A 72089-nucleotide genomic window follows, 5' to 3' on the forward strand; every position below is an offset into this window, starting at 1 on the left:
GAAATGGGAAGAAGAGGGCAAAAAGGCACGCTCTGACACAAGTACCTGCCCAACTCGACCAACCACTCTGCCCAACACTTCCAGCAATCACAGGTTTATGCGACTGGTTGTCAGGAAAGACAAGGGGAGCAGCTGGGATAGATGTATCCACCTCCGAGGCAGTAACTATTTCCACTTTGGGGATCCATAAAATTCCTTTGTATGCTTGGGGACCCATTGGTAGAGGTTTGAGTGCCTTATTAATTGGTAGGTCAAGCTCTACCATTCAGGGGATCGTGGTACATGTAGGAGTTATTGATGCCGATTACACTGAGCAAATATGTGCCATGGTGTCTACACCTACTCCTTCTCTTTATATTGAAAAAGGGATGTGCATTGTTCAACTTGTGCCTTTTATGAGCTGTATTTCCAGAACTGAGAATGTCATTCAAGGCACAGGAGGATTCAGATCTACTGGATCATCTCAGGTTTATTGGACTCAGACATTAAACAACAACCAACCTCATATGACCTGCGTACTGAGTGTGGTGCAAGTGTCTCCCACTTCCGTGAAGGTGTCTGGACTGCTGGATACAGGTGCTGATGTCATGGTAATAACACAAAAGGACTGGCCTGCTTCATGACCTGTGGTCTCTGCTTCTCAAAGCGTTACAGGTTTGGGAGATGTTTCCACTGGGTTCATTGCAGCCAAGCCAGTGCTCATTTCCAACCCAGAGGGCCAAAAAGCCACCGTTCGGCCCTATGTGACTGTTGCACCATTGAACTTGTTGGGACGAGATTGCCTTGCTCAATGGGGAGTCCATATAACAATGGATTTTTAATGGGGGCCACTGTGTTGCAGGGCATAAAACAACCCACAGTGGCTTTGAAGAGGTTGTCAGATAAACCTGTATGGGTCATTCAGTGGCCCCTCAATGCTGAAAAAGTTGCTGCTCCGCAGACTCTAGTTCAGGAACAACTAGATATGAGTCATATTGAGCCTTCTCATAGTCCTTGGAATACTCCTGTATTTGTCATCAAGAAAAAAATCAGGGAAATGGAGAATGTTACAAGATCTACACAGAATCAATGAGGTGATGGCAACAATGGGTGCATTGCAGCCAGGGTTGCCCTCACCTACAATGATTCCCATGAATAGGCCTATTATCATCATAGACCTAAAAGATTGTTTTTTCACCATTCCTTTACATGCTGACGACAAGAAGAAGTTTGCTTTTACTGTTCCTTCTGTGAACCATGCTGAACCTTCTAAATGTTTTCACTGGAATCTTCTCCCACAGGGAATGAAGAATTCAGCTACCATCTGTCAATGGTTTGTAGCACAAGCCTTGAGCCCTGTTTGAGACAAACATCCTGAAGGATACTGCTATCACTATATGGATGACATCTTTTTAGCAGCTCCTTCCAGTGAAATGCTGTCTCTCATGGAGTCTGACACCCATGCTCCTTAAAAGCAGTATGGTTTAGTTGTGGCTCCAGAGAAAGTATAGCATGTTCAGCCATGGTTTTACCTTGGCATGAAAGTACTTCAACGTACTGGTCAACCACGAGCCCTTCAATTGAATACAGACATTGTTGATGGAGAGGCTCCGAGACATAAGTACACGACCTCTAAGATCCACAATATGTCCAATTTATTAGGATAGCTCAGAGTTTTTATAGTATCTGTAAACAAGGTCTTGTGACAAGAAGGACATAATTGGTTACCAGTTATGTCCAGACATAAATATGCATTACAAATACATTTATAATTGGTTATTAACAGGTAACAAGGCAATTATTTACTTTATCAAACTCCACCTTCTTCTTGGCACTGATTTCCTTTTGTTCTAGCAAAGAGACTCGCAGCCATCTTGGCACTTAAAACTTATAGTACTTATAAAACTATATAAAAGCTTATAAAAGTTTATAAAACTACAACACACAATATGAATTGCTCACACATCAATCATATTCCTCCCACAAGACATAAAACATTTGAATGATGTACAAAAATCGGCTGGTACGGTCAATTGGCTACATCCTTACCTTGGATTGATCACATCCCAAATTCAACCTTTGACAGATCTCTTCAGGGGGGATTCTGATCTTCAAGCCCCTAGAAATTTGACTCCAAAAGCTAAACAGACCATTGCTTTAGCGGAACAGTAAATTCAAACAAAGCATGTGTGGCAAACTGATACCAATGTTGCAATCCAGGTCTTTATCCTGATTGAGAACTTGGTACCGTTTGCCATGATTGCACAGTGGAACCCTGATTGAGTTGACCTCTTGCATGCATTGGAATGGCTTTTCTTGTCAGTTCACGCCAAGAAGACCGCTCCTGGTCTGTTTGAGCTCTTGGCACAGTTAATTAAGGCACTTTTCCACTGCACAGAACTTATGGCACGTGATCCTGAAGCCATAGTGGTACCTGTGCAATTCAATTATTTCGAATGGTGTTTGACTAACAGTTCCACTTTGCAAGTGGCATTAACTAACTATACAGGCACTATCAGTTACCATCTGCCATCTCACCCTTTGTGTAAATCAGGTTTCTATTGGACAGAAGCTCCTTTCTAGCAGCACATCTGTGTCTGGATCCACTGTATTTACAGATGGATCTGAAAAAACAGAAAAAGCAGCTGTGACCTGGTACGATGGTCATCAATGAATCCCAGAATGATTCACCTCAGGTAGTTGAACTATGCACAGTTACTGTAGCATTTCAACATTTTCCTTGTGCAGCTAATGTTGTTACAGATTCTGCATATGTAGCCAGCTTAGTTCAACGATTGGACAAAGCAGTGCTCCAAGAGGTGTCGAATCCTCTTTTATTCAGAGTTCTTCGTCTGCTGTAGGAAACAATTCAAAGGCGTTTCAACCCTTATTATGTCTTACATGTACGTAGTCACACCAGTCTGACAGGTTTTGTGACCACTGGCAATGCACATGCAGATCGCCTTGTTTCAGCTGTTACTTTAGGCCCTGTGCCTGGTCTTCGGCAACAGGCGATCGCATCGCATCAATTTTTTCATCAAAGCCGGCGAGCCTTAGAACAGCAATTTCAACTATCACATTCTGAGGCTCATTCTATCATAGCTGCATGCCCTGATTGCCAAGGTCAGTCAGTACCTGCACTTTATGGTACTAATCCTAGAGGGCTGCAAGCTTTACAAATTTGGCAAACTGATGTCACTCATATAGCAGAATCTGGTCACTTGAAATACGTGCATGTTTCTATTGATACCTTTTCCTCTGTTATTGTGGCTACTGCCCATACCAGTGAGACTGCTCGAGATACTATTCGTCATTGGCTGAGAATATTTTCCATGTGTGGCATTCCACACCAAATAAAAACAGACAGTGGTCCTGCTTATGCCTCCTCCCAGGTCAAGACTTTTCTTCAAATGTGGGGAGTTTCCCATGTCACTGGTATTCCTCACTCCGCTCAGGGTCAGGCTATAGTAGAGCAAGCACATGGTACCTTTAAGCATCAATTACAAAAACAAAAGGCGAGAATGACAGGTGAGACTCCTGAAGCTCGTCTGGCTAAGGCTACCTATGTGCTCAATTTTGCTAATATTGCAGAAAACCAGTAGGACCCACCCATGGTCCGCCATTTTGGGTCCTTACATAGATATACACCTGTTTCCCCTGGGGTAAAAGTCAGAGTGAGAGATTTGCAAACAGGGCAGTGGTCAAATCCTTGCGATTTGTTAACATGGGGAAGAGGATATGCTTGTGTTTCCAGAGACAAAGGACCTCGAAGGATACCTGCTCATTGCGTCCGACCTGTACTGGGTAATGCATGTGCACGAGTTACACAAAGAACTCATTCATGGATACGTTCAGTGATCAGCAGAAGGAATACCATTACTGCGAACTGATGAAAGAAGGACTGTTGGGGTTGCTACTTTGCCTACTTGTGTAGTCGTATTGTGTTACTGATATTGCCGTGTCTCTATTGCAAGAGGCCCCACATTGGATGATGCTGGTATTTTCTTTAATACAAAAGAAGGGGGATTATGGGAGAGCCCAGATGGTTCTGGGGTCACTGTGTAGCTGAGAAATCGAAGATGGAACGTCTACGCCTGGCAGACTGTCAGCCACAGATTGAAAAGACTGTGACAGAGAATAGATTTCCTGTCAGGAATGCTGACTCATTGTTATTAGACATGTGCGGATGTATGTCCAATTGTGAGTTATTTATGTTACTGAGAAACCAATTGTGCGTGTACATGTGTCACCAAAAACTGTATAAAAGTAGCTGCACTGGCTGTAATAAAGAGTTCCTGGTTTCCTGAAGCTGTGTGTTGTTCCCACCCCAACTGCGACATGGAGTATGATTTTGGGATATATACACCGATCTTTCCAGTGTTCCCTTTTTATTAGGGTTCCTTCATGAGCAGCAGCTGGTGTTTGTCTTTTAGTTAACTGGAATTCCCAGGATCATCCTAAACCAGTGCCTTGATCACACACATTCACCTTGCATCATATGGTGGCTGTGTTCAGTCACAAGAGAAAAACACACGCTACTATACAGACCATTCAAAATAGTTTTTGCTATGAGAATGCAGGACTCTCTTTATCAAAAACACCAGTCAAGGCCAGAGCACTCCTTTTTGATCCTAATTACTGAGTGCAGGTGCTGCTGGGGCAACTTATTCCCACACCACCTGAAGATTCAGAGTATACTCAGTGATCACTAACTTTATACATAAATCTTTCTCTGAATTTCCCAAAATCCTAGTTCTTTAAAAATCATACTGAAAGAATGAAACAAAGTCGGGGGGGAGGCCGTTTTTCAGAAATTTCGAAACCCAGACTTTTTTCATAATGCATGCTCCATTCATCTTTTTTATTTCATAATAATTTTCATGGACAACTAGCATCAGATCAATTTCTTGGATATTATTGGCAAATCCAACACTAATTTTGTCATAACTTGTGTTAACCTTGACCCCTTCTGCTATAAATTTTTAAGATATTGTCATTATCTCCTGTATAGTATAGGGTAATTTGTTGATAGTAACAATGGTATCTAGCCTGTTAACCCAGTTTTTATACCATTCCATTTAAGTTTAGGTTTGGGTTCAGTTTTTTTACTGTACTGTGACCTATAAGTTTCAAAGCTAATCTGTCGCATACATTGCAGAGGGAGCCTGGAAAACTGAATTTTTACATATTCTTCCAGAATAACCAGTGCTAAAACCAAATTCGTTTCCTAAACTTAAGTTCAGGAAGTAATTTTTTCAGTTTAATACAAATAACTGTACATTTTAGCCAAATGCTGGTTTTATGTATCACTTACCATGAAATAGAGATTGAGGAAACATACTTTTTACCTTGTCCTTAAAATAAAGGCATCACTAAGTGGCCTTTAAGTTCAAATACTGGAGTAATTGTGTAGTACCTGAAAAGGTCCCTCTTTGGTGTATTATTAGAGAGGGTTCTGGACGCTAAGCTGCTTCAGCAGAGGATATAATTGCTAAGGTCAAAAATCCAACATATATTTGTGCTGGTTTAAAGGCAAACAGGCAGGAGAAATTAACCCAACTCAAAAGAGATTATAAATCAGAATTACAATTTAATAAAAATAATACAATAAATACAATTATACAGATGACCAATTGGGTTTAACCCACAAAAAGACCAGATGTATATCCCAGTACCCTGGGGCACCAACAGAATGGTGTTCGTGGGCCCCCCCATGCTGAGCCCCACGTGGGCCCCCCTGAGTTCAAAAATAAAAGGAGAGGAAGAACCTGTTGGTGTGAATGATGAACGCAGTCCGGTTGAGAGCGATGGTTGCAGTCCAGTTGAGAGTGGTAGTCACAGTCTGGTCGAGAGTGGTGGTTCTCTGGATCCCATGAGTGGTACCAGAAGTCCCAAGACCCCAAGATTATATACACTCAGGTTCAGGCAGGAATGCCCAGCACATCCCCCAGGGCGGGGAGTTCCACAGTGGGTGATTGTGAGTCATGGGTGTGAGGACAGGAACATCCTCCTATCTCACAGGCCTCTTAACAGGCAGCTTATAGCCTGAGGGGTCAGGTGTGCTCTGAGCAGCTGCTGCAAATGGTCTATTGTTAACAGTTTCTGGGAAATGACATAGAGGGTGTAGAATACACAGTTTAGGTTACACCCACACAGTGATGAACTGGTCCCAGCTGCTCTAACTAAGACAATATTAAACTTGAAACAATACTAGTATTAGCAGAAGAATGATTTAATATGAAAGTGACTGTTGGTAAGTACACAGGCGGATTTTTATGGATATAACCACCTACAGTAATTTTCTTTTAAAAATATGATGTTTTCATTTGTCATACACATACATCCTTGTTTTGGAGTATGTGTAAAACAGGAGCAGAAAAACAAATTATTATAAGGATCTAAATTTATTTCCAAAAAATTAAATAGCCTCTGAGCCTTGAGAAAGAGTAACCAAAAATAGTAGAAACTGAAAAAAGACTAGCTGATGTCATCCTTCACCCAAATAAATTCATAGCTGAAAGGACATAAAGCATAACAAAAGGACATAAACATAAAGTAAAACAAACAAAAAAGCCCAGTAAGATAAATACTTGACAGGTATTATGAAATTCAACTTACCTTAGATTTCTTTTTTAAAGACATCAAATGAGCAGCACATCTACAAGAATCATGCACTATTGCTACACATAAAGCTGACGGATTTAAACAGTCTACTCTGAAAACAGTGAGTGGATTCAGGCAATCAAACTTTTTATATCTGTTGCAAGTCCACAAGCAAAAACTAAAGGCAAAAAAAAGGAGAAACCACAGGCCCGCCTGTCATACTCATCATGCTGTACATCCATGTTTGTAGCCTCCTTTGCATTGATGTTTTGGCAGAGCTTTCATTTTGAGGCATTTTCTCAAAATAACTGAAAATATTTACAATGAAACAGATGAACAATGTTTAGAACGCTGCATTCTTTTTCAAATGTGAATAGCAGGTGTTCTCTGAATGGAAACGAAGGGGGAAATAGAAGAAGGCTACAGGCAAAATATGGATTTGCTCTTTTTCTGTGTCCCACGGAGTAGTGTTTTCTCACTCAACCTTCAACCCTAAATAACTGCTCTCTTACAACTTTCCATTTGTTTTACTTCAAAATGCATAAGCATTCCCTGTTGCTGTTGAGCTTTTTCTACTTGTTTCTTCATGTATGTTTCTCCTTTTCTTGGCCTTCATTTCTTTCCTACTTCTTCTTTACCCTTGTCTTTTAAAGCTGTACAAATTTATGGACTATTAAATAGCACTGATACTGCCATCATTAAATTACTTCATTGATCTACTGGGAAGAACATTTCTAGTAACTGAATATTTAGAAATTTTGCTTCCAGCAGTTCTAAATTTGAAAAATCAGAAAGATGCTGAAGTAGTGGCAAACAAAGTCTCTGTCTCATGAACTGACAAATAAGCTTCCATGAATTTACAAAACCTTTCATAACACCAGGGAATGTTGGGGAAGTAGGAGTTTTTACCTCCTATGGGAATATGTATGAGTTAATATTTCTTATGAAGTTCATGTGACATTTTTGTAATTCAAAAATCTTAGAAGATCAAAGTTGAAAAGGATCTTGAGGAGGTCCTATAATTTCCCTTCCAGAAGACATTTAAAAATACATGCTTCTAGAATAAAATTGTCCGTACTTTTCTTAAAATCCTTCAATCAAAGTCTCCTTGGAAAACTAATCCATCTTAACTTTAAAAAGAATTTCCAATCTAACCTTCCTGAAATTTTTTATATATTTCTATGACGCCAGGAAAGGAAAATGTATCATTCCTTTCCTTACTGTGTAGCAGTTTGTGTACTTGGGAACTGCTAGTTTCCCTCAGTCATCTACTTCCAGGTCTTTCAGTTTCTACAGAGTTCTTTTCCATCACACCTTATAATTTTTTGTTCATCCCCCTTCTCTCCAAGTAGCCCACATCTTGCTTGAAGTGGTACATACCAGACTGGATAGGTCTTAACAAACTGATAACCCAAGACTGAGTAAATATTAAGTGGAATTATTATTTCAGGTATCTTGCTAGTGGTAACACTAATTCTACTTCCTGATATAATAGGGGTTGGTTTTCAGTAGCTTTTGTTTGTTTATTTTCTGGTTTTTTGGTTGTTTGGGATTTTTTGTTATTAATAGCTTCATCTTCATGTCAACAACAAAAATGTCTAGCTCGTGTTCTGCAGGGCTTTACATACTCATATAGTGGATAACTTCTACCAAAATGCAGTATCTTGCTCATTTCCTTATATGATTTCACAACACTTTTAAAGATAGTATCTTCAATTTGTCAGGTTCACAATAAATTCTCAACTGGGTTCCAGCACCTGCCCCTTTCACATTTGTGCACTCTAAATTAATAATCATATTCCCAATATCACCATCTAGAGAACATGGAAAACACTGAATAGAGCTGGATTCTCAGCAGACATCTGCTGAGCCCCAGTCACATTAGCCCTGCGTCAAGCTGTTGTTCAAACTATTTTGACTGCCCTTAACTTCGGCACTCCCCAGAGAGAAGGTGAAGAAACAGTTTTTAAGCAAACAGTAATCCATAGTGTATATATATCTACACCTATATCTATATCTATCTCCTATATATCTGTAGCATATATTCCATAGGATTTCTCCAGTCCCCTCTGGTTATTTGTGAACAAAGAGCAAAGAACAGGACTAGGGCTCTGGCCCTGTAAGTCTGTCATGTAGTGTAGTTTATGTCTATATATGAATTTTTATGTAATTTTTAAAGCCCATTTGTATAATAAATCTTCGTCTCTAATCATGAGTTTTAGGCCATGCAGGGTAAGCTTTGAAATCTGCTCATATTTGGAGGTCTGACATGCTAAACTTTTGAACTATAGTTTCACTTGTCATTTAGATGAACAAAATACAAAACTGTTCTTTGATCACACAGAATAAACAGATGGGACTGTGGACAACAGAAAAATGAGTGAGAAACAAAACAGGAAAAATAAGGATAAAATATTGAGTAGAAGAATAATATAAGACTAGAAGCAGAAGATGAAAACAGGCCAATTAAAAACATATGACATAAACTGTGAAGAATGTAAAGCTTAGAAACAATAGGACAAAGTTGAAAAGAAAAAAAGAGCCAAAATGCAAATGCATAAAACAACCAAGCACTTATTTTTTGCCTTTATACAATAATTCAGTCGTATATCTTTTAGGAGAGTAGTCATACATTCTCAGATCTTTAGCTCTTTGTTGGCAGAACAACAGCCTCAGTAAGGATTTTAAAAGCATATTTCAAGGTAAGGATGTGCTATGTCTTTCTGGATCTCTTCAGGTCGTCCCATATGCTATATCGTTTTTCAAACTAATTAAGATTCATTAAAACTCGGGAGGCTTTTTTTTGTCTTTGAAATGCATCGTCAGAAACATCAGCCTTAGTGTGTATGTCTCCCTAAGCCTTCTTTCTTCAGAATTCATGATAGTGTTTAATAATTTTTGACTCTTACAGAGCAATTTATTTCATTATCATATAAAGATCAAGGAAAAAAATATTCAAAAGGGCTCTTCTTATTTTTGTCACCTGTAAAGAAGAAAGAAGGAGGAAGAATTAGAAAAGAAGGAAATTGCTAGGCAGAGCCTTCATCTGGATGTTTCTCGCGTTTCAAGCAATACCGCTGCCACCACAAGGAGAAGGACGTTCTCTTACTATGAATTTCTCCATTGTCTCAATAACCAACCAACAAAGTAAAACTGGAAGCCTACAGCAGCAAACCAGCACACCCACACCACAATAATGATTACCAAACTTTGTGCACAAGTAAAGAGATAAAATTAGGGTAATCTTCAACTCACTACAGTTTCCAGAATTGTGCATATAATGAAAAAATAAACCGGGAAATTCTGGAGAATATCTTCTGAGAAGCCACCATTCTACCATTGTAAAAAAACACGGTGGAAGGGGGATGAAGGAAATCTTTAATTTGTTTTCATATGGCTAAGTATATTTTGTGGGGGGTATATTTTGTTTTGGTTTGGGTTTGTTTGTTTGTTTGTTTTTGGTTGATCTTCATATTTGGAAATACCCTAGTTTATTCAGTTCTAGTTTTCCTTAAAACTCTCCCTGTTTTCAGTTAATGTTCTTGGAATAACACCAAGCAGCAACATCATTCTCTCTCAAATTTCTTCTAGATTTTTAGAATAATATAGGATTTAAAAGTTAGGCAAACAGAAGAGAAAGGTCCTTATTACTGTCCTTGTATGTCACACATGCACAGCCAGATTCTCGGAAGTACACAGCGTTGATCAAGAACAATGACAGGTTTTGTCTGCTTGTTTTGAGTGGAAAATTATACTGATGAAATTCCCATGAAAGAGAATTTAGTGGGTGGATGAGCTTAATGAAAGCAGGATGATAGCTGATTAAGGACAAGTACAACAAAGGCACTTGGCAGTATATGTTTTTACCAAGAATGTCTTGATTTCAGTGCAGTTACTCAGAGCAACAAAGCTAAAAGTCTTATATGGCAACATAAGAGCTCAGGTTTCCCCCTGAAATTCCCAATGAACATTTGATTCATCCCAAACTGCTATTTCAAGTAAAAATGAACTATGCTGCTCTTGACCGCATGTACCAGAAGTAGATTAAGTCACTGTGGTGTGCTGGAATGACACTTACATGGAAAACACATAACTTCCCATGAGATTTAAGCTTTCATTTAAAGAAAATATGAAAATGTGGTTATTAAAATAATTTTTCAAATGTAAAAAATAATAATGGCCAGTCTTCGCGAGTGAAGATCCGGGGAAGGTCTTTACACCTTCCAGCCTGCGCATTGGATTTTTTAGGTGAGACACAGTGTGCGCGGAACTGAGCCCACCCTTTAATCCTAAGGTTCATCTGCCGGGGCCAAGCAAGCTTGGACGGTGGCAGCGAGGTCCTTAGGATGTAGATGGATTGCCTATTTAAGGGTTAACGAGCTCCATCAGCCCGGGAGTGGCCCTGACCGGGAATCCAACCGGAGTCTCCTTGGTGACAGCGCTGCGCCTTTACCACTAGACCACCAGGGGCTCCTTTTCAAATGTGAAAGTTTATTTAACCTGCAAAGTAAGAGTCCAGGTGAGAGTTTTTAAAATGTTATCCATTTCTGTTCATTTCAATAAAACATTAATTCCAAAGTGGAGTAATGATAATTTCAAAAATCTCTTCCAACCAGTTAACAGATACATGCAAAACCAGAATAACTGAAATTGATGTAAATAAAATACTTTGTAGGGCTACAATCTGTCTTTCAAACGTGTAGGTAGTGACTAGTTATCAGGAGGAGCAGAGGAATGAAGATATGAAGTAGCCAGCTAAGTTTATTCCAGAGGCCAAATTCAGATGGCAAATAGAAGAGGTTTCAGAGTACTGGTGCTTCTAATGAGTTTACTAATTTTGAGTTGTATTCTCATAACATAAACAGAAATTTGTCAAAATGACTTGGCCTGAGTGTCCAGTCTGATTTAGTTTCCTGACTTTTGTTAGGTCACTTGCTCTGAGACATAAATTTGGATTATTCCTTGTAACAGCATAATTCTTGTGTAGTTACATTAGATACAGTAGTGAAGTTTTATTATCCTTCATTTTCCTTTGTCATCTGAAAATATTTGTCCTTTAAATTTTGACTTTTGCTTTTTAAAATCTTGAAAGAGAACAGTCAAAATTTTATGTAAATACTCATTTTAAAAATGTAAACATGTAGCCTACCAGCAAGACTCCTCCTGTCAGTGTAATTTAAGCTGCTTGCTATTCCATTTCTGAGCATTGGGGTCATTGTGACCAGCAGACAGCACAGACACAGTGGAAAACTATACTGGATAAACCAGAGATTTTGTATTGGCCTTTTATTTCTAGTAAACACTACAGAACAGCCATGGACATGAAAATTACTGCAAATTCTGCCATCTCTATCACTTCTGTAAAGAATATGGTTTTTAAAAATGTTCCTGAAGCTGTAGTGGAAGGCGTCTGTATTGGTCCAGGTTTTTTCCCTGTAGAAGTAAACAGGATGAAGAGCACTTGAATTTGGTATTTATACATCACTCTCAGATTCTCAAAAGAGTATACATAGTTTTTTGAATTAAATATATGTTCCCTGAATACATAAAATGCTGCAATTTATAAATTTAATCTTAAAACACAAACCCCACATATTTCTTTGATGTATCCTTCAAGTAGTCTCTAAACCACTATATGCCAAACATTGCATTTTCTAAGTAGCAGAGCACTGATATATCTATAGATTTTAATTACTTAAACTATTTATTTGGCTAGGACTCTGTTCTCTCAGTCCTCTGTCTAACAGCTGCTCGCAAATCCATGGTGTTTTCTTTTTCATAGCTATTCCAATTCTACTTTAATAATAGCAATCTTTGAGAGTTTAATCTTTTCCAGTCCACTAACAATGTAGAGATTTATTGTAAGACTTTATTCTACTATTTTACTACATGTTAGTTTATTAAATTTGTCACGGGACTTGTGATTCAACTGTGATTATTTTCATAAGAAAATAATATTATTAAGCTTAGCTTTTAATTGTTAGTTCTTATAAGGTTTTTTTAATCATTTTGGGCTTTGTGTTCTATGACCTTAAAGTAATTTTTCTTGGCCTTTTTATAGATGTTTACAGGAAGATTTATCAGCAATCTTTTTTATCTTCCATTTCTAGGGTGGCTTTGTTTTATGCCAGGTAATATAAGGTAAATTTATATTTATTTATTGCAATCATTCTCTATCTTTCTACACTAAGGTTAAAAGTATATTATTCTATTGATTCTTTCATCATGAGAAACTCATATTAACCATGTTAATTTCAGAAATAATTCTTAATTTCTGCAGTTTGAAGATTTGTTATGCTAATGTTTGGCTTTTTAAAGCAGGCCTTTTTTCCCTCAATAATGGAAGTGCTGATGACACTAACATTATGTTAGTACTGATACTATATTTTAAAAAAATTATAGAAGTGAAAGTAAAACATGTCTGGTTCTATTGGCCATTTTCTTGGACTTTCTTGCCATTAAATCTTACATTATGTTGGGTAAATCCACCTAAATTTGAAATAGTTTGTTGGCTAGCTACCTGAGTGCTCTCATAGGTATTTCCATACAAATTCATGTGGACTTACATATGTAAATATATGTGGTAAAAGAAATACAGAACGTGGGAACATATCCTGGACTATCTGATTTAGAATTCCATTCATTCTCTGATTTAAAGAACACAATATTTCTTAAGTGTCAAAAATCTTACCACAACTTCTAGAGTCTTCAAGACATGACTTATGTGTCACAAACAATTTTTTGCAACACTTACAGAGAAGGCAAGTAAAGCAGACTTAGCCATTTTTACATTTTTGCTAACTTAAGCGTGTTGTTTCATGCATTCATAACCAAGAGCAACATGCCTATACTGGGCTGACAGATACAGACAGACTCCCTAATGGCTACATTTTTAAAGAAATTCCAGTTGACAAGCAAAGTAAACCTCTTCCTCAGCATTTCCTCTGCTAATACAGTGTATGGACATTAGTTTCCTAAGTGAACTTCGAAATTATCGAGACTTCTAAGACAACAGAACTTAGGAAAGTGTTTCTGGTTTTTTTTTTTACAATCTCGATGTATTGCCTGTGCTTGTTGAATTGCGACTATAAATTTCACAGGATAGATATATCTTTCTTCGATTTGAAGCGCATCTATGTATTTTTAAGCATTTAAAATGTCCTTGAGGTCAAAAACCTGTACTGACTTCTAAAAAAACTAAATATGATACTTTTCTATACATTGGTATTAGACTGATGGACAGAATACATTAATGTCCAATCCTTGCTACAAAGTCAAAGTAGTGATTTGACTTGGTAAACCCTGCACTGAGCATTGGCTGAAGAGAAAGTATGAGGGGAGCTGTCCCTGCTAGAGGAAGGCTAACACTTTGGATACATGAAAGACTTATTTATGGAATCAGTATATCTCCTATGACCCTCCTTTCCCTAACATGCCAGCCTCTACAAAATGATTAATAAAACAGAAATGGCCATTGAAGCTGTGATTCTCACATGTATTATACATTGTTATTTGTGATAGTTGAACAGTTTTATTCTACATGAAACCTGGTACAAAAATCAAGTACTTTATCTTCAGACACTGATCTGATCCTGCATTTCCAGGGAATAAACCTGTGCCTTGTTTAAAATGTACCTACTTACTTAGAAAGACAGTCAGTCTACCTTCTTTAAAAAAAAAATATTGTAAAGAAATATGGAAAAGTCTGTGTTATTATTGTTTTCATTTTAAATATAATGTTAAACTTACATTTTATTTTTCTGTCCTGAAGAGATCATGCAGAAATTCTTTATTTTCTTCAGTACCTGTTTCTCAGTTTCCTCTTCTCTCTACATATTTCTACAGAAATTGCCTTTTTCCTGCTATATTTCACGCCTCTTTCTCACTTTTTCCTACAAAGACATCGCTTCACATTTCTCATATAATCAGTGTCTCTTTCCTAACTTACCTAGTACATTACATTCTACTCACTCTTGGGAAATACTACCAGAAGCCAACGACCAGAGCAATAAATGGATTAGACAAAGATTACAACAAAATGGAACAAGACAAACTCACAAATAAAAAAAAGTAAGTTCATCTGAGTTAATTTTTTAGAATTACCATAGAGGCTAGGCAGAGGAAAGCCTACATATATGCTTTTAGTTCATTATAAGTTGTCGAGTTTCAAAGAATTTGACTATTTAAGAGGCTATGTACTCTCTAAACTTAATTCAAGGTCACCTGTGGTCTTGAGAGGATGCCATGGGAGGCAGCAAAAAGCCCCTGCTTCTTGCAACCCATTGAACATCAAGAAGTGAAGCTAGAATAAGGAAAAGTTGACAAAACTCTAGTTTAGACTAAGGAAAGAATCATGTCTCTCACTTCTCAGGACAGTTTTGCAAAATATACCTCTGTTTTTTCTCAAGAGTGCGTTTTGTTTCCTGGTGATATATATTTTCAAACCCAGTCTGCCCACCCTGAGACAGCATTTGGTGGCTTAGCTTGGAGTTCTTTCCCTCATCCCAAGAATGGGGATGCCTACAAAAATAATTTTTTCTTATGCATCCCAGCCTGAGTTGATCCTTCTCAGCCTTGCTTCCTCAACATAACCCTAGGGTGACATCAAATTCATTGCATTCCATGATGACTTCAGAGGCCAAATCTACTTCTAAATGTGGACATACTGAATTTACAAACAATGAGGAGTGAAATGGGACTTCAAAACTATTCCAGATGTTGGTAGAAGGGCAAAACTGAGCCTGAGCTGTGACTCAGCTTTATGCAGGGCAGATAAAACACCAGGAACTAAATTCCAGTATTTTTTAAATGCCAATGGGACTTTGGCATTGACTTCAAGGGACAAGAAGTTCAGCCAAGGCAGGTAATCTGAAAGCAAAAGTGCTGCACTCTTTGGTATATTTATTGTTATTGTTGTTGGTTTCAGTATTAGCATTATTTAATTATTGCTATTGTGGTAGCTCTTAATAAGACAAGAAATAGACTAAAATAAGACTAGAACATATGACTAACATGTTACATGAGCAACGATTAAAACACTAGCATTGATATAGCATAGTACCATGTTTTAATTTCCATTTACAAATATATATATATGTATACATCTATTCTTATCAGTATAAATGTTAGGAGGGGTTGTGTTTATTTTGCTTTTTGGCAGTATTAAAAATATTTTTCTTGTCATCAAGAAATTTTTTTTCTGTATATCGTAGCAATATGATGTCCTGACTCAAAGCTCATGCATTTATTTCCTGTGAGTAATAGAATTATCTATGAAAAAAATATGATGCCCCTAAAATAGCACTTGCAAAGTGCTCTGAATGCCAAAAATCTAGCAGTATATTTACAAAGGTAACATTACAATTACAAGGTCATTTTAGTTGTAACTAAAATGATAACAGGACTTTCAAGTGATGCAAATCCATCAACATTATCTCACATTCAATAGATTCCATTTCTGTAAAAATGGTAGGAAATGTCTAAAAAGAGTTTCAGAGTAGATTAATAGACAGTGTCCAGACTAAAGTAGCTATCAGTTGTCTATGTTACAGTAATCCTCAGCACAGCCTGAAAAGAGTCCCTTAAACTGTCAGAGTGCCATCACTGGCATACTCAAGCTCCTTGGCAAGACTATGTTACTCTGCGTGATGGGTTTGATGTTGCTTTGGATTCAAGAACATCACCAAAATACAAAAACCCTTTTATTCAATAGCCTGAAGAAACACAGTTATATCAGAAGTTAGCTAAACAGCTCTAGCCACCTGGCTACAGAGAGGAAAAGGACCAGCCCTGGAGTTGAAGCTGGCTCAGGTCATAGCTCAGCCCTGGGCAGTGCGGTCCCTGAGCAGTCCTAGGGTAGGGAGCTGCAGACACAGCACATGCACAGCCCCACAGCGTTCTGCATTGGAAGGGGTGGTACCCAAGGTCTGGGAGGACTGACGGCATCAGCCTGATGAACTGAAACCATTCTGTGGTACTGGCGCACAGAGTAAACAATTTCTCCACTTGATTATTATTTAATCTTTTCTACAATGAACACATACAGTTGAGTTGCATCACACACCCCAGACATTTTCACAGAGCCTCAAAATGCAATGGTTTTTAGTGACAGAAACTAAATCATAGAATCATAGAATATGCTGAGTTGGAAGGGACCTGTCAGGATCATTGAGTCAAACTCCTGGCCCTGCAGAGGACACCCCATGTGTCACACCGTGTTCCTGAGGTCACTGTCTGAACACTTTTTGAACTCTGCCAGGCTTGGTGCTGTTGATCACTTCCTTGGGCAGCCTGTTCCAGTGCCCAACCACCCTCTGGGTGAAAAACTTGTTCCTGATATCCAACCTAAACCTCCCCCCATGCATCTTCCTCGAATCCTATCACTGGTCACATCAAAGATCAGTACCTGCCCCTCTGCTTCCCCTCACAAGGATGCTGAAGACCCCAGTGAGGTCTCCCCTCAGTTTCCTCTTCTCCAGGCAGAACAGACTAAGTGACCTCAGCCGTTCCTCATACCGCTGCCCCTCCAGACCCTTTACCATCCCCGTTGCCCTCATTTGGACACTCTAATATTTGATTAAATTTGACGAAATTTGAGTAGTGAGCCAAGTCTTTGTTAAACAGAAAAGTGATTTCCAAGCACGCCTCTTGAAGATCGGTATTCGACAAACGCTGGGCGGGCGGTGCCCTTACCGTCCCCGGGCGCCCTGGGCCCACTCCAGGTGGAGGTGCGGCCCCCACCCTCTTTCTGCGGGACGCGGGCGGGTGCGGCGCGGCCGCGGGCGGGCGCGGGGGGCGGCGCTGCGGCCCGTGGGGGCGGTACTGCTGATGCTGGTAGCCGACGAGCTCCACCGGCCCTTCCAAACCGCTCCCAGCGGGCTCTCGGCGAGACGCTCCGCGGCGGGTCGGGCTTCCCTGCCGCGAGTACCGGAGCGCGTTTCGGCGGCCGCTGGATGGGGAGCCCTTCCCCGCCGGGTACTGCTGCGCTCATCCCCCCACGCCAGCTGCGGGAAGGAGGACAGCGGAGCATGCCACCGGTGGGGCGGTTCCGCGGGGACTGACATGCTGCTGAAGGAGGGCAGGTGCCAGCCCCTCCGCCTCTCCCCGCGGTAGCCGAGGCGATGCTGCAGGGCTCTCCCCAGGCTCTCCCGCAGGCGCCAGGCGATCGCCCACAGCAGCCGCACTCGCTGCCGTGAGCGGGGCGGCTCCGGCCGGGCCGAGGCGACGAGGGGCGCGGGCCCGCTCCCCTCGGCAGGGCGGCGGCGGCGGCGGCGGCGGGGAAGGTGCTGCCCGCACCCGCGGGCGGCTCCGCGCGGCGGATGCGTGTGCATGAGCGCGGCACCGAGCGGGCGCAGGAAGCGCCCCCGCTCCGCCGCCTCCATCTTCCAGGGAGGCAAGACGTCGCCGCACGGCTGCGACAGCGAACGCCGGGGCAGCGGCTCCGATAGCGCCTACCAGACCCAGCGAGCCCTGGACGACTGTAAGATGGTGGGTAACCGCGCGCCGGCTTCCTATGGTTTTCACTTTTCCCGAGCTCCCTCTGCGCGGACGGCGGTGCCGCTCTTCCCTCCACCTTGGCTATTCCCATCACGTGCAGTTGCAATGCTTTTAGAGCCGCAGTCCCCGTCGAGGTGCTGCCCTGCACCCCAGTTCGCGGCGACTCAAAAGCGAGAGGCGCAGGAATCGGGCTGGGTGCGGAGGCACAGGTGGGGCAGGAGCCGGGGCCGCCCGCCTTGGCAGGGCTGCGGGAGCAGGAGCTGGATCCCGAGCCCCAGAACACACGCTGCGAAGCAGTGGAGTTGCTTTTTGCTAGAACCGTCCAAATCTGTCCCCAGACTTGCGCTCGCTGAAGCCTAAATGGGTAAATAGTGGCCTCCAATGAATCACTGCACTGCCTCCTCCTTGTTTTGTTCAGCAACCACACTCTCGCCCTAAAATCCTTCTAAAGCAGAACTCCGAATTTGAGGCCCTGAAATTCTGTCCCGGGCATGTGTGGTAGCTGCTACTAGTCTTCCCGGAGTAGATGATTGCAATTGTAAAGCGTCATGTCAAACTCCTGCGTCCATGTTATTTTTTGGACTGTCACGTTATTGTATGAGATTTTTCTCCATTCATGTTAAAATGCTTAGATCATGACACTTTCCTCCAAATCAGTGCCATATACCCCCGTTATGGCTCCTTGAGCTACAGTCAGCCTGACACTGGAGCGCAGAATTGCTCCTCTAACCAGTGAGAGAAGTAGAAAACAAATGAAGTTGCTGATACTTTATATGAAAAATCTGGACCTTGCTAAAGCTCTGTCCAGTAGCATGGGAAATGGAGCTGCTTCTGTTCTGCTTTATTCTGGCAATTTTTCTTACCTCTAGAACTGAAAAATGTGCTGGCAGATTACCCACTCTGATACTTCAAAATTGGGAGCAATTCCCAGTACATAGTGGAACAAAAGCTGCCACAGTACCTCTATAAATATACCCAACAAGTGGATCTTAACTGGGTTCTGCTTTTTTTCTCATTCCTGACACCATAATGTGATTAGCTACCTTTGTAGAATCCGCTGATTAGAAATAAAATATAATTTACAGATGGGTTGTCAAGTGGCAGTAAAATCAGTGTGTTTCTGTCTTGTTCTCTGTCTCGATTCAGCAGCATCTGTGTGTTTTTGTTTTCCTGGCTAATGCTGAGGTGGCAGAATGAGTGTGAGGACAAGAGATGTCAGGTGAGAACAGGCAAAATGTGCCTGGTGCATCTAGTTACGAGTCGCAGGATACGCAGCTTTTCTCTTTTTCCTCATGCATAATGATCACACTATGACACAAGTTAATACAATTGTTTTCGCCTCCATTGCCTTTATGCGTTTTCTTAACCTATGTAATGAGGGAGTGAAAGAACCTTTTTAGCAAATATCTTGCCTAGGGTTTGTTTGCTGTGTGCTTTTTGGTTTGTCTGGGTGCGGGTGGGTGCAGATGTACTGAAGTGCACTTGGACTGATGTACTGCTTCAGAAGCTGAGAAATCTCATTTGCTATTCTTACAATGCAATTTTAGAAAGTGTGGCCAAAACAATAGCCTGAGACCACTTCCCAGCTATATAGAGTAATTGCAGTGGGATAAATGAAGGATCAGAATGTAATACTGCAGGAGAAGAGACTGGTTTATTTCCTGAGCATAAGGGTTTGGGGGCTTGACTTTAAATATTGGTAGCTTTCATAGACTCCAGGTTCTGAGCATGTTTGTCTGTGTTGGGTAAGTTATACTTCCGGTCGTAATTATGGCTGGAGAATGATGAGCAATTACTCTTGTCTCTTTTTATGTAGTTTGGAAATTGAGGTCAAAACACAGATAAATAAATATTCTGTTCTATTACTCCATGCCTTCCATCCCTGCCCCCATGTGGAGCAAATGGTCTTATGCACTTTCTTTCAGAAGACAGCAAATGCTTCGTTTCCTTAAAATATATAATCACTGGAACTAAACAATAATGATCTTTCCATCACTGTAAAATTACCCATTTATCCAATAGCATCCATATGTATCTGCTGGATATTGAATTTCTGTAAAGGCTGAACTGTTTATTTACTTCCTTGTTTCTTTTTCCCACACACATGTTAGAAAAAGTGCTTTTCTGAAAACTGTAACAGGAAAATGCATGTCTGAGACACCTTCTCAGACAATAACTACCGATCAGTTTTAAGTCTAAAATCTGGGTTGGAGGCAAGTAACAGAACAGAAATCATTACAAAATAAATTAGCAAAATTGCCAATGTAAAAGCAAATACTACATTCCAATCCCTAAATGTACTGTTAATCAGGAAGCAGGAGGAGCAAAAGCAATAATTTCTGGATATATTTTTGTCTTTTATGATAGAAAAAATAACCTCATGCTACTAATAAAACTTTTTTTTTGTCTGCTGAATATTTAATACTACTAGCTTAAACGCTTTCAGATGTTAAAAGCAGAACTACTTCTTTCCTACAGATGAACATTTATAGCTCACAAAAGAAGCAACTGCCACAAAGGCCCTAGTCGTTTACTAAATCTTGGGCTCTTGATCCTGTTGCCCTGAAATTGTGAGCAGCAGGAACAAGCCCTGGATTGGGCATGTTTTTAAAAAATTTGATTTCTTTTACCACCATAGTTAAAAATTCTCATGCATGTAAATCCTCTTTGTTTTTCAGCTTGTCCAGGAGTTCAATACCCAGGTGGCTCTCTACCGGGAGCTGGTCATTTCTATTGGGGATATCTCTGTCACCTATCCATCTCTGCATGCAGAATTGCACAAAACTCGAACCCGGGGATGTGAGATGGCCTGTGAGGCTCATCAAAAACTAGCAGCAATTTCTGGGTAGGAGTCAACTTCTGTTTAATTAAAGCTGTAATCATGTGCAAATCTTTGTGAGATACTGCATTATGGAAACTTTCACCAAAAGCATTAACTTGTGTTTCTGTTTTAGGCGTAGAAGTGTATGACCAGAAATCTACAGAATGCTCATATCCTTATGATAGAACAATTTTGGTTCAAATCCAGGTCCCCTTACCAAGATGGTATCTTACTGATTTCACGGGATGCTTTTATTTAAGACAAACAGAATTTTAGATCAGGGCAGAAGCCATACTATTCAAGGATGAAATAGCAATAGCTTTCTGCCCAGTCTTGCATTGAGTGTACCTAATTAAATAGTTAAAGACAACTAGCTCAGCTCAACTAGATACTCAACAAAATTAGACCAAAAATGATTAGGTGAAAATTGCATGAGGGGAATACAAATAGTAGTCTTAAAACTTGTGTTTACATTCTACATGTACATTTTTAAATCCTTATTTGTATTGAAATAAGAAATGAAGCTTTGCTAGCATACAATATTTTAATTTATTCTTTGGTATTACATTATATACATGCCTTTCCATGGTGACAGAATATATTATCACATAATTGAGACTATACCTCAGTACAAGATAAACCAGCATAAATAGCCATGTCTTATAAAATGGAAATACGTGCTGCTAATTGCATGTGGGTTCTTCACAGTATGGTGACTGGGGCATTTGTATTTACACATGTACCTCCTGAGTCGTGTCTCTCTGATTACAGTTTGTCAGAACTTTCTACATCTGCCTGATCTGCCATAAGCCGTTGTGTACTACTAGAAAAAACTTTCTTTTTTTGCAGCTCTGCCTAACCCCTGTTGAATTTCTTTCATCCCTTTAATATATATATGAGAAATCTGTCATAGGCTTAGCATATAAGGGAGAACCACATTCATAAATGAAAGAAGGAACTGGTCGATTGCTTTAGTAGAACTGCCAACATTTTCAAGTAAGACTTTGCGAAAGACTCTTAAATTGTTTTTGTGACATCTAATGTGTTCTTCAAACAAAATGGATGCTTTTAAAATACTAAAGTCTTTGAGAATTTTTAAAAAAACACTAGCCAATAGACATAGTTCTTTTTAACCCATACACTGAAAATGTGAAAGCAAATAGTAGTGAAATTTATGTTACGGGCTTTCAGACTCAAAAGAAGAACTAATATAAATGAAAATAATACATCTGAGTAGCTGAATCTATTTTGTAATTTTTTAAATATTTTTTTTCATACATGCTTATTTAGAAGTACAGAGGTTTTTTTAAGTAATCATTTTGCAGCTGGGAGTCTGCCATATACACAAATACGTCCTGAAGGTTGTGCAGTTGCTGTGAGGTTGACATTTAGCTAATCTAAAACTGTTCTAAATAACTGTGATAATAAAGTGATATCCATAACAACTGGTAGGTGTTAGAAACTCCCTGAAAATTGCTTGTGTGGCTTGACAGACATTTTACAAGATGTGTTCACATCCTCGGCCTCCTGCAGCTGAGGAAAGCCATTTGAGACAACATTTTTGGTGTATTTATGAGGAAAGTGGGATATGAAGGTAGAACAAGGATTCAGTGTAGAAAAGAATAAGGAGAAGAGTAATAAACAGTCTCAGAGATTCAGTTTTTAATGCAGCCAAGAGGAGTGATGGTAGAGATGGGAGACATAGGGAGAGATGGTAGAGATAGGAAGAAAAAGTATCAGGAAGAAAAATGCTTAGGGACAGGAATGTATTAAATCATCCTCAGTATTAAATAGTCAAGAGGGTAGTGTATTGCTCAGAAACCACTGGTAGTCAGCAGATGAGACAAAGGCTCATTTACTTCACTACTTTAGTTCAAAATGCACAACACTGGGTAACACAACCAATTCTCTCTTCCAAAACTTTTTAAAGAAAGCATATTGCTTTCCCACTGAGAGAGAATAATATGCAAACAGTTGTTTATGCTACTAGACGATAACATATGACATACGACATAACAGCATTCTATTAGTTAAGGTCATGAATAATGTTCAGTTACTGTCTAAGTGACGTACCTGAGCTGTTGCAAGGCAATCTTTCTTATAAGAAGTTGGCATTACTGTCTAATCTTGTCATCTCTCTTGTTTGTGCTGATATCTTCCTTTGGAAAATTAGCAGACAGCTTAATTCCTGTTTGATTATATCAGGATTTCACAGAACAGGCTTGGAGGGGACCTCTAGTGATCATCTGGAGATTGCTAGTCCAACCCCTATAGGCGCTAGTGCATTTGAGACTCTTAAATGTCCTCATGACTCAGACAGTTAGAAGAGACACCTATTTCCCTTTCTGGCTTACCTATTCTACAAGACAAAGGAAGGTAACAAAGAGGAAAGGTGTAAAGACTTGGAAAGAAACAAGAACAGATCCAGTTGTGCTGAGAAAGGCAGCTCCTGGAAAAAAGTCTGGGAACTGTGGGAAGGGAAGGAAAGGCTGAGGCTGAGATAATGCATTAGGAACAGAACAGGATAGAAGTCATGGGGCCAAAAAAAGCTTTGATCATGAGCATATAAATTCTGGGATATTAGGGAGACATCAGAGTAGGATAGGGAACAAGATGAGAAAGCTGCAGGTCTACCTGTAGGAAAAGTATACACTGATATGCCAGCAGAAGGAGATTGAGCTATGGAAGTGAATGAAGTAAAAGTCACACTTATATTTTAAAAACTGAGAGAAATAAAACCAAAAAAGATTTTGAAAAAGATGAGGAAGTAGCAAGGAAACATAAGACCTTATAAAGTCCACACTGAATTAGACCATATCACCCCCATCTAGCTCAAATCTGACAGCTGCTCATAGCAGAGATTTCAATAAAAAATAAACGAGCATACAAAAACTATAGAACAACGCCTTCTCTCATATTTTTGCCGCTACATAGGAATCAGCAAAAGTTGCATCTGATGGATTTGTGTCTGACAAATATGAATTCTCAGAAGATTTCAGGATTTGTGTAAGAATGAAGGTCTTTTACTCAAAAAATGCTGAGGTTGAATAAGGATGTCTTTACACTGTGATGCGTTTAAAATTAATTTATTTTAAAATATTTTTGAAAAAGGAAACTACAGATTAAGTCTCCAAATTAATAGGGCCTCACAGATGTTACATTCTCTTCTGAACTTACTTTCTTATTTATTTTTCTGGGACAAATAGTAAATTCTATCAAAGAGGAATAAAGATTAGAAATAAAAATAATCTAATTTGAAATATCCTGTTTTAGTTGATAGTCTTTTAGGAATGCAAGTCAAAGTAAACCCTTCTTTCAGTGTTGGTTTTCTGAGGACTTTAGGTAAATTCCTGCTCTTGTTCATTGTGATTTTTAATGAATTGTGTTCTGAAGAAGGTGAGTAAGGTGAGGTCCTTCTGTCACATTTTCTGCTTTATTAATGTATCAGAAATTAAATATCTCACATTATTTACACTGTGCATGCTTGCTGTATTAGTTGCCAAAACTGGAGAAAGTACAGCAGCTAGAAAATGAATCAGCATGATTTTTTCCAGAAGAAAAGAAACGGAAAATACTTGTAACAACAGGAAGATGAGGGGGAAAGGAGCAAATCTTTGTGTTTTGGAAGGGAGTATGCTTTATGGAATCAAAAAGAGAGGTGATATTTTAGAATTCATCAAATAGAAAGCCAGCTTTATAAGTGAAGTCCACTAAGTCTGGGATGTCAGTAGAAAGATACTTTAAGATACAGTTTTGCACAACTGTGCATGCACTTTTCTAAATGTTCTTTCATATTCTTAAGCACTTGATATACTTACATAATGTGTACACTTGGCACACTGAAACCAGAACTGGCAGTATCTCTTTGGCAGTCTGATATATATATATATATTGGCAGTGGCTCTTTTCCATGAAACAAAACTGTGTGACGAGCTCAAGGGTGCGTGGCAATGTACATCTATGTGAGCATAACTCTGAAACTGATTTTTCTCTGTGGTTCAGACTGCTGGTGCAATGTCTGGAATCTAAGGAGGAATAAACCCCTACACCAATACAGACAGGGGCTAGCCAGTTGGAAAGCATCTTTGCAGAAAAGGACCTGGGGGGTTCTGGTGAACATCAGGTGGAGCGTGAGCCAGCACTGTGCCCTTGTGCAAACTATGTGCCAACAGCCTCCTATGATACTTTAGGAAATCTTGCCAGCAGGTTGGTGGAGCTCATCCTTCCCTTCTACTCAGGGCTGCTGAGGCCGTTATCTGGAGTACTGTGTCCAGTTCTGGGCTCCCTAGGAAAGAGAAAGGGACATACCAGAGCAGGTCTAGTCAATGGCCTTAAAGAGAGTTGGTTAGGAGCAAGCGGCGTCCAGCATACAAAGGAGAGGATGGCAGACCTGGGATTATTTAGGTTGGAGAAGAAAAGACTTGGATAGGGATCTTATCAATGTGTATAAAAATACTTGAAGGGATAACGTAAAGAAGACATAGCCAGACTATTCTCAGTGTTGTCCAGTGATAGAACAAAAAGTACTGCTGAAATTAAAAAAAAAAAATTGATTTAAACATTTTTTAAACTGCTTTTTTACTGTGAGGCTGGTAGAATATTGGAATAGGTGCAGTGAGAGATTATGGAGTCTCCATCCTTGGAGATAGTAAGAACTCAACTGGACATGGCCCTCAGTAACCTACTCTAACATTAGACACTGCCTTGAGCAGGAGGCTTGGATTAGATTAGTTCTAGATGTCCCTTGCAGTTTGTGACTAAAATCACTCTAAATCATCTCCTTGGAAACTGCAAAGTTAAAGTTACCTTATTTGACACTTATGTGCATCTGTTACTCTTAAGAAATAGTTGCTTAAGTTTCCCTGAGTTCAAGAAAAGTTGAGGAAGTAGACCTAGGAATCACATCCTGATTGCATTCCTGTGTGCAGAAATGTTGCCATACCATAGTGTTGCCTTAAGTTTTTAATTTTATGTAATTTCTACTTTTGTTTTCCTTTGCAATATACAGTAGGATTTCTAATATTTTCAATAAGCACTAAATAGTAATTTCTCAGAGCTAATTAACACTAAATCTTCTCCTAAGGTTGTGTTAAAACACTCTGTTGACACACAATTGTGGCCAATTTTTTATTGAACTGTCTAAATTTTCCCAAAATTATGACCCTTCAAAGTTATTATTTGCTTTCTAAAGCACACAAGCAAACGAAAAAGACTCCTTCAAAATATTTTACAAATTAGGAAAAAGGAGACTCCAAGATTCTAAGTTAATAAAAGCTAGATTAAGACAGGTGTAACAGAAAACGTTTTACCTGTTTAACTTCAGATGTTAAATAAAGCACTGCTGGCAGTCAGTGTAGCTGAGCAAGTGCAGCAACACTTAGCTCAGCAGGGAAGAATTTTTATAATCTATTTATGATTCTAAATTTATGATTCTAATTTATGATTCTAAACCAATGTTATGCCAGCAGATAGAGCAACAAACTAGAGCTCTGCCCCAGCTAGATACCAGTTGAGCAGCATTTATGGAGATCTCTGTCCTCCCTGGATGTCTTTGCAATCACTGCCATGGTACTCCTCTAAGAGTATGTGTCAAAGGTGGGGAGTGTGATATTAACTCCAGTGTCCTGGAGTGTTCTGAATCGCAGGCACTACTGCTGGATCTTACCTCTATTAGAGTTATCATTCTTCCAACTGCCAGATGAAAGTTAAGAACTAAGGTAAGTGCTTCACAGAGACTGATAACCAGAATGTGGCCTGGTAAAAGTATAATTAAGTATCAAAAATAATGTTATGACATAAGAAAAAAAAGGAAAGCAGTCAATACACTGCAAGAATCAAAACTATTGCACATGGTAATACCAGTAACATAATGCCCTCTGAATCCATACAAGGTTATTTTTTGCTAAAATACTGCAGGTATTTTAAGCAGTAGCACCTTAAAAATCTGACCTTAAAATCCTATAAAGTAAAAAATGTTGAGATTTTTTTCAAATCTGAAAACTATTGGAAATATAAAACTTCCCCTTTGCACTCTCAGGCTATATTAAAAGCATCTCAGTAAGTTATTTTAATGTGGCAGGCTAGATCCCACAATTCTTACAATCATTGTTAGTACCTTACTCAACAAGTTGTTCTGATGATTTAACTGTGACTGTCCAAAATGAGTAAAGTCAGGGAGATTTTTGTCTCCTTCCAAAGAAGAGCTTTCAGGATGTGGAGCAAGTTCATTACCAAGCATTCTTATCATATAAAGGCTCATTTTCCCTCAATCTTTACATTCAGCTTCTGTAAGCATTTACTGTAACTTTATTAAATGCTTTAAATTTTCATGTGATTTCAAGCATATCAAATTCTATAGGCAAATTCTGACAGTGTTTTTTCTACTTTGTTTGGATCATCTTCCTTGATTTCTAAATCATGAAGTAACTAAACTTAATAAGGACTAACTAAAGCATGATAAAACAGTAAGTATACCGTAGCTTACTCCTTTCACAAGAGGGTGAGATGTACATGTATTGTTCTGAGTAGATTCCTTTGAAAAAAAAATATCTAATTATACAAGGCACATGCACCCAAAATGATGGAAAGGAACATGTAAAAGATTAGACTGTTTTCTGAGGAATAGAGCTAAAGTGGGTTTTCTTGTTAAGAATAAAATAAAATCTGTTTACTCAATTTAAGTTGCAAATTGAAAAATAAGTTATTTCAGTCAGATACCTCAAATTCTGACATGAATTCAGAAAGCAAATAAGGGAGGAGAAAATAATGTTATTTACTAAGTCTGTAATTCTCATAAACCTGATCTCTACAAAAAAGACTTTTTGTTTGTACTGTTTTCTTTGGAACTGTGCTTTAATAGGTGTTTGGGACTTGAAGATACAAGGTGTTAATATCTCCCTTTGTAGATCTTTCCTTCATAAATAGAGGCCAGATTCATTAAAGGGCAAACATACCTAAAAGTGAATTTATCACTCTATTATGTTCAGAACAGCAATTCTCAAAGTCATGGAAGTTCTACATCTGCATTAGCACAGCATAACTTAGTTTTGACAAAGTAGAATAGCTAAGCACCTTGCTTAATGGTAAACCTTATCAGCAGGCAGAAGGACAAGCATTCTTGCTTTTCTAAACTCTAACAAGCTTCATCCCAGAGGTGCTGTCAGAGTATCCTCAGAGCCTGTCACACACTGACAATTTTGGACTACTCACAAAAAACAGTGGCACCTGCCACTTTCCTTTAGGGAAAGCTGAAGGTGAGTCAGCATAATTTCTAGACCTCTTACACCTACCTCCCAGAAAAGGGAGGAAAGAGACAAAAGAGGAAAGTGGGTGCTGAAGTAGAATGGACACATCTTTGTTAGTCCCTTATTTGCCCCTGTCTTCCGTCTGCACTTCACTAGCACATTCACTTAACTAGCCCCTTCCAGTGCACTGCTGTCACTGTTGAGACACTGAAGAACTGCACATACTGGGTAAGCCTGCCACTGGAATGAAGGGTTCTGCAACAGAAGAGAAGCTGCGTGGCAGCCCAGCAGCTGGGGATATTGCCCATGCTCGAGAATCACCACAAACAGCAGTATTCTCTCTGGTGGGCATAAAGCAGGGTGCCTTTTCCTCTGAGACATGACCTGAAGCTGTGAGGTGACTGTGAATCTGCAGGGGGCACATTCCTATCATCTGGCCTGGTGGAAAGAGTATTGTGTCGAGGTCTACACTGTACTTGAGGTTCGAGTAGTGCCATTGTAGGTAAACGTTAAAAATTTAAGGAACTTCCTTTGTGGTATTCTAATCCTTTCTCCCATAATTTTTTCCATATTTTAAGCAGATAAAACACGTAAAGGCCCAGGGGAGCAGAGATTCAGAACTTGTGTAATTGCTGAGTATTCTCCAGCATTCTGCATCTTCAACGTGGTGAATTGTGAATCCATTCTTCACAGATCTAGGGTTGGAGTAGCCTGCAGGTTTAGTGTTGGTTGGCTTCCAGTTTGACATTGTTCTTCATTCATCACTCCAGTATGGGTTCTGAACTGTGGCCTGGAAGAGGATACCAAAAAGTAAAGTGTTGCTGTATTTCAAGTAATTTAGTGGAATGCTCTGCTATGCACAAGCAGCGTTCCACTACCGTTAGGTTTTAGAGAGGCTGTTTCTCTAAATCTGTCTCATGAATAAAGGAGTATTCCAGCCATAGGTAAGCCTATTTATTTGTAGCAATGGTTGAAATAACCACTACTTTATATTCCTGTTTTGAAGTATACAAACCTTTAGATGAGAAATTGAAGTGAAGGAAGACAACATACTTAATGGGAGAGATTCTGATACTGAATTATGTTGGCCCCTTTAGAAGTGCTGCAAAATCAGAGCTGACCTTGTTCAGAAAATTCAATGTTTCTGTAGGCATTCTCATGACTTCATGCACTTCTTTTGCCCCATTTTGTCTTACTTTCAAAAGTCCTACTCTCACTTCTGAACATACAAAACTTTTCACACTTTTTTTGTGAAGGCGATTTTCTTGGGGAGGATCTAGCAATTTCATATGTCTCTAGAAACAGGAACTGCAGGGATTTTGAACAGGCTGCAGAACTTAAGTGTCAACTCTGTTTAGATAGTTGGTGTTACCTTTGCTTCATTCCAGATATTCTTATACCCTTTTCTATCTTGTCGTCTCCTTTTTTTCTTAAAGTGTTTCCATTTCTTGCTTTTTTTCCCTTGTAACCCATCTCCAAACAGTATGAAATTAATGTCTAATTTGCTGCTGTCACATTAACTGTTTGGGAACTCTTCAGGGCAAAGTCCTGAATGTACCTGTAACAACTCTGCTGGAATCCACTTACCTTTAATTCTGCAGTGTTACTGAAGTAAACATGATTACCAAAAATAATAATTTTTTGAAACTTTTTTTGTTATGTTTTGGGAAAAGTCTTAAAATTTTGTTCAATCTCTGACTGATGTTTCAGGTGAATTACGTATTAAATACGTGTACCTGTACTTATTATCTCTGAAAAATAAATATTTCATGATTTCACATCATATTTCTGTATTTCAAGGGAAAGCATAGTTTTAAAATAGTGTTAATATTGCTCTAATGTTTCCTAAATAAAGCTTGTGAATATTACATTTTTATCATATTGATTTCCTAAATTATTTCTTTTGAAATTGATTTTAAATACCAATTTGCTGGAATTTTAGGTCCTAAGATGTAACAGCATATAGCAACTCTTTTATGTATCTTGGCATGTCACAAGTGGAATCAATTAAGAAGTTCCTGAACAAAAACCTGAGTATTACTAATTTATGTCTGCAAATAGTGCTTCACAAGGGGATTTAGAGCTAAATTTTAGAAAGTATCTGAAGACTTAGAAGTGCAGCTAATTATGAGCCTTTCATATTGTGCTAATGTTTCTATGCCCACAAAAATTAGCGGTACCAGAGAAGACACATGGTTCAAAATTAGTGTCAAACAAATCCAAAGTAGCTTTCTCATTGCAGTATTTCTGAGAGAAAAAAAATATTTATTGACAGAATTCTTAAAAAAATACATTTGTGAAAAAAAAGTATACCAGAATTTCATGCCTGTCTTCACAGATGTAGTTAAAAGTTGCAGTTGTGCTGATCTGTAACTAATACGGCCAAGGAGAGTGCCTTTTTGTCCCCAGTAGACCCACTGTTTTGAGACCAGTTTCAACAGCATATTCCAGTAATTTTCTTCTGTAGGTTTCTACTGAAACACTGCTGAGGCCAAAGCTGAGAATTTAGTCATTTGTTTTAAGAGCTTCATTCCTGATAATTTTCCTAAACGCTGGTTGATAAAGAAATCTCACATGGGTGCAATTTTCCATGCTAGACATTCTGCTTATCTTAGTTCTGTTTAGCTTTACTTATATTCTCCTCAGAAAATTATTTCTGATTCTCATTGAAACTTACAAATCCAGACTATGTTAGCAATATATTGATATTTCATAAGAGAAGTGAAAGCATGATAAAATGAAGTTATGCATTAGAAGAGGACTTCAACATGACCTTTTAGAATTCCACATATACTAGGATTCTGCCTCTGTTTTCTTAAGTAGTTTTTAAAGTTTTGGATTGAAAATTGCCTGCTAATGGAAATGTTTTTACTAATTCTCAGTATTTCTCAACATTCTGAAACACTGCTCTCTTATTAGAAAGAAACTGTTTTGATTCTGTGCCCCTCACTGAAATCAGCCAGTATGCCAAGTTAATTGTGCAGGCCCATGCAATTAAGGGCATGTGTTTCTCACGACCCATGTTCTATTGTGGTCCTTCAAGTGCTAGACTTCCTGCATAGTCATCTAAGAAAAGATTTCATATTTATCGTGAGTAGTGGTACACAGAGATTTGCTCTAGTAAGATGTGAAGTACCAAATGGTAACTCCTCTCAACACCATCATCCTTAACTTGCAAGATCAGTCTCCAGCCAAGGGAGATACAGATGCTGTCAAGCTTACACAAGGAAAATTACAACCAAATCCATTAAGGTGTATAAAATCTCTTCTAATGCTTCCAATGGCTTTATAGTTCTGTTCCAGAACAATTAATTAAATATTTATAACCATTATTTGGGCATTAAATTCTCATCTGGACAAAGCATTAAATTAACATTCCTTAATCCAGAATCCTTACAGTATTAGAAGTTAAATGATGTTTAAATTCATGTTTTAAATTAAAATTAAACATATACTGAAGTGCTGGCTGTTATTGAATAGCATTTTCTCCTTGCTGGATACATTTGCAGATTTACATTTAGATTTTCTGCATCATTTTTAACTATCAGAGAAATAATACACTGAGTTATTTGTATATCAACAATTATTCATGGAAGGTCTTCCTTTTGTCTTTCTGGTGGAAGAGCTTGCTAAGCCGCTATCCATCATTTACCAACAGTCTTGGCTCACAGGGGAGGTCCCAGATGATTGGAAGCTGGCGAATGTCATGCCAATCCACAAAAAGGTGAACCCGAGTGACTACATGCCCGTCAGCCTGACCTCAGTGCCTGACAAGGTTATGGAGCAGATCATCCTAGGTGTTATCACACAACACACACAGGGTGGACAAGGGATCAGACCCAGCCAGCACGGGTTTAGGAAGGGCAGGTCCTGTCTGACCAACCTGATCTTCTTCTATGATCAGGTGACCTACCTGGTGGATGAGGGGAAGGCTGTGGATGTGTCTGTCTGGACTTCAGCAAAGCCTTTGACACTGTCTCCCACAGCATACTCCTGGAAAAGCTGGCAGCCCATGGCTTAGACAGGGGCACTCTGTGCTGGGTTAGGAACTGGCTGGAGGGCCAGGCCCAGAGAGTGCTGGTGAACGGGGCTGCATCCAGCTGGCAGCCGGTCACCAGTGGTGTCCCCCAGGGATCAGTGCTGGGCCCACTCCTGTTTAACATCTTTATCGATGATTTAGGTGAGGGGATTGAGTCCATCATTAGCAAATTTGCAAATGACACTAAGATGTAGGGGAGTGTTGATCAGCTGGAAGGCAGGAGGACTCTGCAGAGGGACCTGGATAAGCTGGAAAGTTGGGTTGATTCCAGTGGGATGAGGTTCAACAAGGCCAAGTGCCAGGTCCTGCACTTTGGCCACAACAACCCCCTGCAGCGCTACAGGCTGGGCACAGAGTGGCTGGAGAGCAGCCAGGCAGAAAGGGACCTTCGAGTTTCGATTGACAGGAAGCTGAACATGAGCCAGCAGTGTGCCCAGGTGGCCAAGAAGGCCAATGGCAACCTGGCCTGCATCAAGAACAGTGTGGCCAACAGGAACAGGGAAGTGATTCTGTAGTGCTGTGTCCACGTCTTAGTCCCTCAGTTCAGGAAAGACATTGAGTTGCTGGAGCAGGTCCAGAGAAGAGCAACAAAGCTGGTGAAGGGACTTGAGCACAGGTCCTGTGAGGAGAGGCTGAGGGAGCTGGGGTTGTTTAGTCTGGAGAAGAGGCGTCTCAGGGGAGACCTCATCACTCTCTACAACTCCTTGAAAGGAGGTTGTAGCCAGGTGGGGGTTGGTTCTCCCAGGCAACCAGCATGGTCTTAAGCTCTGCCAGGGGAGGTTTAGGTTGGATATTAGGAAGAAATTTTTTATGGAGAGGATAATCAGACATTGGAATGGGCTGCCCAAGGAAGTGGTGAATTCTCTGTCCCTGAAGGTTTTTAAGCTGAGACGATGTGGCACTTAATGCCATGGTATAGTAACCACGGGGGTGTTGGATCAAGGGTTGAACTTGATGATCTCAGAGGTCTTTTCCAACCTGGCTGATTCTATGATTCTTCATTTTTTATCTTGCTGTTCCTATCTTTCATGTGAACACTTTCTACATGAAAATTTGCCAGCAGCAGATTTGGTGTAAGAATTCTAATACTTCCATATTATATTACATTATGTGCTTGAAGCTGTTGAAGAAACTGCTTTCCCATTGGAAAAGAAAACAAGTTTGCATTTATTGTGTGAGCAAAGAGAAGCTGACACTTCATACCTCTATCACAGCAAGATAGATCATTGAAAATATACTGTTGGTAATCTTGACAGCACAGCAAATGGTTAAGTGGCAAAGTATTTAGAACTACCACTTTTTACAGCAGCCGCCAATTATTTCCAACAGTTCTGGAGCTGTTTTTGTGGTGAAGCGGCACTATTCACCCATATGTGTTTACATACCTCCCAAAAGAACCACCAACAAAGCAGAGATTGTATTTTGGAATAGGATGACAACTGCAACCATACCACATGAGGCTGAGTGATGTGAAGCTCTGTTGGGGTAGCAGTCTCTTCTTGCAGGGTGAAGAGCGCCAGTGCCCCAAAGGGTGGACATTCCAAAGTCTGGGCGTTTAATTTAGCTGCAGACTTACCCAAGGTGTCGTACATTTTACATCATTCAAGTCTTGGAAATGAGTAGTATGTCTGTGCAGCTGCTCATACTGGATACTGGATGCCCAAGGAAGACCTTCTGGAGGAATCCTTGTTTCCCAAGCAGAAAAAGGTTATTTCAAAGAGGGAAAAACTAAGAGCAACACCAGTTCACAAAGTCAAATGGAGACTAAAGCAGGAATCAAAAATCTGAAGTGAAAAAAATTCTTAATGCTAGAATACTGCTTCCTGAACACATTTTATCAACAGATGGTTTTAAAAATTTCTTTCTCCATATATGAATTTCAATTCAGGAAGCTAATCTGTTTGGGGTTTTTTTCTTCCCTTTTTTTTTTTTTTTGACACATTCATGTTTTCTCAGAGTCTTGCAGCTGTGATTTTTAACTTAACTACTCATGCAGATTTGATCTGTGAAGTGTCTGGTGGAGCTGTGTGAGATACTTCTACTGACTCTATACCATAATTTCTTTTTCACTTGAATACTTTTATATAGAGGTATTTGGATATTTGGGGTTTTTAAAAAGATAAAAATAGTCTGACATATTCACTTCTAGAAGCATTTGATACATCCAGAATGCCAAATACTTACTCTGAGCAGCTAGATAATTATCTGCTTGATGGATTGTTTTCCTTCCACTTTAGAATTGCAGTAGTTACACTGTTTGACTAACAGGAAAAAAAGGATTATGAAAATACATAGATCTTGTCAGCAGTTGTTATTGCAGTAAAGCTCATATCCAAATCACAGTAAAATGTACAGAATATTTTCCCTTTAGTTTAAATAGTCTCTGTACCAATGTGGTATGTAATATTTTTGAGGAAAAGCAAATATATTTTTCCTTACTACTTCTCATTCTAACAGCAGTGTGCCCAGGTGGCCAAGAAGGGCAGTGGCATCCTGATCTGGATCAGGAACAATGTGGCCAGCAGTACCAGGGAAGTGATTCTTCCCCTGTACTCAGTGCTGGTGAGGCCACACCTGGAGTGCTGTGTCCAGTTCAGGAAGGATATTGAGGTGCTGGAGCTGGTCAAGGCTGATGAAGGACTTGAGCAAAAGTCCTGTGAGGAGAGGCTGAGGGAGCTGGGGTTGTTTAGCCTGGAAAAGAGAAGGCTCAGGGGAGACCTCATCACTTTTTGCAACTCCCTGAGAGGAGGTTGTAGCCAGGTGGGGGTTGGTCTCTTCTCCCAGGCAACCAGTAGTAATACAAGAGGGCATGGTCTCAAGCTCTGCCAGGGGAGGTTTAGATTGACTGTTAGGAAGAAAGTTTTTACAGAGAGAGTAATCAGACATTGGAATGGGCTGCCCAAGGAAGTGGTGGATTCACCGTTCCTGGAGGTTTTTAAGATGAGGCTGGATGTGGCACTGAGTGCCATGGTCTAGTAATCAAAGTGGGGTTGGATCAAGAGTTGGGCTTGGTGATCTCGGAGGTCTTTTTCAACTCAGTTGATTTTATGATCACATCTGCACTGGTTTTCTCATTCTGATATGTGGAAAATTAGAAACTAAGTTACAAACAGATAAAAGTTATCTAGATCACACAAAGGTTTTATATGGGATGCCTTTTGGAAAAAAATATGTTGAAATTTATATTCAAAAAGGTACTAGAGACAGAAAAAGTGGAAAAAAGAAGTCTCATAAATCTAAGGAAACACCTGTTTTAGTGTTCCTGTGCATGGTCTAGAGCAAATGGCATCACTTTCCTGCAGCAGAGTTCCTTCTAAATTCAGTATGGAAGTAGTCTGTTCTGACCTAGATCCTAAGGCATCAAATATCTGAAGCATTTAACTCTTTTTCAGGCCTTTCTGGAAAGTTTGACTCTTATCTGTTGACATGGATCAGAACCAGTTTCATAAACTACCTCACATCAGATACTTGGCTTGATTTTCATAAAATCTCTGTACAGCTATTAACCAAAGAAACTGCACAGGAGTGTAGATGCGAATCCCTATCATTTATGTTTTGTGGACTTTTGAAAGACAGAGTTTGTAAATTAGTTATTAATGAATAGTAACTGATTAAGGGACATTTTAAAGAACATAGAAGCTTAGCAAAAGTCAAAGAGGAAATCCACAGGCAGCACAACTTTCAGCTGCCTCCAATCAAGTTAAAAAAGGCTGGGCTTGAGCCTGTTGGATCACACAAACTTACCTGTGCTGTCACCAGTTTTTTATCAGAGAGATTCATTTGAGAACAACTTGGATGATGACAAGGCAGGATACTGAATAGGAATTTTTTTTATAAGCTTAAGAGTTACTGCCTATACAGCTAATCTGATTGGTCCTTCTTGGTTATCACTGATTGTTTCTGGCAGGTCTGTGTCATGATTTGGGTTTATCTGTTATTTGGCATCATATAATTTCAGGCTCTGAGATTTTTTGTTCAGCTGAGCCTAGAGCTAAGCAACACCAGCTGGAGAGCTCACCCTAAGATTTTTTCATCTAACCAGATGCCACTTTCTCAACAGGGAGTCTGATAACACAGAAAAGCCCTGTTCAGCTCATGGTTGGCTAGTGCAGAAGTCTTACAGATTTTTCTAAAGTAAAGGCAAGGGATAGACAGCTAATGAAAGAATGATGGAAAATGGGCTTAGAGTTAAGTTTCTGCAAAGGCATGGTGGTCAAGTGCTGCGTTTTTTTTTTTTAATCTTATGATAAAAGCAGAATTGAAGACACATGCAATTTCATGTGGAATTCTGAGTGCTTAAAAGTATGCTGTTGGGGATTTTAAGCTTAGTTAGGGTGGTGGTTTAGTCTTAGGCAATAGCCGAACTCCCACCCAATTGCTTGCTCAGTCACTCCTCAGCAGGACATGGGGAGAAAACAGGAAGAACAGGAATAAGAAAGACTGAGTGGAAATAAAGACAGAGACTTTGCTTACAACTACTGTTGTGAGTAGAGCAGGCTTGACTTGGTAAAGATTAACCTAATTTATTGCCAACTAAAATAAGAATAATTACTAATGTAGGTAATGGGAAGCAAAAAGACAAGCATTAAGCTAGCATCTTTTCTGCCTTGTTTCTCAAGCTCAACTTCTCTCCAGGCTCCTCTGCCTACTCCTACACCCCTAGCACTGCAGGAGGGATGGGAATGGGGAGGTACAGTCAGTCCATAACTGACCTGCTTTGCTTCTCCTACATCCTCACACTTTTCCTCAGCTCTGGTTGGGCTTATCCACAGGCAGCAGTCCTGTCAGGAAAATCTGCTCCAGCATAGGCTCTCCACAGGTGCCAGTTCCTTCAGTAACATCCATCTGCTCTAGTGTGTTCCTCTCTGTAGGCTGCAGGGAGGATCTGCTATGCCATGAGGAACCTCATCCTCCTTTCTCTGATCCTAATGTTCCCTCTCTTGTTTCTCACTCCTTTTGTTCCCTCCCTTTTGTTCTTTCTCTCTGTGGCTATTTCAGCCCTTTTTGAAAATAAATTTTTGCTTACTGGGTGGGCTCAGCTGTGGCACGCCGGGGGTCCATTGCAGAGCTGGTGGAACTGTCTGAAGTTAGCTGTATCCAGCACACGGAAGCTCTCCTCACCCTGTTGTCACCATCACTACCAAAACCTTGCCAACCACAGCCAACACACTAGTCTTACCTAAAATGAAGCAAGTTTCAATGAAATATCTTATTTTAGTGCTGTTTTACTCAATTACAAGATTTACCAAGTGATTGTGATTCATTTTGTCCTCTGGTGGAATAGTTTGAATAGTATTCTGGTAGTTGACTTCTTGCCCTGAGTTAATTCAGCCAGTAAAGCTCACTTCTGAAGGAAGTACTTTAGTACTGATCACATGTCTTCTGTTATTTAGAGTACAGTTGTAACTGCTTCAAAACAACAATCTGATTTAATAAAAACAACATTGCAATCATTTATGGTTCTATTAGAAAGAAAAAGCCTTGCTTTTTGCCTTCCTGGACTGGGGTGTGGCGTAGAGGTTGTATGACAGTATTACATTAGTAGAGAACAAAAAAACAACACATGACACTGAAGCTGACAGCAGCTTGTGTACATTTAAAAGAAAATAACCCCAGCAAATGGGAGGAACATAAATAAGAATGTTTTCCCAGTAATTGTTTTGAAGAAAACAGTGTTGGATGACTTTCTACCTATATTCAAAATTAGTCACCCAGTCTTCTGTGGCCTTTAAAGCTGCATGGTTATGTGATAAAGAAATAAACAATCTATTTAAGATACAAAGCAGAGGCAGGTTCTGTAGGTTGTTGCACCTGAGCCATAATCAGCCACAATCAGCCCTTGTGCTCAGTTAAGTGTATCTCCTCTACAGTATTTGTCACCTTTTTCATTACAACAGAAGCACCACATGTCTGAGGTAGATCTTGTTCCCATATCATCTTTTTAGCTGCTATGTGTTTTTTAACTGCAGTGTTTCTGATACTAGATAAAATGCAATCTACAGGGTTATATTTGCAGACAGTGATTTCCCACAGCTCATCAAGGCAACTTGTATTCTTTTTTGTGGGAGGAACATATATGGAGCAAAAGGCAGAATCTGATTAATTAATTTTCCTTTGGCTTTTGAAGACAAATAGCCTTCATTATATGTCTAGGTAGTTCTTTCAACCCATAATATTTTAGAACTATTAATACTTTCCTTAGAGTTAGGCATAAAATTTGTCAAAACAATGCTTTTACAAAAAGATGTATCAAACCCTTAATGTAACATCACTACTCTTTTAACCAGAGATTGACGATATATTTTTCATATTGTTGATAGTACTAAAATGCTGCTCTGTTGTAAATGTGTGACTAAAATTATGAAGTAAAATTCAGAATTAGACTATAATTGCTTTTCAGTTTTATTATCTTAAGTTTCACAGATTTTAATGGAACTGTGAATGCTGGACACCTGTCGAAATTCAGGAACAACTGAAGGTGTTTTCTTAATTTTAACCAATATTTTGGCAGTACAATAAAATCATGTGTCAAGTATTTTGGGAGAAAAAATGATTTTTTTTAATGGAACGTTCACTCTTTACCTTTGCATTTAAGAAGGAGTATTTTAATCATGTTTATTCTTGTATTTTAAAATAATTTTAAAATTATTAAAATTTAATAATAACTGAATAATAACAGAATAACTGCATTCATCTCTCTTAATGATATTGGGTACTATATGGTTGGTGTAAGAGCTCCCCCTATAGTTTTATTTTAAATATCTGCTTAGGATAATAAAAAGGAAATTCCACTTCTTGCCAGTGCTTTATAAATATATTCATTTGAACAACATGACCTGATTTTTAAAAAGTAGGATTTTATGGAAAGAAAGACATCTATTTTACTAACGGTCAAAACGTAAGAATGTAATGTTATAGATTTATTTCTTTTTACAAAAAGTTATACTTTTAATAGCAGCATGGTAAACTGCGTAACATAAGCTACTGTTAAACAGGGAACAAAACAGCATTTTCACTTTTTTAACTACTTTAATACATGTAGTTATCAGAGCTCTTAACCTACAGAAGTAGGTCTCACAGCAGTATGAATTTCTCATCAACTGAGTAGTGTTCACATCTTTCAGTAAGAACTTCTACCTTTTATGGCACCCTGGTGGTATGGTACTCATGTGACAACTACAGAAATTCCTAGTAAGGAAGAGACAGGATATCTGAAAGTATTTAATATACAACTATCAACATAATTTAGCAGAGAAAGCAAAAAGGAAAATCAGAGCCAAATGATCTGCTTGTTTTACCTAGATACCAGCAAGTTTTTCTAAGTCAAATGAGTAATACTACAGACCTCGTGATGAGACATAATATTTTTGGTAGTAATAAGCTACCCATCTATCTGTCTTTAATACAGTTTTTAAGTGTTAAAAACAAAACAAAATCTTTGTAAGAAGGAACACATTCTCTTAGTTCAATTTGAAAATCAGAGTCTACTGTTTTCTCGTGAAGATCAGGTAGGAGTTATGTCAAACAGTTATTAAGCAGTGTGGCAGTTTGCATGGACCTATAGACTCCTTCCTACATGCAGAACATTTGCATAAGCACACAAACACCCATCTCACCATTCACCCTTCTTATGTATGCGAACATGTGCATCTTGCTGCTTCACTGGCAAGTCAAGAGGCTTTCTCAGAGCCATAGAATTCCATAAATTCTATCTTTGGTCCCTTCCTACGTAGACCATTATCTACATTCTTAGGAAAGGCAGCAGCACTTCCCTATCAGATGAAGTATTTCCAAGAAGCCACAACCTGTGTATCCAAATCCTTTGCAAGTTACCAGTAACTCTTCATTTTACTTGAGTGGATAGGGTAAAATATAAGCAAGGCAAGAGCAAGAAAATTTCTGTTCCACAATGGATGTAGGAAGTGAGCACAATTCCTGTTCACAGTCCTGTAGCAGCTGTGCTTGGAAGCTGTGGTGAGGTGCTGGTCTTTGTCTCATGGACAGGTGCTCAGTTCTGCGCTAGCTATCATATGCCCACCTGCACATAAGGTATTAAACAGCTCTGTTGAGAACACAATTTAGCACAGTATTGTATAAGATTGTGTTATATGGGATTACTCTTGAATATCTTTACTGGTCCTCATAAAAAAATCAGCCAGACTAACTGAAACAGCTGACTGGGGAGGACGGGAGGGGTAATATTATAAGTTTACTTGAAATTTATTTGTAAATACTAATTTGGTATGTAACTAATTAATATTAGTTAGTAATAAACATATCATAACCAGCATTCTGAAAGTTATGTCTGTACCAGTCCCCCATTCAGCATTTCTCACGGCATGACATTGAACATACACAAATAGAAAAATATGGATAATTGAAATTTGTAACACTTTAAAGAGAAATTTAAAGCCCTCTATGCAGAATTCAGGGATTGTAAAAGAAATATTTATGTGCATTCACATCAGAGCATGAAAATGAGGCCTATATACATGTATAAGAGAAAATTGGTTGCAAGCTAAAGGAATTCTTATGGTCATTATTGCAATTAGATACTAATTAAATAATTTGAGACAATCAGTGAGGGTACTGGCCTGGAAATAATTCTCTTTTTGTTAAGTTTTCATAATTAAAAAAATATTTTTCTTGGATGTCACTGCTGGTACTCTGGATTTACCATTTAGAGAAGCATTTTGCCTGCAGGTGCTCCATACTCTTGAGAAAACAAGAATGGGTTAGAACATGCATATATCATCAATGTATCTAGTTCTTACTCCACTCTATTCATAAATATATTTTGCAAGAAAACACATTAGATTTACAAGAGCGAAACAATATGTATTACTGTGCTTTTGAATACTCTTTCAGCTCATTTGTAAATAGGAAACCACTGATAAATTTGAATTGGCTCATGAACTAAGCATCTTATATATAATTTCTGCCTTCTTAATCTGCACAATTAAAAATTCTGTCACTGAAAAGTTTTAAAGGTTTTCACCATTTTTACTTCATAGAAATTTGAGAGCTGTATGAGGCATGCAGATCCTGAAATCTTTTTGCCAGTGACAGCTAGAAAGGAACATTGCAAACTGTAAATAAACATTGCAAACTGAATTCCTGTAATAGCCATGACTTCTAAAAGGTCTGAGTGTTTCTAACATTTTAAATAGTGCAGAGAAATAGGACAACCGTAATACAGTTTTATCTAAGTCTGCTACAAGGAAATTATCTTGACACAGTGTAGAGATTACTCCTCTTAGTGATAGACTTGTAGTTAAATAGTACTAGAACTAGACAGATTCAGCTTGACTTGCATGAGATGTTGGAGTAGAACTGTATCTCCCTTTCAGAAAGGGCTATCATCACTGAGGAGAAAAAGGTCATCATAACCATCCAAGGTGGCTATAATTCTTTGTAGGCTCCACTTTGCACAAGAACAGGGGAGAGTCCCCTTCAGGTGGAATAGGCAGATCAATGGCTTCTAGACAGAAGAAACCCTGCTCTCAAAAACAAAAGTTTGGGCATCTAAGAAACTCAGAAATTGAATGTGCTTGTGTGTATATTTGTGAGGCTCTAGGACTTAGGTATTAGATGAAATAAGCAATAAGTTTGATGACTAGAATTTTGGATGTGGATCCTAAGGATGGAAAGCAAATGTGATTCTAGGCTCCTTAAGTTTTTTGTAATCCCTGTATTGGTAAGGACAGCTCAAAGGAAATTATTGTATATGTACTTATTGAGAAAAAGACAGCAACATAAATGATGGAGACAACGGGGTGAAGGGGGGAAACAGCTTATCATTATCTACTGCAGTTTATGGTACTGAACTTGGGAGTAATGTTCATTGAAAATTTAAACATATTTGATACAAAGGGGTATAAAAAAAATCTCATCTGGAAGCTAAAAGGTAGGACAAATCAGGATAGTAAAAACCTCCAACAGGCCACGTATTATAATATTACAAATATATGTTGTGTTGTTCATTTTGGCTGGACTCTGGATCTAGGTATAAAGAATGATCTCTTAGGTCAGAAAGAACCCTTTTCACTAGTGTAAATAAACATTGTCTGCTGTAGGTCTTGAAGCCTTTGGCCTAGATTGGTATTAAGAAATTATTCAGCCATATCAGTCCAATCTAGTGTTGCTGCAAATAATTTATCAGATAAGTTCCTTTGGTTCCTGTGGGGAAATCCTCAGGTCTACTTTTATTTCATATGTAGGAAAGTCTTCTGAAGCGTAAGTTTAACCACAGGAAATGCAATCACTTTAAAGAATGTTTGCAATCTTTTTATTGTGAAAGCTTCCTTTATATTATTCATAGGCTAGAATTCTGTAAGTGTGCTAAATTTTTTTTTTTATTTCTTAGCAGTAGTATTCAGAAATACCTTTAGGTTCAGCATAGTTTAAAAAGTAGGTTCCTCTAGTTACTGTAAAAGTCAATTTTGAGCAGTGTCTTGCCATTTAGCATCACTGTGTAGGAAATGAGTAGCAAGAATGTCTGAAAATGAAATCTCTCAAATCCCAGTCAATCTTATTGCTCGCTGCCCTATTGTAAGTACCTTCGCAATGAGCGTTGAAAACCTAATTCTCAGGGATGATTGGTGAAATCATTTTGTTATCACTTACCGAAACAGTTGTACAGAACAGTTTATAATAAAGGGTGTTTGTACTCGTGTAACATACCCAGCCTACAAAATTGATATTTAATGTCTGATTTTACAACCAGGCATGAGAATTGGTTCCTGGATCTGGGTAAGTCATTTTCTTAGTGTCCTGAGAATTAATTGGAAGTGTACAATTACTCTTAGTTTCCATTTTTGTTTTCAAAATGGTTACTTCTTTTCTGAAAAAAAAGGCTTGTACATCCCATTCTCCTCACCTGCAGTATCACATAACTACTAATTTAAACACGGGGGGAAGCAAATTCAGATAGAATATATAGAACCAAAAGACTAAAACTGACTTGTTTCTGATGAGAGTGTCTTCAAAGTAGATTGGTTATGCCTGATCCAGGATTTCTAACCTGGACTGTTAAAGTAGCCCTGGTGTCTCCTGTGTCTTTGTCAAGACCAAGGGTAACTGAAACTGAACACTTTGGTCTCACAGAAAATACTTATCCAAAGCTTTCAAAAAGGAGAAGATAGTCACTTATTTACCCTTTTTCCAAAAATGTGCAGAGGAGACAATAAGGACATGTAATCTTACTGAGGATAATACAAGTTTAGCTGTGTTAAGCCTAGAGCTTTATAGATCTAAAGACTTGTTTGTAAATATAGTTGGGTAGAAACAGCTTAATAGTTGGTGAAGCAGATTCTGATGTGGTTGCTTGCATCAGTAGGTAAGTGGATTTGATGACCCTCACATCCTTCTTGTCTCTTTTCTAACTAAATTATTCTCTTTTACTGCAGCCCAGAAGATGGTGAAATTCATCCTGAAATCTGTAGGCTATACATCCAGTTGCAGTGTTGCTTAGAAATGTACACAACAGAAATGCTGAAGTCCATTTGTCTGCTAGGATCACTGCAGTTTCATCGCAAAGGTATTCAATTGCACAAATATACAGATGCTGATTTTGAAAAAAAAGAACAATATTTTGCAGCATGTCTAGGTTCTCATGAAAGACAAAGCGCTGTTTTGGCTGGGGTAGAGTTAATTTTATCCATAGTAGCTAGCAGGGGACTATGTTTTGGATTTGTGCTGGAAACAGGGTTAATAGGACAGAGATGTTTTAGCTATTGCTGAACAGTACTTGCTGTGTCAAGGCCTTTTCTGCCCCTCACTCAAATCCACCAGTGAGGAGGCTAGGGGTGCACAAGGAACTAGGAGGGTACACAGTTGGAACAGCTGACCCCCACTGACCCAAGGGATATCCCAGACCATATGCCATTGTGCTCAACAAATAAAGAGAGGGGAAGATGAAGAAAAGGGAGGACATTCAGAGGATTGCATTTGTCTTTCCAAGTCATCCTTATACATGGTGTAGCCCTTCTTTCCTGGGGATGGCTGAACACCTACCTGCCCATGGGAAGTGGTGAATGAATTCCTTATTTGTTTTGTTTGCATGCACAACAAAAATAGGGTATATTCTCTTGAGATAATAAACTATCTGTACCTCAACCTACAAGTTTTCTCACTTCTACCCTTTCAGTAGACTCCCCATCCCACTAGGGGTGAGCAGCTCTGTGGGGCTTCGCTACCAGCCAACATTAAACCACAACAAGCACAAAACTGTAAAATGAACTATACCTATATATAGGTTTTCAGCTACTGAGAAAGAGCTCTATTTCTGTTTATCATTTTTCTTGCAGAAGCGTGTCTTATCAGGCATGCATCACTAATGTCCTTGCAGTTTAGAAGTCTGATTTTTTTTTTTTTTAAAGAGTAGTCCCTGAAGTTTTAGCTATCATTAGTGTCCCAGTTTAAGTGAGACAAGGGTCTTTTGCTGAGGATGGATTAGGAGGAAAAGACCCAAACTTCTCTTTCTAAGCAATTATAAATCCAAAATTAAGAGGCTCTGATTGAAGGAAAACAAATTATGGAAAAGGGAAAATAACAGCCCTTTATTAAAAGGTATGTGTGTATTAACAGGAATACAAAAAAACCCAAGTAAAATAACTAAGCAATACTCCTATACCCACCAATAATCTTCTTCAAGAACAAAACCGATAAACCGGCAAAAGGAAGATTAAACAGTTCGATTTTTGCACCCTTCAATGCAGTTCCAACCACAGTCAGCAGGGGGCGCCGTCGGGTCACTGGAGATGCAAAATTTGTAATATCCTGTACCATTCACCAGGTGGCGCTGTTGGGTCACTGGGGGTGCAGAACTTGTAGTGTCCTATTGTAGTCACCAGGTGGCGCTGTTGGATCACTGGAGGAGCAGTACTTGTAATGTCCAGTGCCCGTCACCGGGCGGCGCTGTGGGATCCCTAGTCACTGCCCCGTGGGATGGGGAAAAAAGAAAAAGGTGCTCTCCAGGTATATAGAAGGGAAGAAAAAAACAAACCAAAACCAAAAAAAAAACCTCGATTCCCCTTCCCTTCCCACACTGGGAAAAGAGAGAGGGAATGGGGGGGAGGGGAAGGGGGAAGGAGAAAAAAACCAACAGTAAAACAGAAAGTTCTCCCAATGGAAGAAAACTCACGAACTTCAGCAGATTAGGATTATCTTTAAGCAGGGCCTGCAGCCAGCAACAGCTGAGAAGAGAACAGCAGCAAACTCCCCTCCAACAGGAGAAAAGAAGAAAACCCGGCAGCTCTGCAGCTTGCAGCAGGTCCTGCCCTCACTGGCACACACACCAGCCACACACCAACCCCCCACAACTCCTCCCCCTTCATTGTCAAGGAGACTAAGTTCAGCCATTAGTAGACTGGCCCGATTCCTTTGTTCACCTAATGGCCCATATACAGAGCGCACACACACGGCAGGGGGAAGGGGAATAAATAAATTAAATAATGGCCAGTCTTCCCGAGCGAAGATCCGGGGAAGGTCTTTACACCTTCCAGCCTGCACATTGGATTTTTTAGGTGAGACACAGTGTGCGCGGAACTGAGCCCACCCTTTAATCCTAAGGTTCATCTATCAGGGCCAAGCGAGCTTGGACGGTGGCAGCGAGGTCCTCAGGACATAGATGGATTGCCTTTACAGGGCTAACAAGCTCCATCAGCCCGGGGAGTGTCCCTGACTGGGAATCGAACCCGGGTCTCAGTGGTGACAGCACCGCGCCCTTACCACTAGACCACCAGGGGCTCCCAGGGAAAGAAAAATTCCTTGCTAAAATCAGAACTATGACAATTAGTCAGACCAGTGGGCAAGCTTAGTAATTTTATTAGAGGTGTTTGCTGGGTATGATATTTGAGATCAAATGTTTGATAGAGCTATATGGCATGGTTTTAGTACTAAACTAATTCCTTACTATCTCTGTTTATTTATCCAGCAATACTATTTTACAGCTGTCTGGGTTTTGGCCAGGACAAGGTTAAATTTTTTGCAATAGCTGGGAGGCATCAGGTCCCTAATGTTATTCAGTACCACCTCATGTCACTGCCAGGGACAGGGGAAAGGGACTCTCAGGCTTATGTGGAGAAGAGCATGGCTTCTGGTCAAAAAATGTGGCAGGGAGCAGGAAGTCATTCACCATTGTTCGCTTGTCTCAGGGTTGGTGGTGAGCATTTTTGCATGGGAATCACTCTCTCTTTTTCATACTTTTAATAATGATACTGTTGCTGTTCCTGTCCGTTTTCTTAACTCATTGCTGTTTCCAGTATATTGTTCTTATCTCAATCTGTGAACTTCACAGTGCCTTGGTTTCTCAATTCCATTCCACCTCAGCAGGGAGGGAAAGAGAAGGGGAAGAGAGAGAGAGCGGCATGTGGTTTGGCAGAGTCTCAGCAGGGTCACTGGATTGGGTAGTACCATTCCTAAATCGCAACAATAACAGAAGACCAATAAATGTAGTTAAAAAGCTGCCTGCTTTTATAAAACTAGTTAGTAGATTTGGAACTGAAATCTACCTCACAGTATTTTTACAAACAGATGTGATGACCTCACTTCAGTGAAAATGCATCCCTAGTGATTTCATATTTGATTAGCCTCCTGAAAGGAAGATGTAGAAATGCTGATAATTTATTGGATAGTTTACGTAGTAAACTCATTGATCAGTGATGGCACACACTGATTAGGACTGTATCTGTGCTGATTGTAACTACTCTTTCCCTAGATAATATCTCAGCAGAATATGCTAGGTAAAGACAAGACAAACCTCTGTAATGAACTGTGATAAAGGCCTTGTAATGAACCTTCCGAATTTCCTGTCACGCTGAAAGATCCTGTAGTGTATTTTTTTGCATCTAGCAAGGGATATTTAGTATTTTTGTTATGGAAGTAAGAATGAGAGGTTTATAACTGCTTAATTGAGCTTCTCAATTATTTTTTTCAAGTCAAAAATCTATAAAAAGGAACAGAGAGTTAACAGAGCCATTGTATAACAAGATGCCACTAGCTTTCACAATGAATCAGAATTTTTTAGGACAGATTGTACTACATTTCCTAACACTGTTTACAGTTGTCAAACCATCTTCTGTAACTGCTGAAAGAAAATAGCTTGAAGTGACTTGAGTAACCCTGACATTTCTTGTCTCTCCCATTTGCTTCTGAACAGAATTTACATTAATAACTTAAACTAAACAACGAACTATTAGAAGTCTAAAGTTGGATGAGTTACAGTTTAGTTCCTATCTCACAGTACTTTTGATACACACTAGTTGCTCAACCCACCATAGAGAAAGTGTTAGTAGCTATTTTGCCATTGTTAAACAGAGTGACTTTTGTCCTGTATCCATGTGGAGATAAACACAGTAACTTGGCTCCAAGCTTCTGGGACATTCTTTGGAAAAAATTTCATAACAGGCAAAAATTATATGATGACAGGGATTCAAATAATTTGAATAGCCAATAGAATATTGCTCTTTCGTATTAAATACCTGGTATTTGCAACATCTAGAAGTATTGTAAAGACATCGTGCAGCGAGGGAAATTCCATTTCTGTGTTAACTATTTTTTCACAGTGAAGGCACCAAAAGAGGCTATGAAATATCCATTCTTGGAGATACTGTTAACTCAAATAAACTTGAACAGTCTGATGCAGGTTGGCTGTGCTTTCAGTAGGGTGCTAGACTAGATGACTTTGCAACCTATTTATTCTATGTTCTGACAAGACAAAATTTTCAAAGAAGCACATACCTTTGTTTAATTTCTTTACTTACAGAGAATGATACTGCAGTGTAGGCAAATTGCATAAATTTATCTCTAGGGAGGAAAGAGACAATAATTTCACCATTATAAAATATATTGTGATAGTCCTAGTATATAACTTTTTTAGGTTTTCATCAGTTTTTCATCATGAGTGACCATATTAAAAAAAATAAATTCTTGTATAATAAGAGTGCTAACCTTATAACCTTTGTTTAATCCATAAATGTGTATGTCTGATGTTCTTGTATCTTGAAGTCATTTCTGAAGATAATATTTTCCATTGGGATGTAATATTTTCCATTTTCTAGTCCTCTTACCTGTTGTCCAAGTTGTTTGTTAGGTTTTTAAGTCTCCAATGAGATTTCACTAATTTATGTTCTTACTCAGGACCCAGCAGAGGATCAAGTAGAATGACATGCAGACTGTTCTTAGCAACATGTAGCTTATAAATAATAACGTGGGTATTGGTACCGTAATCAGAATTTATCAAACAAATTATAGAACTGATAAATCTAAGGCAGTGGGCTGATGCTCTTTTCCCAAGAGAAGCTCAGCCAGTGCTCCCTACTAGGAAACAGATGATCTTAATGAAACACCACACAACAATTTGAAGGGCTGAGATCTGTGTCTTTTCATATTTTACAGCCCAGATCTTCTCATCTCTCTTTATCTTTCTTTACTACTGAACAGATATTCCTTTGTTTACTATATGTAGTATTGATATATAGTATACTATATATCAAGCTTCCTGTACAGAAATTTCGTGCATATTTACAATGCAGGATTAACTTACTGCTATCATATAACCTTTACTAGAAAAATCAGATATTCTGTTATTTCTTTGAAGTGTAACTGTCACAGTATGGGCAAAAGCCATCAATATTTGCAGCTGTGTTATTCAGTAAGTAAACTGAGGTATGTGCTCTTTAAAAATTATTTTTTTAAAGATATGTACACCACAAAAGCCCAGTATTGAAAATATATTATCATTCAACAGTTCAACATTAGAAAAGTTGGCAAGGGGCACAAGGAATCATGCCCAAGTATCCTTAATTCAAGATTTTTGAAGTTACTAAGTTTTTGGTTACCTGATCGTATTTTTTGTTACTCCTTTCCACAATCTCAAAAGTCCTGGCAAGCTAATATATGTATTCCACTTGGACATACATCTCTCTTTTATCCTAATTCTTTAGTATAATACATTGTATTTATTGCACACAATTCTCTTCTAAAGGCAGAATCTTTCTATTCCTCAGACCTTTCTCAGTAACTCATATACTAATATCTTCACAGTATCTTCAGAACTGCATGGAGTTACAGCAATTTCTCCCCATTATAAAGAGGGACATTAAGCTAAAAAAATGCTAATTTAGGATCTGAGAATTAGAATTTAATGGAAAGTAAGATATTCTGAAGAAACTTAGGTACCTAATTTACAAAATTCAGCTCTCATTCCTTTAAATGTGTTATGTGTACCTATTGACTATTTTAATTAAATAAACTAATTCCGCCTTAGCTATCAAAGTCTTAGGAATTGTTGGCCTAGTTTCTGTCCATAGAAGCTGCTGAATGTGATTATCATTTCTCAGAATTAACATGTAGGTTGTGAAGGTTGAACATTGAGAAAATCAAGGACTACCTCAGAGTTTGTAAGTGCACTTCAGCATACATTGTGTACACAGCCACAAATACTTTGGGGTCAAAGATTTCAATACCTTATAAAGAACTTCATTGCATTTTTAATATGCAAGCACAACAGATAAAAAAATCTTTACTAATTCATATATCCACAATAATAATTCCTTTCATTATTAGGAACTGTAAAACATTATAATCATTGAATAACATGTCATTGTGGAAGTGCACACTACCAAAGTTTAATGTCTGTACATGTTTACATAGAAACCAAGAATTTCTTAGGATCATCTACAGATCTAGTTGATTTGTTGGGTTATATAATTACTTGTATCAGAAAATATTTTTTAAACCCTAGATCTTATATTGCAACCATTCTGTTAGCTAGCTGTGCAGCATTTGAGCATTTTAATATTGAAGGGAGTAAGCACTTATTCAAAAATAATTCACTGACTAAGTTGTAAGTAAAAATTAGGGTTCATATCCATTCCTAAGTATGTATTACAAAAGATGGAGCCCCTGGTGGTCTAGTGGTTAAGGGCGCTGCGCTGTCACCGCCGAGACCCGGGTTCGATTCCCAGTCAGGGACACTCCCGGGCAGGTGGGGCTCGTTAGCCCTTAAAGGCAACCCACCTACGTCCTAAGGACCTCGCTGCCACCGTCCAAGCTCGCTTGGCCCCGGCAGATGAACCTTAGGATTAAAGGGTGGGCTCAGTTCCGCGCACACTGTGTCTCACCTAAAAAATCCAATGCGCAGGCTGGAAGGTGTAAAGACCTTCCCCGGATCTTCGCTCGCGAAGACTGGCCATTATTACAAAAGATATCCTTACCCACTGCTGGAGGGATGAGAAGATTAAAGAGCTTTTGTTTCTCTGTAGTCTGTGACATGTGGTAGAAGTGTTAAGCCTGAGTCATGCATTACTCAAGTAAACCCCTTATTATTAGCTGACTCTTTAATTGTTTTCAAGTGACTGAGCAGATGATCTGAAATTCAAGAAACACTTCATGAATTGCTCACAGTACAATAGAATTACTGGTAAAGAGCTTTCCTCAGTGGAAGAGATCTGTGCAGTTCATTCTGCTAAATCTGCAAGAGCTTGCCTTTGTGCTAACAAAAAGAACATTACAGTCTCAGTGCTTCTGTTCTCAAGTTGTGAAAAAGAACCTTTACTATTATTTCATCTAATGCTTTCATCTAGTGTTATTGTTTCCATTGAAACACCTTTCATATCCCTGAAGGATGGATCTAGAGACAGGGTTGTTCTTGACAGTGTGTCCCCAAATGTCAGGTCAGAGTTCTACCATGGAACCTCAAAATAATGGGACAATTCATTAATATCCAGTTTAAGACTTGTGATATTTGTGGCAAATTAGATGGTTTACGTGAAACCTCTTTTATGAAAAAGTAAAAAGTGAGATATTGGTGACTTCATGTTATGTTATGGGCTTCCTGTAATGGGAAAAAATAACAAATAATGAAGCTTATGTGAATGAACACTGAAAACTGTACAATAAGAATTACCTTAAAATAACAGTAGAAGCTTCAGTTAAGAACAAGAATATTTAAAAGTTATACCTACAGAGTGATACAGAGAAAAACGCGTAATCTGGGAAGTAGGTTTAGTCTGCTGTTCCAGAAGCAACTGAGTCAGCATTCAGCATTATAGCTTGTAACCAACAGAAAGGTCTTGATCCCTTCCTCTGTGTCTCCCCTCCCTTACAGTGGCTTTACTGCTTACTCGCTTCCACTATTTCTGGCCATATGATCCTCCTCTGGCACTTGCTCTTGAACAGTTAAGGTTCTTGACTGATCTGACTTAAACCATTTCATCAGAAAACTTCACATTTTATTTTTCATTTGGGTAATCTACCATTTGATGGGCTGAATTGGATCACAGAAGAATTTGGCAAAGCCCAAGTTAGTAGTGGATGCCAAAGTGAGCAGCAAAGAGAGGACACAAAACATTGTTCTTTTATGGAGGATACACTTGTCATATCAGGTCATGTGATCTCTTAGATTCAGTTAGATAACTTAGTTGGAAGGAAAGCTGAGAAAAGGGCTTCCTACTGGCTGTAAAGAGTGATGAAAATCTGAAGCAAGTGCCTTCTGTAGCATAAGGAATGTCTAGTTTGACATTTCAGACAATTAGCTAAGAACAACTTTTTTTTCTTTTTAGCAAAGGAATAATTTACCTGAATGCAACAGTTTAGAGAACTTACTCAAAAAGATCTTAAGATCCAGGAATTTCTAGGTTATAAAAAAGAAGGTTACATACCAGATAGCAGGAATACATATTTGTGATGTGGAAGAGCAGTATAGTATGGTATGCAGCCTTGGTCTCTAAGAGTCCCAGAAAAATGGGCTATATCAGCACTGCTCTACTAGCTGGTCTTGTTCTTTATGTTCTTTGCCAAGCCTTACAGGAACTACTTAGGTTTGTCCTGATATAAGAATTTTTCAAATTGCAAAAATTGTGAAATTAAAGACGTTTCCTATTCAGCGTTCCATACTACTGGTTTAAACATTGCCATTTTTTTGTCTAGTTTTAAAAAGTTTTATTTGTTTCTTTCTGAGATTGTTTACACCATTTCGTGACAGAACTCGGGGAAAAAAAATTGACATCTTAATAACTTGTCTGGGATGCGCTGCAATGTGAATTTTTTTCCTTTAAATGCCACTACAGAAGAGGAACACTATCAGGCAGTCCAGAAGAGATTTGCAAGGATACCAAAATATTGCACTGATGCTTAACTCTCTTGCATACTGTGCTATCATGATCCACATCCTTTATTCCATTCTCTCCCATACAAAAGCCCTGGAAGATCTGTCATGGAGCCCCTGTTCAATTTCAACACTGCATTTCATTTTCATACAATGAGCTTGGATTAGGTAAGCGTCAGCACGGAAATTCAGAATACAATGCATTTGAGCTGTGAGTGGTGGCAGCTGTGTAGTCCTGTTAAATGACAAAGTACAAAATTTTACATACTTGGCTTTTGTTTTCCCTCAGTATTGCTGTAGTAGTAGGAGACGTGGACTGCAGTATTCTTTAGTGTCGAAGTTTCTGAAATTGTTTCCAGAATGAGTGTTGTAGTTTCCTTACTTACTTTGTTCTGTTTTGTCCTCTGGCTCTAATTTTGCATTGCATGTGAGCCACTGGAGTTTAACTGAACCCCTTGAAATTGGTAAGAGTAACATACGGCAGCACTCTGATTTACAGTTTGGTGTGGTCTGTTCTCTTTCTGAGCAGTTCGTACTCCTTTTACGTTCAGCACTCTTTCTCTCCATTTGTATTGTGCAAAATCAAGCTTAAGGCATCAATGATATAATCTGAGTATCCATTTTAATCAATAAATAATGGGGATACATGTTTGTTTAAATATTTTAAAGGAAAAGAACCTTGTGGCCCACCCAAGATTCTAGATATTAAAGTGGAGGAGAGTTCTGAAGTACCTATTTTAGAAGACATGTCATCACCAACAGATGTTCAGCAGCATCTATGGCAGGTTTCTACAGATATTGAAAACACTGAAAGGTATGTGTGGCACTTCATTCCTGAACAAAATAAAATTCCGTCTAGGGTTTATGTAGTCTTTTTTAATTTGACAGCCAGTGTTGCTACTGTAAAAAGTATATCAAATAACCTCTTAAAATTTTTGTTATATTTAACATAATTCAGAACTTCTAAAAGAAAGGCTAAGATGAGTGACATGCTTAATTAGGCTAACTGCCAGAAAGTAACTGTCAAAAAAAGAGGGGGAAATGATGTTGCTGATGGGGGCCGGGCTCTCTAAAAGAAGCAGCTTTTGCCTCATGTTGAGTACTTTCTGATTTTGTACCTGTAATCTGCTGTAATCTTGTTCTGCATTCCTAATTCAAAAGCACTGAATCTAGTTCATTTCTGCCCATAATTTTGAATATAGAAGCCTGAGGAGAGGAGTGGAACATAATCCATAGGTTACCCTCTTAACTATGCAGTTGAAAAACAGAAATGAGATCCTTTAGTAGAAAGTAACCTTGATGGCCAACACTTCTTTGCAAAAATTCCTATTTTGAGGGCTTTGAATATTAATCTGCTGATGAGATTTGAATAGTTATCATGCTTATTTACATAAAACAAAGTTCTGTTCTACTGAGAACATAACTTGGAGAATAGAATTGAGCAATTTTTTACTAGTCACATGGCTTAATTCCTAAGAACCATTTTATTGAATGAAGCAAGACCACATTGGTGTTAAATCCTGAAAGCATTAAGACATTACAAGCCTGCACACAAAATTACTGGTCTGCCATCTACCATTCAAAACATATCCTTATATAATTTGCTTTGGCAGATAATATTTTGTTACAGTATTTTGCATCATCTGCCTTTCAGAAAAAATAATGCCAGAGTCCTCTTAAGAATGGTGAGAGTGACAGCCCTGTTTTTAAAATTTTCATTTAAAGTGCAGGGGACTGAAGTATCATCAGTTAGCTATATGTATTATAATTTTCTCCTAAACAGTGAAACATGTTCGTGGCACAAGCTACAGAATGCTGACAAGGAGTATGAAGGTGACATTAGCGCTAGCTTGTGATAATTTTATGGTATATTTTGTATTTTGTCACTAGCATCACATTGTGCCCACCAAGTCATTTAATATTAATTACAAGTGCCAGAATAGATCATAAATTTGAATTAGAAGCAACCAGTTAATATCAGGATGGCGTGAAAGTGCTCCCTTATTAAATCTATTGCCCTTTCTTTTGGTATGCGTCTTCTGATACATGTTTGTAAACCGAATGCTTGCCCAATAGATTTTTGTATTTGTTGCTCCATTATTTCAGCATATAAAGCTATACTGTGAGCCACTCCCCATTCAGTCTTCAACTGCTGTTCTATTATATCTCTTTTAACTGTTGTATCCACAGAGATATGAGAGAAATGAAAAACCTTTTAAGCAAACTCAGGGAGACTATGCCTTTACCACTGAAAAATCAAGGTAGGTTTTGAATTTTCTTCAAGTAAGGAAAATTACGTTAATTAAAGGTTTTGACTTCCGTTAAATACAAAAATCTAGGAGTTTTACATAGAAATTACAAGAAGAAAAATCTCGGCAAAGTCTCTTCTCTACTGATTCATTGGAGCCAGAATTTAGTATGTGGTTTTTGGCCTCTCAAGTTTCACATGAGTATTCTGGAATTTTATAGATATGGCACCTAAACATAAAATAATAGACTTCCTGGTGACATGAAGGCAGAAGCACAACTAATTCCCTGTGTAAGGAGTCCTTCTTTTTCAAAGGTAATGAAGGTTTAAAGGGATCCTACTGAGTGATGGCATTTGCCTCAGCCCTGCAGGGCTTGTAGGTTCTGTGACATGACACTGACTCTATGCAAAAAAACTACTTACTTTGAGAATATTAACAGTTGTTTTTCCCAGTAGCCAGCTTTAAGAATCCCCATCCTATGCACGTATTTAGCCATGGGCCTTCATTTTGTTGTCCAGCAGTGTTAAATACTCCACATCTGCAGGAACTCTTTTTGTTCATGAGAATGACATTAAAAAGATAATAATTTCCCTTTTTGATTTCTTCTTGATAAATGGGTATTTCTTAAATGCCATATAGTTTTTGCACAGTGGCAGCCCATGAAGTATGCCTAATGTGTCCCAGATCTTGTCCCAAGTAACTAAACAGTCTAGCATTCATCAAGGTGCCAGGATGGACAAGGGATCAGACCCAGCCAGCACAGGTTTAGGAGGGGCAAGTCCTGTCTGACCAGCCTGATCTTCTTCTATGATCAGGTGACCCACCTGGTGGATGAGGGGAAGGCTGTGGATGTGTCTGTCTGGACTTCAGCAAAGCCTTTGACACTGTCTCCCATAATATACTCCTGGAAAAGCTGGCAGCCCATGGCTTGGACAGGGGCACTCTGTGCTGGGTTAGGAACTGGCTGGAGAGCCGGGCCCAGAGAGTGCTGGTGAACGGGGCTGCATCCAGCTGGCAGCCGGTCACTAGTGGTGTCCCCCAGGGATCAGTGCTGGGCCCAGTCCTGTTTAACATCTTTATTGATGATTTAGATGAGGGGATTGAGTCCATCATTAGCAAATTTGCTGATGACACCAAGTTGGGAGGGAGTGTCGACCTGCTGGAAGGCAGGAGGGCTCTGCAGAGGGACTTGGATAGGCTGGAGAGTTGGGCTGATTCCCATGGGATGAAGTTCAACAAGGCCAAGTGCCGAGTCCTGCACTTTGGCCACAACAACCCCCTGCAGCGCTACAGGCTGGGCACAGAGTGGCTGGAGAGCAACCAGGTGGAAAGAGATCTGGGAGTTTGGATTGACAGGAAGCTGAACATGAGCCAGCAGTGTGCCCAGGTGGCCAAGAAGGCCAATGGCATCCTGGCCTGCATCAGGAACAGTGTGGCCAGCAGGAGCAGGGAAGTGATCCTTCCCCTGTACTCTGCATTGGTGAGGCCACACCTTGAGTGCTGTGTTCAGCTCTGGGCCCCTCAGTTCAGGAAGGATATTGAGGTGCTGGAGCAGGTCCAGAGAAGAGCAACCAGGCTGTTGAAGGGACTTGAGCACAAGTCCTGTGAGGAGAGGCTGAGGGAACTGGGATTGTTTAGTCTGGAGAAGAGAAGGCTCAGGGGTGACCTCATCACTCTCTACAACTCCCTGAGAGGAGGTTGTAGCCAGGTGGGGGTCAGTCTCTTCTCCAGGGCAATCAGCAATAGGACAAGAGGGCACGGGCTTAAGCTCTGTCAGGGGAGGTTTAGGTTGGATATTAGAAAGAAGTTCTTTACAGAGAGAGTGATCAGGCATTGGAATGGCCTGCCCAGAGAGGTGGTGGATTCACCGTCCCTGGAGGTTTTTAAGATGAGGCTGGATGTGGCACTGAGTGCCATGATCACAGTGGGGTTGGATCAGGAGTTGGACCTGAAGATCTTGGAGGTCTCTTCCAACCCAGTTAATTCTATGATTCTATGATAATATGGTAATAGATGAATATGGAATAATTGAGTTCATTATAAAAATAAGAGTTCATGGCAGGATGGCTTGATGGAAAACCATGTGAAAGGAAAAACGGAGTTGCTTATGATACGTGACAGGTATGTACCATTCTAGAGACTGAAAAAGTGACAAAAAGTCTATGCCTATTCTAGAAGAAAGGAGTGTTCTGAAAATAGGGAAGGAAAATACAAACTGGGGGGATGTAAAGCATAGAGAGAACCTGAGTCCAGAACAGAAATAAAGGCGTACAGAATTCTTCTCTGCTGCCTGGTGTCCACACTGCCCTTCAAACTGACCAGAATATCCCTGACCACCTATGCAGCAGGGTAGGAAACATTCTAGAGTTTAAAAGCTCTGAGTCATGTCCCAGGTAATCCTAAATGGTGTTTTTGCAGCTCTCAGTCTCCAACTGTGATGATAGTTTTCAGAATATCTCTGAGAATGGATGCCTCAGGAATGGACAGTCATACTCATTATTCATACAGTACTTAAAATTTTTGAAATAATCCAAGACCTTTAATTAATGACACCTAGATAACAGTATAAGTAAATAGAAAAAAATCCAAACATTATAGATTATTAATGTGGTCTGGACTGTAATTTTGATATTTATATGAATCACAGCTATTGATTATGAGATGAATGAATGCCATTGAATGTGTTGGTATTTGCAACTGATCAATCCTGCTCCCAGTAAATTACTGTTTTGCTGTTGGTTTCAGTGACAGCCAGAATGGAGTTAAGATGGCAAGCTTACAAAAGATTTGCATAATGTTACTGACTGCTCACAGACCAGTTTTTATGTATGAAATTCTCTGAAGTGACAGCAGAAAAATTACTGTTGTGGTTTGTAAGATTGAGTGACAATATTAAATGATCTCTTAGCTAAGTTCTTGTAGTTAAGTATTTGTGTTACAGTAGTGTTTATACAATCAAACCAGATCACTGATGTAACCAGAATAGAAATATCATGGGGCATAGATCTTAGCCTGAAACCATTCCTGAAGATGGCTGAAAGTGAACTCCAAATTTGTGAGGTAGCTCACTGACACTGCGTGAGTTAATGTAAATATAGGCACTAATAAATATATTTTGTATTAATTTAGAAGGAATTAATATAATAGGTAGAAAGGCAACAAGCATATTGTGGTTACTCTCCCTGGTAAATGCTTTTTTATCTTGATGTGCCAAGATGCTCCTGTGTTGTGGTTTTAAATGGAAATTCTCCCAGATCTACACAAATGGTCACTCAGTAGTGGGGGGGTTTATGTTTAAATTAAGCCAGAATTTTACTTTAGGATTGACATTTCCAAACTTGCATGTCTGCAAGATCTCAAGCTACTTATCTTTAGGTTTCATTTGGAATCCTAACATTATTAATCCATGCAGGAATATTGTGGCTTAGGTCTCCCAGTGGTGGAGGTGTGATTTCATTCAGGAAGAACTAATGTTCTTCTTGACAAAATGTGGTTTGTATTATTATGGAGATCCCGTTAATTAGCATTGTAACACTTAAATACAAATATTGGGTTATTATTTGCTCTGTGCCTTGAACTATGGGACCTATTACATCATAGAAAGGGTTCTCAAGGATTGGAATAGGCTACCTAAGGAGGTGGTGGAGCCACCATCCCTAGAGGTGAAATGACTATGTGACACTTTGGGCTTGTTGACAATGTGGTGATTGATCAAAGATTGGGCTTGATCTCCAAGGACTTTTCCAACCTAAATGATTCTGTGATTCTGAGATCATGTAGGTGATGTTAGGGCACATAAATGATATGGTCTTTTTTGTGCATAGACATGTGCACATGCTTGTGTCATGTGGGATTAATGTGGGATTTTTCATCACAGATGATAGCAGCCTCCTAAACTTGACTCCATATCCATTGGTAAGAAGACGGAAGCGAAGATTCTTTGGATTGTGTTGTCTCGTCTCAAGTTAGAAGATTAAGCACAGAAGCACAAAGAAGATCATGACTTTAATTAGACCACTATTATTTGACCACTGAAAAGATGAACGTTGATCCCCTTGATTATAAAGTACATTTTCTACACATTTTGCTCTTCTGCTCCATCCCTATTTTCAAATAAGGGATTTCACAGTTTAAAATTATGGTTATCAAAAAACAGGTGTGGAATAGATCTAGCATATTTAAAACTTTTTAAAGTATGTTCCGCATGCTTACTTTCAATCACTCAAAGACACATGGATTATGGTTCATGGATAATTTCAAGGGTTTTTTTTAATTGTTTGAATTGCCACTAAAAGTTTGTGCATAGTACAGTATTCTTAGTATCATATTGAAATATTTGGTCATACTCTTAACAGTCTTTAAGCATAGAAAAATATTTAACAGCAAAAGTATTAAAGTTCTAAACATTCAAACAATATTGTAACAGAATTTGCACAAAATCTCCAGTTGCTTTTTGTGCTCACATTCATATTTAGTCTTCCAGTATATCTCAATTTAAAAGCTTCATAGAAAAATATCTTAATTTATGATATACAAATCATGTATGAAAATAGTTAGGACTTGTAAATACAGAGAAATCATAATAACTACATACTGTACAATGCATAGAAGCAAGAGATTTCTGTTAAGTCAATAGTATATCTACAAGCATTTGGAAAAAAAGAAGTAATTTATTAAAGGGAAGTATTAAAATAAACAATGTAAAACACTACACCAACCCATTTTGTTTCCAATAGAATTCAAAGCATGGTGTCTGCATATCACTAAGTATAAATCTTATAAGGCATGCCAGAATCTTCTGAAACTGTAAGATATTAAACAATTTACATTGTTAATAAAGTTTTTTATTTAATTAAATATTGTCTTGTTTCTGGTTGTATTGCTGGACTTTGTCTGTTTTGCTAATTTTGCTGTCAGAGTACTACACAAAGTTTTGATAATATTTCCATTTCAAGAAGTATGTTTAGAAAGACAGATAAAAATTATGGGGCATATATAAATGCTGAAATGACAGCTAGTAGCAGTAGCAGGTATTAGCTAGTAGGTAGTAGCTAGTAGTAGCAGTAGGATGACTCAATGTACTGATATTTCAAGATGATAGGCAGGACATCAGAAATAAACTTGTGCTAGACTGCAACACTATGAAACTCACAGCAATCTGTCATTACTGTGCAGGTCAGCAAACCCTTGTAATGAATAATAGTGACTCATAGCCCTTCTTCTATTCCACTATGACCCAGCATGCCAAAAGAATCAAAACAAAGGTTTAGTGCTGATAAGGAGGTTGTTGTGTCCTTGCCACAGAAAACACCTATACAGTTAAATTCATCATCAATTTTTTGGTAGGCTATTAGGACATCCCCTAAAGCAGTTTGCTGGGGATAGCTGTTCACTGAACTGTATCTGGCAATGAAAAAATTTAATCTGCCTCATTTTTCTACCAAGTTTTTTTCCTGCTGTTTCCTGAGAAAGGATGGAAAAGTCCACATTGTCAGAAATATTAGCATACTGTCTATAGCAAAGACCAAAAATTCAGATCTAATTATCAGGAACAGAAGGCAGGACTTTTTCTTCCAGAAGAGCCACACCACTCCTGGATTAGACGTGCTGAGCTTCCAGCATTCCTCTGGAGGGACATTTTTCTTGTCAGTCAGATAAAGCAGAGTGGTTTAGTTTTTTCCAGGTTGAACTAGTCTATTTGCCTTTCAGTCCCCCAGAGAGAAAATACATTTTTGCATAATCAGGCCAAAAAATAAATACTTTAAATGCAATGAGGACAAATAAATTTAAAATGCCCCTATGGAAATTGTGTGTCTCCAAAATTAATTCCATCTGAGGAATGCATAGCTAAGTTCTTTAAATAGCACAAAAACAGATCAATGTATTTGAAGATTTCAAGTCATGAACTATTTTTAAGCATCTAATCTGGGGGGATCCCTACAGACTCAGAACTGTGTGCTTGTGAGAACAAATGTATTTTTAAGAAGAATGGAATTAAAATCCATAGCACAATATTTTTTCAAAGTTAATTATTTGAAGAATTCTTTGAATTCTTCAAAGTTAATTCTTCTTTCTTCTCCACATTTCTCATGAACATTGTCCTCATTAATCAGAGCTGTTTTCTGTAATAGGCAGCACTGACATGTGTTCATTAAAAGTCTCAAACCAAGATATGCTCCATGACTCCATCCGCACAGATACATTAGTTTTTGCAACTTAAAACTTAGGAAAAACAACTCCTGATGCCTAATGGATATAAAAATATTACAATATTGGTACACAGACAGAAATACCCATAGATCAGTGTGATATCTTTTTTCAACAATTAATTTGAAAGGAAGATGGGCAGAGTTAAGCAGTAACGTGTCTAGTTGAGTACCTGCTCACATATCACACAGAATTTAACATGACAAATTACATGACAGCTTATAACATGACAGATTACATGACAGCTAATATCTCTGTATTTTAGCCAAGCCTGCTACAGTGGAAGATACATTAATTAGACAAATGTATAAACATTTAAATTTTTTTATTTTCCAAGTATTACCAAAAAAAACACTTCACATTGGTGAACTCCTGAATGCAAGGAAGCAGGCAATTTAGGGACAATATGGAGGAAAGTAGTAATTGCTTTCTAAAGGTTTGAACAGTTTAGTTGAAAATGTTATAGGTTTAAGGCACCATAATTCTTTTGCAGGTAGGAAACAAGATGCAAAAATTCCTGCACCTACCATATATGACAAGTTCCACCACCTCTTTTTTTACGAAAACTCTGAGAATGGACCACATGGTTTATGCTCTGATTGGGACTCCTAGTCACTTCTAAATTAGATATAATTTGCAAAGCAATGGCCAGAGTGACATTCTCTGTAAGCAGTGCTCAGCTGATTATCCAAATCCCAGTCAAGGTTGATCAAGATATATAAAAAACCCTCCAGAAGACAGGCTTTTAACCCATACTGAGCTTAAGTAGGAAACATGGCTGCAACAGATTTTAGTTCTTTGACAAGTCCCAAGCAGGAGTATAGGACCAGTCTTTCCTGGTCATGACAGACTGTGAAGAAGCACATTGAATTTTACTAAATATTTGATTAACTGACCAGGAGAGACAGTTTAACTATTAGTGTTGCAGTAAGTACTGGATGCCATAGTACGCTGTTGATGTGTGATTTCATTACAAACAGAATACCACCCAAGTGAACACCTCAGTTTAGCTAAATTAAAAACAAAACAAAACAGAACAACATAATTTTGTTCTTAGTCCTAAAACTTCCCATCTGAACAGGATTATTCATATTGGCATCACCCAATATTTTTTCAGTTTTCCTGTGAAACACGAACACTTCTGCCTTTCAGAAATGGAAAGAGGGACTACCTAAAGGTTGCAGCACCTCATCATTTAATATCCCCTCTCAATCCAAGTGACTTCTTTTATTTGAATGCTGAAAAAACTCTGAAGACAGAAATTCTTCAGCTTTCCTGAACAATCTGCCCTAGTGCTGTACAACTTTTCTAGTGAAGAAATGTCAAATATAACAGATTTCTAAGATCGTGTCATTTATCAAGAGCAAAATCTAATTTTAAGTCTGCTATAGTATTTCTTAATCAGTGTTTCCACAAAAAAAAAAAAAAAAAAAAAATTAATTCCTTCTTTCAGTGCAAATGGGTGGTAATATCTAGCCATAGCACAAAAAATCCACCCAAATCATAGTTGTTAGTACCTCATAATATAATCCTTATTGCTGGTTTCCCATCTTTCATTTCTGTATTACAATTTAAGCATTTCTGTGACTTGACCTTCATACAACTTCCAACAAAAGACAAAAGTATTGGAGAATTAAGGGATATTTCTGTTGCTATCAACTACTGGTTTTTTGATAATTATTGAGGAAGGCAATTAATTCCCTGCTGATTTCCTGCAGATTAGATGTTTTAACACCCTCTATTGAAAAAAATGCAGAAATCATCTTTACCAATAACTTCTACAAAATTTTGGTTCCTGATGGAAGAGGAATTGTGACATTTGCTGTAAATGTAAATTGTGACATTTGATGTGGCAGAGTAGTCATCTGCCATTTGAGTATTTCTGTATTCCAAAACCCCAGGACTACACATTTTCTATAAGGATTTTCTGTTCTAGCATTCTTTTCTTCTGATCAAGAAAACATAGAAAATCTCCATCAGAAAACACAAAAAACATAAGAACCAACTTCTATCCCATTTCCATCCCAGAAATAATTGTACAGTAATGCATTAAATGCTAACTGGTCTTTTGTCAGTGTAAAGTTGAGATTCCTTATTAGATAAGAGGTATCGTATCCATTGTTGTTTCATGGAACAAGCAACAAAAGCTAAGGAAACATCTATTTCTGCTCACGCTTAGTCCTGAGTTACTTCAGCAAAGAGATTTGTAGCATTATTTTGGGAAGTAGTTCTAAGACCTTGAAGGCACTGACTGACAGGCAGCAAAACTTATCCTTTACCAGGAGAACCTTCCTTTTCTGCTTCAAAAAAACTGAGCTTGGCTAAATGCAGGTGAGTAGGAAATATTTTCTATGGATCATGGTGTCACAAGGGTTGTAACACTGACTTTAAATTATTAATTTATTATTAATTGAGTAATTTATCTCAAATCTAAAATTATTTTCCCTGAGATTCTATTTCTTTGTGGTAGTTTCACAAAAGTTGCCTCAGTCATATCTCAAATAGGAGGTATACCTTTACTCCTTAGTTGGTGGTGGACCCTCTAATGTGGTTTGGGGTTTTTTTTCAATTTAGGCTGTTCCCAGCATAAGCATAATCTGCTGCTCAGATCTAGCCTCGTACGGCAAGTCTTAGACATTTTCCATTTTCCTGTTTGAACTTGTCCAGCTTTGAGCTATCGGTCTTCTCAGTACTACTAAGAGTCTTCACCTTATTTTGTATCATCTGTAAATTTTCTTGGTGTGAATTTATATTTTTTCCTTTCTTTTTAAATGTATTTAAGCACCAGTGGTAATACGGATTCTGGTGTCCAAAAGAGCATCTGTTTTCATTTGAAATCTGCTGCTGCCTCATGCAAGCATATCTTCACTTGAGCCATTACATGTACTAAGCTCCTTCTTTCAGAAGTTTTTATTTCTTGCTCTTCTAAGATTGCAGTTCTTTGATGTAAAGAAATTTTCTGCCAATTTCTAGCCTAAATCTTTTCCTGGACAACTAGTACCATATACAATGTGTTTCTTACAACTCAACTTTATTCTTTGTTGAAATTCTCTGATGGTCAAAATTCTGCAAGAATATGTTACAAACTAGGTTAAACCCTCATGAATACTTATATACAATACAGATAAATAAGGAGTAATAATTTCTGTTCACAATATACTTTCTCAGTAGGACAAATATTTAGCTTACACAGAAAACTGTAAATATTTAAAGCCACATCTTAAGTACTATGCTGACATTTAAATGCACTCCACTTAAATAGCCTGTTTCAGACTTCTTTATTGCTCTTGGAAGACAGCTGACAGGGAACGGCACTTCTTGTTTGTACTGGCATCACCTTCATACTGTACGAACTTTGGTGCTTGTTGAGTAGCAGACATACAATCAACATCTTGGGCCTGTACAACAGCAGCAGTTACATCAGGTTTACCCTTGAAAGTGCGATTCTTGTGAACTGAAGCTAATAATTGATAAGAATGAAGAAACAGATGAAGTTTTAATATTAGAAATCTTGTTTTGAGATGTGTGTCTGTGTGTGTGTGTGTCTGTAGTGTGTGGTGGTCTATGTGTCAAAGATGAAATGGCCGTAACTGTGCAAGAACAAAACCCAAGCAGAAAGGACTTCAAAAAACTAACGGTTTTTGTTTGCTTCTTTTTGTTTTCAGCTTGCTTACAGTGATCCTGAAAAAGAATGTGTACATGTATTTCACAGTCTAAGACTAGATCAATTTTTGAAGATAATTTTGAAGGCTCCATCTTTTTTAGCTCCTCATTGCACATTCCTCCCTTCTCAGGACCTGTTTCATATTTGCACTTACTGATTAATGGATGTAAGCAGAAAATGCTATGTAAAACACACATTTATTTAAAGGACAACAGAAAACTTGAATTTCCAGATTTGATTTAACCATTCTGACATTAAGCATATTTAAGTCTATATCTTTCTACACATAAGCTTGCAAACTGAAGTTTACCATATCCTACTGTAAGGGATTACAAATACACTTAATCACAGTAAGAGTGAAGAAATAGTTAAATTTACAGGGTTTAGTACTAATAAACTTGAAATTTTTTTCCTAAATGGTCTGAAGCACTGATGTGTGCAAATAGATTTCTCAAAAAAATATATATATGTCCCCTTTTAAAACAGCACTGCAAAGCATAAATAAATTTGATATGACAGGAAAATCACCATCTCTGCAGAAGTGAACACAAAAATAGACCAGCACCTTAGTCACTACTTGAACTGTCTGAACTGTCAGAAGATGAACTTCTCTCCTTTCGTCTCTTCTTTTTCTCCTTTTTATGATGCTTTCCTTTCTTAGATTTATGCTTTTTCCCCTTTTCCCTTTCTTTTTTGTGTGATTTTTGTTTTTTTGACTTTGGCCCATCCTCTTCAACTGAACTTGATGAGGAAGATCTAGTGAAAAAAATAATACAGATCAATGTGTAATTAAAGAAGGAAAATGCCACAATAAATTTTTTTTAAATGTCATTATTTATATGTTACAAATCAAATTTGCTGTAGAATTTGCATAGTAGCATCCACTGGAAAGCTTATGATATCTCAGTCTGCATGTTCAACTTGAATGATGACTTTCTTAATAAGACTTTTATATGTTTATAACATGGATTAAAAACCTATGGAATAGGCAAGTTGTATGGTTTTTCAGTCGTCACGAAGAAAAAGACTAGAAGTACAGATCAACAGAAAATAAAGTATGACAGCAAGATAGAGCTTCTGGCTTTTAAAAAACTACATGATCAATAACAATGTGAGAGTAATGTCTTCAGAAAAATCTTAATGTATTCCTCCAGTGCAAAAATCTAAGAGAAACTAGGTATGACAAATTTGGATGCTCTTGCAGTTGGTAGTGTTGGTCTCTAACCAGCAATGATGAGTGATTACACACATAAAAGAATTATGATAACAATAATAGTTATGAAATAATCATGAATACTCAGAAGGGCAGTTTTGTGCTATTGTTTACATGATTAACTATTAGTTACTTGCATGAAAACTGACAGCCAAACGGACTCTTTTCTATTCTTCTTTTTTGTAAGTGTAAATACTGTCTTCAAAAGTGGAAGTTAGAGCTACACGATGTAAATAAATAAGAAGAAAAATGTCAATACAACCAGTATTAAATCTGTTTCGTTATTTCTGTAGTTCTGAAAAATATCTTACTGTGATCTCCAAATACATTACACATTTTATAGCTCTGAGGGCAGTTCCTGGGATATTGTCTTATCAACACTCCTAATGATTAAGCATTAGTTTCATTTAAAAGATAAGCCAAACAGTCCTCAATCCAGAACTCAAGATTCATAATAAATTGGGGTATTATGACATTTTCCTCTGAAACTGGAATGACACTTTTATTAGGCTTCTACACTAACAGGTGCACTAAAATTCAACACATATCAAGTAAAACTACAGAAGCTTTCCTTTTGATAATTACATGTTACTTAGAGTATGCGTGTGCCTGCATGTGTTTCTACACATGAATGTGTGCATGCAAAGAATTTTAGGGTCTCTGAAGTAGAGGAAGTCTTCTCCAGTCAGAGGGAACATTGCTTTCTCCGATCTGCAGATCTCCAGCTTGCTAGAGCTTTCAAGACTTCCATGATCCTAACCACACAGCTGAAAGCTCATGACTTTACCATTTAATCCAAGAACAAACAAGTTCTCACTGGAAAAGAGGAAGCTTTTCAAACCAAAGATGTACCTGCAAATCAAGCTGCATGAAAAGAGGGAGTATCTTCTGAGAAGCAACCCAAATATCATAAATATTTCTGAAGTTGTGTTTTGAAATGAAAACAGCTGTGTGATATGAGTTACCTTTTCCTTGGTCTTTTTAATTTTGTCTTCTCTTTGTGTTTTCTTTTTTGTTTCTTTTTTTCTTCCTCCTGGTTTAAATCTATGGGTAAAAAGTTACATTTTAAAAAGCACTTGTTGAATTAAGGTCAGCATTAAAGAGTGGCTTCAATAGCAATGTAAAGTCATTACAAAATTCCTGTGAAAAGGTTTTCTTTTCCTTCCTCCATATTCTGGTCTAATATAGCAATTTCAGAAGCATTTTGCAGAATGGCAGGATTTTTACACACAGCTTACATTCTAATTACTTTGATCTAAGCACTAAGAATGAAGGCAGGCCTGTAAAACATAGCAAAAAGTTGTGATTTTTCTTATATGTTGACATCAGCTTCAGGTTTTCATATCTGTTCTTCTGTATTTTAACAGTCTTAACCTTACCATATTATTGCCTAAGTCTGAAGGCCATTTAACTAGAACATACAAAAAAAAAAGGATACTCCCTTAAGATATTCAAGAATGTAACGTGAGTTACATTCACACATCTTCTTTCACACTTCACAAATAGCAATGCTATAACTAAGATAAATTTGAGTTAATTGTCCGTGTACCATCTACAAAGATTGACAGAAGCATCATCTCTCATCTGGTGTTTGTTTCCTGCCCCAATGCTGTATAGTATTGCATATTAACTTCACATTTCACTTACAAAATATATTTTTATCACACTGGATGCAATTTCTGATCTTAGATTTTTCTATACCAGTTCAAAAAGTATTTTTTAATTCTCGAAAATGCAAATCCACTAAATAAATACAATGTCAGCTGGCTTTATAATTTATCCTTAAAACAGTCAATTTTGAGTATTTCATCTTATTCCTATCATACTTTCTACACAGAGTGCATGCTAGTGCAGTGATTCTTTTGCTACCACAAATACAAATTACTGGTCTGCATGTTCTGGACCAAAATCTGAAAGAATTCAATATGAATTAAAAAAGCAAATCATCTTTGGAGCAATTAAAAAACATGAACAAGAATGGGTGAACATTTCTTGAAGAAAATAGGGCAAAAATCTTGAGAGGAAGAGGCCACTTGAAAATGGCAAAAATCTGACTGGATTATTAACAGTTAAAGATACATGTCTTCTTAGCAGCCACAGTTTGAGAAAATATAATAAATATGGATATTAGAAGATCTGAAGTAAACAGTTGTTTTCCCTGCAGGTATCCATCCTTAATCAGTTAGGGCCAAAAAAATCCCAACCCCTACATTCAGAAATACATAATAAGTGGGAACTAGTTTTTCCAAAGAGACTTGTCCCGAGAAAGGACCATTGCAGTACCAATTCAGCACTCTTGTCAAGGAGACTGTCCATTTCTTTTGAAGTGTACAGCAAACTACAAGGCTCTATCTATCCCTTCTCTTCCCTAAATAGCATCTTCAGTAAGAACTAAATGTCAAGTCTGGAATGAGAGAGCAACAGAACAAAACATGATGTTTTGGCAGATAAAAAGAACATTCATTAATTTAAAACATGCTATGGTGGAGTAACCTCCCCTTCTTACTTAGGGGAACTACTTCTTTGGAGTCCAAATTCAAATGAACTCAAGTACCTGCTAAATAGCCCATCTATTCTCTCTCTGACAAACAGTTGACACCTTCCAAACATAGAAGACTAATTCTCCAAATATGAATGTTTAAATTCCAATTTACTAGCTGTTTCACTCAAAATCCTACTTAGAAACTAGAGAGAAATTGTTATATTTGTCATTAGTTACAAGATGTTTAAACTACATGCCATAATCAAAAGATTATCTAGGAACATTGGTATCATTTTCTCCTAATCAGGTTCTTAGTAACAGTCTGATAATCTTTTGCATTTAGAAGCCCTTTTGAGATGTTCCAAATGGCTACATTAGTAATTACCTATGACAGGAATTAATAATAATAAAAAAGTGGGTGTATCAAATCTCTAAATCTGAACATAGGAAGTAAAAGACTTACTATTAAATCACAGGCTAAAAGAACTAATGGTAGTTATCAAAAAGGACAAAATGAGAGTTCCTATACTTCAGAAGACCATTATTCAGTGTATTCTGAAAAGAAAAAAAAATACCTTACTCTTTTTTTCACGCATGGCTTGCAATCTCTGTAGTTCTTCTTCCTCACTGTCTTCACTGCTAGTGCTGCTAACATCTAAAACAATATCTCTTTGAGGATCTACTCGGAGGAAGTTTCGACATTCAAATGTCAAATGACCAGCTGGACAAAACAAATATAAAGAAAGAAAGATTACAGGTTATCAACAAATATCAGAAACTAAAAAACATCCATTTTTGTATTATTTGGTTTTGAGAAGTGCAAAAAGGGTAGGCTGCGATCTGTGAATGAGGTAGGAGAGAGCTTACTTTGAAAAAATCTCCAAGAATTTTGACAGGTTGTGCAATGCTCTTCCATTTTATAGTGCTTTATGACCTCTCTCCTATTTCTGTTAAAGATTTTGTTCAACTTTTACTTTCTATAGTCTTGGATACTTTCTAAGAAACTACCTAAAAACATCAAGTGAAATACTTAAAAAACTAAAGCAAGTGTTATACTGCTCTTTTTAACTCCCTTTAGTGAAATCATAGAATCCTATTTGCTTATGAGCTATAATCTTTAACAACCAGTACTTACTACTGACTAAGTTACTACCTGACTAGTATTTTTAGTTTTCTAAGTTACATCTTGATAATCAAGGCCAATTAGAAACCTTGTGCTGAATAAGCCTAATGGAATAACAAAAGTGAAATAAAACAAACTGAAGATATGGTATGGGAAACATATGAATTCAAGTAGTAATTGAAATAAACTCATGTTCTTCATATCAAAGCATCTACATCTTGAAGACAGAGCTTTCAGGAACACAAACAGGGATTGTTTGATTTGACTACAGGTTTCTCTCTCTTCCAGAAAGTTTCTGATACTTGCTGCATGCAGAAGTAGAGCACTAAATCTATATTGATATCCATGGTCCTTTTGAAGAAGACATACATAAAAACATTCAGTGACAAATTTTCTTTCAAAGCCTGACGTTGAAGAATGAAACAAGACTTTTTCCTGTCACCCCATGTAACATTCATAAAAAAACTCTAACAACTTAAATCACTGCGTTAAAAGTTCAATACAATTCACTGCAAAACAGTGTCCATTCCTCCACTGTTCTAAATAAAAGAGTTAGTGATTAACAAATTATAATCTTCACTAAGACTTCTCTCCCTTAATCAGGAAAGTAGCCACAGACATGCCTGTATGATAAGTGTATAATGCAAAGCATGAGCTAAATGCTAACAGCACAACTTATAAATAGTAAAAGTTACTGTTTCTTGAAATACACAATGCTCAAGGAAATAGGTTTTCTTGGCTTAAAAGATCATATAGATTTTAAATTATTTTTTCTTGTAACACAGATTGACCTTAATTTGAGCTGAAATGCCTGCCTGTTGGCAGAGACATTCAGAAGCACAAATGCTAATTTCAGTACATATCAAAGACGATGTTTTCAACTGAAACTTTCTCAAGTAATTGTAATTGCAAACATAGTATATAGGAATATATTAGCATAATTTTTTTTCTGAGAAACTGAAGAGTTTTCAAAAGCAGCAATGGGCGTGAGAAGCCAGCGAATGAAAATTAAATAAATAAATTTAAAAAATGTGGCATTTAAAACTGACAAATATCTGGACAATAAGGGAGAATACTTCTTTTTCATTTCCCTCAGCCCTTCCTCAAAAGGCAGTTCCAACATCATAAATTGAACAAAACACTGTAAATTCATATTGTTTGTTGACTTACGGTAACCACACTTCTTGCATCCTGCTCTGATGTTATCCTTATTTCCGCCTGAAAGAGAAAATTTCACCAATTAGGTCTTGCTAAACAGAACCCTCAATTTTCTTTCAAATCTGGCTTGATAATGTCAATACACAGATAAAAGTGATCACTCAAGAGTATTAAGTACATATGAAAGTACCTATCTCTTAAAAAAAACTTAAAGGCAAACCAGTGCATTTCTAAGGTCACTTTTCTGTATAGTATAACCAGTCACATAAAGTATTGCCTTCTCTGAAAGCTTATGCATTTGTTTAGTACAGTATGAGCACAGTAATAGTTACCTGACATTCCAGTAATCTGTAACTGCACACTACAAGTGTACCTATAAATTCTAGCCGTGCATGGATATTGACAGACATTCACTGGAAACTCTGAAGTGATTTATATTTTAATTACAGGAATTGACTTTAAAAGGCAATTAAAAACCAAAGCAAACAAAAAATCAGTTCTGAAAAGACAGAAGAAAAAAAAAGTCAACAAATTGTTAAATGATTGTGAATCCAGACAACATGGCACCAAATACAAAGAATTAAGAGATGCAAGAAAGCAAATGTGTAATAAAGTGAAGAGAGTACGAGAAGTCTGTAGTTGCTAAGCAGGAAGAAGGACCAGAATAATGCAAATTTAAGGTATAAAAAGTGCGAAATTTTCTTATGTGAGACCACAGTTAAGTTAAACAGACAGAACATGATTCAGAAGAAGAGAAACACCAGACTTGCCTCCCTTCAAATAGATCAGTATGATTTTTAAACATGTGACCCTATTCATAATGAATGTCACAACCGAATTTCCAAAACCAAAGGATGCCCTTCCATCTTCCGATTAAACCTCAGCGACTTAAACAGTTATACAGCATCTTCTGAATAACTATTTAATGTATTTAAATAAACAAATAATCAAACATAATAAGAAATCTATTACAGAAATTAGAGAACCAGAAATGGGAGTATATCAATTGCACGCATTTAAACTATGATTTACTGAGACAACCACTGTCTTTAGAACATTCTACTCAAAATAACAGAGAAACCTTTAAACCCCAGGTTGAAAAAACTAACTTGGGAATTTGGACGACTCACTGGTCCGTGCCCTGAAGAGTACTGGAAAGCCAAGCAATAAAAATACATACATTCCATTATAACACATGATTTTCTGCAGATCCCAAAACTTTAGTATTACGTAACCCCTTAAAGGTCTATTAACTCAGTGTTCAAGTGCCTACTGTATGACTGCCTGTTTCAAGGACACATGGAAGAAAGCGTCCCAAAACAAAAACCAAAGGCATGCCTGTACCTTGAAATGTCACACCAGAGAAACACTCAAACAGCATTTGCTTGTTCACTACACCTTGGGACTAGAAAACCAAATCACCTGAGCTACCTGATTGGTCTCAACATTCCGAAATACTTAGTAAACTTCAGGCCTACTACAGAGCTGACCTGCAGGCAAAGAAATATCCAAGGAATGTCAGTAGTCACGCACACACTACAAAATCTCCGGTGTAGGTCAAGATTTCCAAGAGAAACACCCAGCAGTTGACAAGAATATTGTCAGCCAATACTCCCACCAAATTCTGAAGACTAAAACTTTATTATTATTTTTGAGTTTAAATAATAATGTTAGAAGCTGGGACTTAGACTAGATGAAATT

At 38.1% G+C, this 72089-nt stretch overlaps 2 protein-coding genes across 4 annotated transcripts in view; one reads left to right on the forward strand and one right to left on the reverse strand.

Moving 5' to 3' along the window:
- Nucleotides 1-17456: 17456 nt before the first annotated feature.
- RGS7BP (regulator of G protein signaling 7 binding protein) lies at nucleotides 17457-59398 on the forward strand. 3 transcript variants are annotated; one of them, XM_050330118.1, is made up of 6 exons: nucleotides 17838-18069; nucleotides 20757-20923; nucleotides 43591-43721; nucleotides 52962-53106; nucleotides 54483-54553; nucleotides 58419-59398. In XM_050330118.1, the coding sequence occupies exons 1-6, from the start codon at nucleotides 17911-17913 to the stop codon at nucleotides 58508-58510; spliced, it is 765 nt and encodes a 254-aa protein (XP_050186075.1). In that variant the 5' UTR covers nucleotides 17838-17910; the 3' UTR covers nucleotides 58511-59398. The 3 variants fall into 3 exon arrangements, with proteins under 3 accessions (XP_050186077.1, XP_050186075.1, XP_050186076.1); XM_050330120.1 differs by lacking the exon at nucleotides 58419-59398 and having other exon boundaries at nucleotides 17457-18069; nucleotides 54485-54557; XM_050330119.1 differs by lacking the exon at nucleotides 20757-20923 and having other exon boundaries at nucleotides 17931-18069.
- A 5194-nt stretch (nucleotides 59399-64592) lies between these two features.
- The window catches only part of SREK1IP1 (SREK1 interacting protein 1), an 8128-nt gene continuing 631 nt past the window's right edge, over nucleotides 64593-72089 (reverse strand). Inside the window, exons 2-5 of the mRNA XM_050330127.1 lie at nucleotides 70401-70448; nucleotides 68688-68828; nucleotides 66591-66669; nucleotides 64593-65168 (exon numbers count right to left, since the gene is read on the reverse strand). Coding sequence (XP_050186084.1) covers nucleotides 64979-65168; nucleotides 66591-66669; nucleotides 68688-68828; nucleotides 70401-70448 — 458 coding nt within the window. The 3' untranslated portion in view covers nucleotides 64593-64978. The remainder of the gene's footprint in view (nucleotides 65169-66590; nucleotides 66670-68687; nucleotides 68829-70400; nucleotides 70449-72089) is intronic.

This window comes from Myiozetetes cayanensis, unplaced genomic scaffold (genome assembly GCF_022539395.1).
Source record: "Myiozetetes cayanensis isolate MyiCay16 unplaced genomic scaffold, myiCay2020 scf4, whole genome shotgun sequence".
In the NCBI taxonomy this organism is placed as follows: Eukaryota; Metazoa; Chordata; class Aves; order Passeriformes; family Tyrannidae; genus Myiozetetes; species Myiozetetes cayanensis.

Excerpts from the sequence above, each read along its gene's own strand:
- RGS7BP (XM_050330118.1), top strand. The coding sequence starts at position 17,911 with ATGAGCGCGGCACCGAGCGGGCGCAGGAAGCGCCCCCGCTCCGCCGCC. Across the intron at positions 18,070-20,756 it reads CCCTGGACGACTGTAAGATG|CTTGTCCAGGAGTTCAATAC; the intron begins GTGGGTAACCGC and ends TTTGTTTTTCAG. Across the intron at positions 20,924-43,590 it reads AAACTAGCAGCAATTTCTGG|CCCAGAAGATGGTGAAATTC; the intron begins GTAGGAGTCAAC and ends CTTTTACTGCAG.